Below are 61,518 nucleotides of genomic sequence, written 5' to 3' on the forward strand. Positions count from 1 at the left end.
CCCAGATGTTTCCATTGCTTCCTTTCTTCATTATCCAGGCATCTGCTAAATGCCCCTCTTTAGAGAGGACCTCCCTGCTTAAGTTATCTTAGCTGAAATAATCCCATCGGTGCTAGCCCCTTATCCTGCATGATTTTTCTTTACACCCTGTCACAAGGTGATGTATGATTTGTTTTTCACCTCACTATTTCACTAATATTTTATTTCTATCAGGATCCTGGGCTTTGCTTTACTCTACTCTGCATCCCCTAGAACAGTTAAAGGAATGTTCCTATATAGAGCAGGAGCGCCAAAACTATTTGTGGACTGAGTGGAGGACATTTGTATCTGTTAGCCTAATTGAAACCCCAAATGATCTAGTGAGATAAGAACTATTATCATCCCATATGATAGGTGAAGAAATTGAGTCCCTGTCCTGAGTCAATTTGAATTCAAACTCAGCATGACTCTCCCCAAGTCCATCCCTTAGGCCCCCTTTTCACTTGTGCCTCTAAAGCACAACAGTCACTGAAGGACTGGCAGGCTTGGGAGATGCCCGGGAAGGTGGGCAGTTGTGGTAGTTAAGTCCAAGTGCTCCATTCTGAGAGCTCAGAGTCTTCGAGGCAGAAATGGTTTCTGATCCTAGCAAACTTCATTTCTGGGCCCAGGTTACTATGAGTTCCCGCCAAGGCAGACCAGTCACTCATGCCAGACCCCAGGGAATAAATGATGCTGTTGGCACCGCTCCAGTGTGACAAGAATATGAGAAAACAGGGGTTACCTGCCCCGGGGCAATTTCCTGCATTAGCTCAACAATGTCTATTGACACCTGGGCACAAAAACTGCTTCCCCAGCAGCTGGTACTTAATACTTAAATCAGAGCATGGAATTTGGAGGATTGGAAAGGAGAGTCAAGACCATCCATCTAGGTCTGTCGTTTTCATCAGAGACAAAAACCCAGGACACAGAGATTATTCAGTGCCTTCACACACACGGCAGCCCTTGATCCTTGTAGCTTCTCGCCGCCGCGAGCTACCCTCTCTTCCCTCTCCTCAGGGGACGACCTAGAGCTCCAACCTAGCACCTGATTCACCCACAGCCATGGAACCATGAGCAGGATTTTTTTTAAGATTTATTTATTTATGCATGAAAGAACTGGGGTACAGGCCAGAGGTGTGGGGGGTGAGAGGATTCACCAGAGACAGAGTGGGGAACAGAAGAGGCAGATCTACTGAAATATGCTGCTGAAGGGAGCAGCGGGGAAGACAGGAGAGGTCTGTTGCGCCATGTGGTAGTTCCCTGGCCAGAGGGGGGCGGGGGGGGGGGGAACCGAGGATGGTACTTGTGCTACAGAGGCTGCAGATAGCTTCATAGGTTGCATCTTAACCCCTTGCGCCACCAGGGAGGCCCCATGAACAGGATTTTAATCTGGGTTTCAAATCCTCTCTGATGGCATGTTCTCTCTATCACACCACAAATAGAAACTTGAGAACCCAAACATCCTAGGATTTGATCATTTAAAATTAGATTAATAAAGAGGCTCACCCACGGGAACACCTAATCTTGGGGTCTACTTACATGTTATGACTGAAATGTGTCTCCCCAAATTTATACATTAAAACCCTAACTTAGCCTCAGTTAGGGTATTTGATGACAGGACCTTCAAAGCAGTGATTAAGTGAAATGAAACCATTCAGTGGCCCCTAGTCCCATGTGTCTGATGTCCTCCTGAGGTAAGGAAGAGACTTGAGATGACACAGAGAAGGAGGCTGGCTGCAAGCACAGAGGTCTCAGGAGAAACCAACCCAGCTGACACCTTGACCTAGGATTGGCAGCCCCCAGACTGTGAGGGCTGTTGTTTAAATCACCTGCTCTGTGACATTTGTTATGGGAGCTTGAGCTGACAAATATGCATGAGCTTCCAAGTAGCGGAGGTGACCTGTGGGATAATAATAACCAACATATATGGCCTGTTGTCTCAAGTGAGATGTGACTCACTTGAGGTATTTTAACTCAATGAATCTAACAATAACCCTGTAGCGGAACTTCTGTGATGGCCCCTTTATATAAATAAGGCAACTAAGACAAGGGAAAACCAGTTGCCCTGAGCCACACATTTGGAAAGTGGCAGGGCAAGGATTTCAACCCAGGCATGTGGCTTCCAGAACCCATGCTCGGAAGGATCTGGATAAATTAGTTAACATTCCCATCTTCCAGATGAGGAGAAGACATGACACTCACACACTTGCCCAGTGTTCCAGAACCAGGGTGTGGTGGAACTAGAATTCTGAGTTCTTTGTACTTCATCACAGACTGAATCCTTGGAACACAAGAATCCTGAAGGTGGTGGAAAAAGAAAAGGCACCCACCTGAAGGAGTAAGCAAAAATCTAAGTATACAAAAAAAAAAAATAAGTTTACAGGGGAGAGGCATCTGATAAGGAAGTATGGGCCGCTTGAAGGGTGAGGGGAGATAGTAAAAGTGAGTCAGACTCTGGTAAGGCTAGGAAAGGCTAAACATAGAAACAACAGAGCTCCGGGTTGGGGGGGGGGGGGCGGCGGCAGGCATTGTACCAATCACCTCTCCCATGGCTACTGCTGCTAGATAGAAGGGAAGTAAGTTGGCAGGATTTACACAGAACTCCTGACTCCAAAGTCCTCTCTTTTCTTTCTTTTATTTTCATTTTTGATAGCTACCTCCAAGGTGCCTACTATGTGCCAGAGATCAGGTGCCAACACCCCTGGGGTGAAGGACACAGGCCTTGGCTTCTGGCACAGTCTGGGGGAGACACAGGGAAGATCATGGTAGTGAGGGCTGTAGCTTCCAGGGGATTGTGATTCCCCCTCTGTGTTCTTTTATCCTTGGATGCAATAGGTCCTTGCTTAAAAGATTCTTGGAAACTGCAGACCTGAGTGAAATAGCAGGTAATGAAAGCGGATTCCCAAATCACGTTTTGTTGCTCAGGGTCCAACAGGATTGTTTTTTCTCACCAATGTTATAATGGCATTGAACACCTGAGGACCTGTTGTGTTTTCACCTTTCCCAAGCAGATTATTGGGCCTGTTTTCTTTGTATTAAGGAAGAAATGTGACAGAGGCCTGCTGGCCTCTGGTCTCTTATGTTCCATCATTTCAACACTCAGAGTTCCCACAGGAGAACTTAGGGGAGGTGGGGGAGAGACAAATGTACAGAAGAAGGAAGCAGAGGGGACGGCTTTTTCCGGACCGGGAAACACTTTCCAGGTGCTGAGGGAGAGAGAAAAGAGAAAAGTTGATGAGAAAGAGAAGACTAAGTGCTGAGAGCAGAGGGAATCCTTCCACAGAGAGTGTGCAGGAAAGAGGCAGACCCCAGAACCAGAGAGCCACTGGATGTGTCTGTGCAGATATTGTCCAAGTCTCTCTCACAGATATTCTAGGAACCTAGCAAAGAACTGGCCTTGCCAACATGCCTCCTGTGCTTGAAGAGGCCATAAAGAAAAACAGGGATGTCTACATCAGCCTATGATGAAGAGATGCCCCAACACCAGGCAGACACCTCTCAGTGCCTTGACACTCGGAAGCCTAGAACTTTGAGACAGAGCTGAAGATAAAGCTGGTGCCAAACTGATTGGGATTGAGCTGAGGCGGGGGTTTCAAAATAAAAATCAATGGGGGAGAGATGAAAAACTAAAAAAAAAGTCATTCCTGGCATGCATGAAATCCACACCTGCTGTGTGATATGCGAGGCAAACCAAGGTTCCTAAGAACATACCAGCTAGCCAGCGTTGTCCAGGAGACAAGTCAGGGGGGACATTCCAGGCCAAGGGAATGGCACATGCAGTGCCTGAAGGGGCCGTGAGTCATGGGCCACAAAATATGTGCTGGTACATCGAGTACAGGTGGAGTAGTACAGGTGAGTCCAGAGAGGTAAGCCCCACCTTGAAGTATCTTAAAAACTATGCTGACCAGTTGGATTTTATCTTGAAAACAAGGGTAGACTATCAATACATTTTAATCAAGGAAGCTTCAGGGTTGGTATGAGTTTTAAAATCTTTTAGGAAGTAATGTATTAATAGATGGTGGTGACTTGGCTTAGAGTGAGGTAACATGCGGAAGAACAGTAAAAATGGCAAAAAATGATAAAAGATAAGAGAGTTAGTAAAAAAAAAAAAAGCAATGAGGTTTTTCAATAATAGAATCCAATGGACTTAATTCATGATTGGACTTTGGGATGAGTCAAGTATGCTGTCCATGATAATGACTTTGGTGACTCAGTGAATCATGATGGTATTAAAAGAGATAGAGTCATCAGAAGGAAGGCTGTTAGGAGGAGACATTGAGTAGAGTTGTAGAGGTGATGAATTTGATGTCACTTAGGATGCTTTTGGCTGCAAGTAACAACACCACAAAACAAAAACTTACAGTGAGGAAATGTACTATTAACATAATTGGAAGCACCAGTCCCAGACAAATGTAATCAGCTCGTCATTAAGGACCCAGGCTTCACCCTCCTCTTGGTGGGTCTGACCTACCCCTCATGGTTGCAGATGATGGTCGCCACTCTGATATTATAAGACAGCAACATCTGAGGAAGGAAAGGAGCCATCTTTCATGTGTCTTTCCAAAAGGGAGAAAAACCTTTCCTAGACATCCCCAGCAATCTCTCCCTCATCATGTCTTACAGACTCCATCACATGCCTATGCTTTCAGCAATCATGGACTTTGGGTAACATTGGGAGCGCAATGGCAGTTGGGGAGTTCACCATCACCACCTACGAGGTGTCTGTGGCACGTGCAAATGAAGATATCTTGAAAATAGTTGATAATAAGGATCAGCGATCAGATGTCATATCACTGAAGATAACATAGAGGTACTAGCTGAAAACAAGGCAATGGATGAGCGTTTATGGGGAAAGGGGAAGAGAGAAGAACAGGCGGTCTGTTTTAGGGCTTACCTGGAGAAGAGAAGGTATAGTAAAATAATTGAGAACTTGGTTCTAGATTCGAACAAACCTAGACGGGAATTCTAGTCCTGTTGCTTATTGGCCCTGTGATACTGAGTGAGGCTCCCTTCATCACTCAGAGCCTTACTTTCCCTGTCTGTGAAATGGAGCCACTGAGTCCTGCTTCTCGGGGTTGCTATGAAGAATTGATAAGAAAATATACACAAAGCCTCAGCAGCCCACGGCAGCTGCCCAGAGCCATTGTGAAGAAGAGGACAGACAGTCCAGAGTAGCTCTGGGAAGGAGTGGCGGGGAAGCCAGCCAACAGCCAGGATGGGACGGTGTCATTGAAGCATGGAGAGAGCGCCTTTCAAGGAGGAGAGAGTGGGCAATTATGTCATCTGCTGAAGAGAGTTCGGGTCACAAGTGGACCAAAAAATGCCCTTTGGATTTAGCAATTAGAAGGTCACTGGAACCCTTGACAAGAGCACTTTGAGTGGAGTGCTGCGATTGGAAGGCAGGAAGCGGGGGTCAGCGCCAAGCCCGGCACTCAAGTCGCCTTTGCCATTGTCAGTCTTTTCACTCCTCCAGGAGCGGCTTCATTTTGAAAATTCCCGTTTTAAGTCAAGCCTCAAAACTACTCACTCGCAGTTCAGTAAACAGTAAGATTCCACAATCTGTGAATGAATCGATCCCTCTTCCTCATTTTTATTTTTCGTGTGGATAAAGCGAAGGTGGTTGTTTCCTTTCATTAGAAATGTGTTGCATCCTTTTGGAGGGTGTGTGTGTACATTGCCATTTTATTGCTATAGGGTTCTTTTTTATGTAACATATTTTGTAACCATAAAAACAAACAAACAAACAAAACAAGCAAAACCCAAACAACATATGTGCTTTGCATTAAATTCAAAAAGTTCAAACCCCTCGCTCTGTGCATACTTTTGAGGTAGTGTGGGATGAGGAAACCCCTAGAACAACCATGCAATTTAGCAAATCCTCCCATAAGAAATGATAGCAGTTGCTTTTGAGTCTGATTTGGTCACACGGATCATATTTGTTCAGGGCTGTCATTAAAAGCTTATTTTTCCCATTGCAGAGTGTCTTCATGTAATGCAAACGTGGGCAGCGGCTAAGCACGCTCAATTTGGTGACCTCCTTCCTGCTACCCACCTCCCCCTACAGACTCTCCCAACTCCCCAGTGACTGATCCCTCATGCCTAGCAACAACGGCAGCTGCTACGGTTTCTTGACTCTCACTAGAAAAATGGGCCTGGAGCCAAGTCTGCTGTCCAGGGCTCCTTGTGGAAGATGCTAGAAGAGCACCACACACTCTCGCTGTCAGTGACCCAAGTTTATCACCTCTGCCGAACATCTGGATTGCAGCACAAGGAGTTCAAAGGTCCAGCGTCTGTGTCTGCACCTGGCCTTGCTATTTAAATGAAGCTGACCTCAAAACAAACACCAGCTTCTATGCTGTTATTTATGCAGAGGGTCGGATGCTAAATATAAATGTTAACTCCGGCATCTTCTCGGCATAGGGCTTTGTGACTGACGGAGGCATATGAACCATACGGCGCTACCCAGCTTTTCTCTGACTACTAAACTCTTTCCCCAAGCGGGCTGAACTTTTGAATGTTAGTTTATTTTAACAATATAGTAACTCCCTTTCACCCTTGATTTTCCAGTTACCAGGTGGTTGGACAGTGCAGAAATGGTGTCTCCCATTCCTGGGAGAGGCTCCTGAGCAAACTCCTTATGATATTAAGACATCTCAGAACTCATTGCGAGGGCTGGGAGCAGTCAGGGGAGAGGAGGCAGCATAGCACCTAGAGGAAGATTTGGGCTGTCAGTTCTCAACAGCCCTGGGCCATTATTCCTCCTCTGAAATGTCAGCGAAAGAAGACAGATGAGTGGGGGAAGGGCAGGCATGGCTGAGAGCCACGGAGGCCAGAACAGGTAGAGCAGAGAAGAAAGAGTTAGACACTGAGATTCCTGGGCACAGGAATGGGCCCAGCTTTTCTGTTTCTAGAAAGAGCTAAAAATAAAGAGGGTATGATTTAATTCCCACAAATATTTATTAACAAATTGTTTGTAATTATTATCCAATGTAATCAATGCTGGGAAACAGGAACGTGCAAAATATCATGGGGTAAGGAAAAGAAAAGACTCTGACCTTGACTAGGAAACTTACTAAAAGTTTTACAGAGACAAAAAGTGATTGAATAGAGCGATCTGATCATTTCTTCATTCAACAAATATTTCTTGAGTTCTTTTATGTCAGTACAGTATTGGAAACCAGGCAGATATTAAAAAAGGTCACTTCCCACCATGGACCCCTCTTTCCAGAAGGTAGACCACATGCCTGCTGGGTAAAGGTCCCTGGGAAATGCTCTCTTGGAGAGAACAAGTCTATTCAAAAGGTTAAGACAGGTCCTCTCTGGTGGTGCAGGGGTTAAAGTCAGCGTTATCAAGCTATCAGCAGCCACTGCAACATGAGTTCAATCCCTGGCCAGGGAGCTACCCACATGGCACAGCAGACCTCTTCTATCTCTCCCGCTGCTCCCCTCAGCAGTGTATTTCAGTAGATCCTCCTGTTCTGCTCCCCACACCGTCTCTGGTGAATCTTCTCACCCCCCAGGACTCTGGCCTACACCCCAGTTCTTATATGCATAAATAAAAATAAATCTTAAAAGAAAAATGGTTGAGACAATCAGATAAGTCACTTTAAAGATTTTCATGGGGGTTATGAGCAGGAGAGAGCAGGTGATTAGATAGGGACCTCGTCCAGTTTAATGGTTCTCAACCAGGCTCAATAACATCCCCCACCACACCACCCAGAGGACATTTGGCAATGTCTGGACACATTTTTAGTTGTTGCAGTGGAGGGAGGAGAGTGCTGCTGGCAGCTGGCAGGTAGAGGCTCAGATGCTATTAAACATCCTGCAGTGCACAGGACAGCCCCCATAACAAAGAAGTGTGGAGCCCTAAATGTCATTAGTGCCTGGGTCAAGGAATTCTAGTTCTAGGCATAGGAAATTCTTTGGGGAAGGAGTGCGGTTTGATTTGAGAACTAGAGGATGCTACGAATCAGAATGATGAGGGTATCAGAGGAAATAGCAGAGGGAATGAAGAGTTTTAGGAACTTGAGCTTAGGAGGCAGGGTAGATGGCAGATGCTGAAATGCAACATCTGGTATGTACACAGAGTGACTGCAGGGTCTTTTGTGCCTTGTTGGGAAGTGTGGACTTTATTTGAAGGGCATGATGGCGAACACAATCACCCCTGCTCACCCCCTCACACACACACCTTTGACCCAGATGGACGTTTTTAAATCCAGTGATGTGATTCAATTTGCTTTTAGAAAATCAACTCTAACAGCAATGGAGATGATTGGAGAGGAGAGATTAGGAGGCATGTGAGCAGCTTTTATAATACAGAAATGATGAATGAATGTGGCAGCAAACATGGGAAAAGCTGCCACAGCCTCCTTTAAATAGAAAAAAAAATGTATACTTGGTGATTAATTGGTTATTGGGAGAGAAGGAATTGCTTAGGATGAGTGAGGTTTTCAACTGAGGGCTGGTGTGAATGGCGAGGAGAAGTAATTTGTGGGGGATATCATTCAGTCATGAAATATGACGGTCCTGTGGGGCTACCCAGGGGGCCACATCCTGTTCCCAGAGAGAAAGGTGGATATGACACTGAGGAAGAGCTGCACTGGGGGTGCAAATATGATCATCACTAGGGCCCACAGGCGGCAGCCAAAGTCATGGAAATGGAGAAGGAATTTAAGGAAAACACCCAGTGGGAGAGGAGAAGGCCAAGGGCAGAATGTCAGATTTCATACACAGTTCAGAGGAAGAACGAGAAGAGCCCACAAAGAAGGTACCACAGCGGTAAAGAGAGAGAGCAGTGACGCACCAAGGGAGGCCCTCACTTTAAGGGTAAGAAACCGGTCAAGCTGTCCAATGGAGCAGAGGTTAATCAGGATGCGAAATTTGACCAAGTCATTGAAAATGTCAATCAAGATGTCATTGGTGACCTTTTCAAGGGCAGTTTAGCTATAATGGTGAGTGTGGAATTTATTTAAAGACACTTGATTATCCAAATGTAGAAAAAGAAAATGGAAACTAAATGTCTTTATACCTCAGCAGAATTGGAATAGCAGTCATTTTCAGAAAAGGAATATATCAACTAAGTAGCAGAACACAGGTTAACAATAGGCCAAATCAAAAGAACAGTAACTGTATATTAAGAAGTTTGGGGCCACCCCTGGTGGTGCAGCGTTTGAGTGCTGGGCTGCAAAGCTGCCCGCAGCCTCTGCAGCACCGGTTAGATCCCCGGCCACCAGTGAGGGTCCCACATGGCACGACAGACCTCTACTGCCCCGCCTGCTGCTCCCCTCAGCAGTGTATTTCGTCACTCTGTTCTGTTCCCCGTTCTGGCTCTGGTGCATTCTCTCACCCTCCCGCGCTTCTGACTGTACCCAGTGCTTGTATAAATAAATAAATCTTAAAAAAAAAAAAAACTTAAAAAAAATAAAGATTGGAAGGAAGCATTCTTAGAGTCAACTTGGAAGTTTAGCAGTGTCCACATGATCACGAAATGGCAATTGTGGAGCTCCAAGGATCACGTCTTCATATGACAATACCTACAGCAGGAAGGAAGACCAACATGAGGGTCATCGCACACTCCTCTCTCCTTTTATTGGGAGACTTTCCCTTATATCTCATTGACCAGAGCTCAATCACATGCTCTGTTCTAGATCAATTAAAATAAAGGTAAATTGGACTGCGGTAAACAGCTTGTACCTGTCATGGTTCCTCCCTGGGACTAGGCACATCACTATCTGGACAGGATTGGTGGTGTATTCATGAGAAAGCAAGGGAATGTTGGGGTGCGGGCCATCAGTGCCTGCAGTAGGAAAGCATCTTTTAATAGGGTGAGGAAAGCTATGGGGGTGTGAGGGCCGGCCAAAGACCTTACAGAATGAAAAAAAAAAAAAAATACAGAAACAACCCTTGGAGAGCTCTGAAAGGAATGATTGACTTTTAGAGTTGAAATTCACAGCAGAGACATTATGACAGCCACCATTTATTGCGTACCAACTTGGGAAGAAGACTGATTGTGGATCTTACATCATATATTCAACAATACCAAGATGTAGGTAATAATTATAATGGTGGTGCTGGCAATAAAGTGTCCCTACTGAATGCCAACTATGTGCCAGACACTTTACGTTCATTATCTCAAAGAATCCTCAAAGCACAAGTGACATAGTGCTTTTAATATTTCCAATTTATAGAGCAGAAAATTAAAGTATGTAGAAGCTCAATAACTTGCCTGAAATCCCTCAGCTAATAGCATCCTCCTCCGGGCGGCATCATCCCAAAGTCAGCACACAAAGTCTTTACTGTCTCCTTAGATAAAAAGAAGCCACTGGGAAGTTGTGCTCTACTCTGGAGCAGAAGTTATTGTATATAAGAATGCAAAAGAAGTGGCCTGAGTACTCTCTACTTACCAGTATTCTGAGTTTTCATTCTTCCACACAACTTTGCAGCTAAAGCAAATCCAATGAACAGGTGATATTCAGAAATGGCATTAGCACAGTCATAATCAAAACCGTAATCCAAAGCAGAGGGAATCTGAAATAACGTTACATCCATCTAAGGCTACCCCGTTCAAAATGCACCATGGGGTGCTCCAGGATGTGAAGTGGAATATGGCAGCTTCTTCCTCTGGGCAAGTCAGTCTGATACCAGTACACGCCTGGGTTGGAGAGTAATGGGGAGCCTAGATTTCAGTCCTCACTGTGAAAAGCACAATAAGAAATGTCAGCCCTGACCCAGGTCTTGTCTCAGGTTCTCAGAATGTTTTCAAGTAGTTAAAGCAGAAAGCTGGGGACACATACTCCCCCAGTTTAAAGGGAAAGGAAGTTCTGAGAAATCTTTTTTTGTTGTTGTTGAATTACTTAAATCCTGCAGTTCAGCCTGAAAAGACTCAATTAAGAGGAGTTGTAGGAAAACCTCAGAACCAGGAAAGGCCCAAGGCCATGTTCAAAAAGCTTTCAAAAACTGTTAGCAAGGAACAATTTTGTTTAGTTCACAAAATTGGCATTGACCCAGCCAACACCTCTCCCCTTAACCTCATCTGTCAGCCTCATTCATGACTCCTATAGTGCAAGAAGACAGAAAATTCAGTGCCTAAGAGGATTGAGCTATGGTTTCAGGTTTAGAATTGGCCACAGTACCTTGAAGCTGGTGACCTTGGCCAAATCACTTAACTTCTCTAAACTTGTTTCCTTACAGGGCTGTCATGGTGCAGAAACAGGATAATGCGGTATACAGCACTTTACATAATGATTTTCCAATGGAAAATGGACAATGCACATTATCATTATTATTGTTATTTATTAGCATTAACCAAAACAGTCCTGGAAGAAAGAAATTAGACATGGTCAGTCCATCTGCCTTCTCTTCTTCAACCATATGGGTTACAGCTATATGGTAAGAACTACTAGATGTATGATAGAGGTGGACAAAACTTGATATTTGTTACATGTTAAGCATGTCTTATACAAGAGGTACTGAGCTAAGTATAGTGGTGTAGATAAAGGTAAAAAAAAAAATGACTGCTGATTGGTGAGGAAAAAGTAGCAATAAGTCATCTGCTATTATCAGTTCAGAAAATGTTCTAGAGACCCTATCTTTCTTCTCAGCCCTATTTCTCACCTGGAGGGACCAGACCTCCATGTCAAAGCCAGACCCTGACTCGTCCTGAATACAGCTGATTGGACCAGAGTTTAAACCTGACTGCACAAGCCAATCAGGTTCTCTCCTGGGAATATATAGCTAAGTGGATAAGAATTCAGACTCTAGAGGAAGTTAGTCATGATGGGAGGGAAGGTAGTCATGATGGAGCGAGGGGTGGGGGGTGTACAGATATACAAGAGAGCTGAGCCTTCCTACTTGCTACATAAGCTGCTGCCCAAGTCACAAGTTGTTTAATAAAACCAATTAGAGCTTTAATAAAAGAAAAAGAGAAGAAACTAAAAGTGATATAAACTCAAGGCTGGTGGAATTCTTAGCCTTGGATATTCCAATTAGTAAGCAGAGACTTTTGGAGGAAAGCAAGCGATGATGCGAAATCAGTAACTCCAGGTCAATGAGAGAAAGAGATGGAAGGAGCAGTCTTTTGGGGTTCCTAATAATTTTCATTTCCATTGCAATGATGATCCTTTCTTCAGTGGTATTTCATGAGCCTTCTGTTCTAAGATATCCCCCTTTTACCTAAGCAATCAACTGGTATCATACAATGATTGAGTGTGTGGGATCCACTGACTAAGGTATGATTCTTTTAAAAATAACTGCCTCTTGAAATCCTGATTAGATTAGCCATTTGATTTTAATCCAAAACAACTCTAGCCACTGATCCCATTTGAAAAGATCCAGAAAAGTAAGAGCACCATCACTTTTAATTGAGCATACCTGGACGTTACATGATGGTAGACCATAATGAAGAATTCCCTGAATGAGCCATATTTCTGGGGAAATAAAATTCCAAAAGTTTTTGATAAAAGAGAATTGCAGTTAAACTTCTTTTAGATTTTTTTTAGGGCAACCTTGTGATTTCCAGGAGGGGGCCGACTGCTGGCTTGTCCTTTTAAGTTTGCTTATTTTCTTTTTTTAAAGATTTATTTATTTTTATTCATTTATTTATACAAGCACTGGGTACAGTCAGAAGCACGGGAGGGTGAGAAAATTCACCAGAGCCAGAGCGGGGAGCAGAGCAGGCAGAAGGACCGAAGTACACTGCTGAGGGGAGCAGCGGGCGGCAGGTGAGGTCTGCGCGCCATATGGGACCCTCCTCCGGTGGCCGGGGAGCAGCCGGGGATCGAATCGGCGCTCCAGAGGCTGCGGGCATCTTCGCAGCCCAGCGCTCAACCTCTGCACCACCGGGGAGGCCCAAGTTTGCTTACTTTCATGGCCCACTTAAGGAACACTTTGTCGTACACTGAGTAGTGTAGAAGACTGGGAAAGCTGGCCAACAAAGCATCCATCCAAAAGATCTTTTGAAGAAACATAAGCACATTTGCTTCCTCCAAGCACCCTTTCTGAATATCCTGGGCTGCCTGGTACATTAGCAACAGTATGTTGCCATCACTAAATTCTCTAAAATCTAATTCAGGGAAGTCTATGAAAGGGGTATGGCATTTGAGGAATATGTGTATCGTCTGTACATCATTTGGCATCTTGGGGCTGCTCTGGGGCACAGAGGTCAAAGTTTAGTGATGCACGGAGTTGTCATCCTAATGGTAAGTATTGATTAGTAGCCTCAGAAATAACCAGCAGCCACTCAGTCTCACTCCCAGCCAGACACCAGGCTCCTAGAGAAGGAGTGTCTTTCCCAGAGAGCCTTGAAAAACAATGCATGGAACACTCAAGTCTGCAATACGAGAGACACTAAGATAGTGAGAGATTGCTTCAGCAGGATAAGTGGAAAATGATAAATAGCATAATGTGACATCTGCATAGCTATGATACCAGGTAGGAAAGTACTGAAAATCATAAATATCATATACACACATATATATTAGTTTTCTATTGCTGCCATAACAAATTACCTTAAACTTAGTGACTGAAAATAACACAAATTTATTATCCCACAATTCTGTAGATCTGAAATCCCACTTGGCTGGATTGGTCTCTCTGTTCTGGGTTTTTTTTTAAGGATTTATTTATTCATGCATACAAGAACTGGGGCACAGGCCAGAGGTGTGGGAGGTGAGAGGATTCACCAGAGACAGAGCGGGGAACAGAACAGGCAGACTGACTGAAATACACTGCTGAGGCGAGCAGCAGGCAAGACAGGAGAGGTCTGCTGCGCCATGTGGGTAGCTCCCCGGCAGGCCAGGGATCAAACTCGCACTGCAGAGGCTGCAGACAGCCTCACAGTACTGCGCTCAACCCCCTGTACCACTAGGGAGGCCCTTCTCTGTTCTGGGTATCAGAACAGAGGGAGGCCCCTGTCTGCATCAAGGTATCAGCAGGGCTGCTTTCCTTTCTGGACACTTCAGTGATGACAGCTTCCAAGCTCAGATTGTTACCTGATTTCAGTTCTTTATAGATATTGGACTGAAGTCCCTCTTTCCTTGCTGATTGTCAGTAGACTGTCAGTGGAGACTGGATGAAGGAGTCATGCACCTTCATTCTTGTGCATCAGATGTTTCCCCTCCGGCAATGTGAGGTCCTTCTCGTACTTTGAAGCTCTCCAGCTCCTGTTCCTGTCAAATCTCTCCTCCCTCTAGCCAGAGAAACACTTTATTTTTAAGTATTTATATTATTTGATTGGGCTCACTTCGATCATCCAGGATAAGCTATTTTAAAGTTTTTAATCTTAATTATATCTGCAAAGCCCCTTTTACCATGTGACATATATTCTCAAGTTCCTGGGATTAGGATATGGAATGTTTGGAGCACGCAATATTTGACCTGCACAATATACATACTTTTATACCCTGAAAAGCAGGGTTGTAACCTGGCATGGCAATCTCTCTAAAATATATTTGATGGTGTATCAGTTACCTATTGCTGCATAACAAATTACCCCTACATTTATCAGCTTGAACAGATCTTCATTATCCCATAACTTCCATATGTTAGAACCCCAGGTAGTTCAGCTGATTGCCTCTACCTGACAGCCTCTCATGAGGTTAAGGCTGTGTGCCAGAGTCATTGTTTCATCCAAAGGGGATTTCATCAACTGGAGGGTTGAAGATGCACTTCCAGTCTCAGTTACATGCTGGCAGACCTGAGCAGATTCACCTCCAAGTTCCACCATACGGTTACCAGCTGTGAAAAGGCTCCACTCCACGCCGTGTGGGTCTCTCCAAGACTGCCGAGTACCTTCCCAACATGGCATCTGATGGTCTGACAGAGAGCCAGAGGCAAAGAATGACAGAGTGCACCAAGAGAGAGCAAGAGAAGCCTGGGAGTCACATCTTTAAAACAATAAAACAAAAAAAAACTTAACCATTTTTAAGTAATGTTACATGTATTCACATTGTTGTACATCAGATCACCAGTCCTTTTTCACCTTGCAAAACCAATGGAACAACTTTCTATTCCCTTGCCCCTCAACCCCTGACAGTCACCATTCTACTGGCTGTCTCTATGAATTTAATTACTCTGGGTAATTTGCAGTAGTGGAACTATACAGTATTTGTCCTTTTGTGACTGGAATATTTCACTTAGGGTGATGTCTTCATCTTCATCTACATTGTATCATGTGATTGGATTTCCATCTTTAGGGCTGAATAATATTCTGCTGTAGGTACCTATACCACATTTTCTTTATTCCTTCAACCATTGATGGGCATTTGTGTTTCTTCTACCCATTGGCTGTTGTGAATAATGCTGCTGTGAACATGGAAGTACAAATATTTCTTCGAGATCTTGCTTCAGTTATTTTGGATACATACCCAGAAGTGGAATTGCTAGATCTCATGGTTTTTCTATTTACATTTTTTGAGGACTGTTTTCAATGAAACTGCACCATATTATTCCTACCAACAGTGATACAGGTTGTTCCAATTCCTCTCATCCTCGCTTTCACTTATTCTTTCCCTTTTTTGTTAAAGTGGCAATCCTAGAAGAATGAAGCTTGACTGCTACCTCACACCATGCACAAAAACCAACTCAAAATGGGTTAAAGAATGAGACATAAGACCTGAAACCATAAAATATATAGAAGGAAATATAGGCAAAACACTACATGACATACACCTCAGTAACATCTTTAAAGACACATCACCCAAAGCAGTGATAGTGAAGGCAAAGATAAACAGCTGGGACTACATCAAATTAAAGAGTTTTTGTACAGCAAAAGAAATAGTAACCAAAACAAAGAAACACCCCACCAATTGGGAGAACATTTTGCACACAACACTAATGATAAAGGACTGATCACAAAAATCTACAAAGAGCTGATGAGACTCAACAAAAACAAAGAAAATAACCCAGTCAAAAAATGGCAGAAGAGCTAAAAAGAAATTTCTCCAAAGAGGAAATGCAAATGGCCAACAGGCATATGAAAAAATGTTCAACATCACTTGTAATCAGGGAAATGCAAATCAAAACTTCAATGAGATGCCATCTTAAACCAGTGAGAATGGCACATATTGAAAAAAAAATAGCAACAACAAATGTTGGTGAGGATGTGGAGAAAAGGAACTTTCCTGCACTGCTGGTGGGAGTGCAAACTGGTCCAACCACTGTGGAAAGCTGTGTGGAGACTCCTCGACCTGCTAAAGATGGAGTTTCCATATGATCCAGCAATTCCACTCCTAGGTATTTACCCAAAGGACACAGAAACATTAATTCAAAAGGGCACCTGATCCCCTCTGTTTACAGCAGCACTATTTACAATAGGTAAGCTATGGAAGCAACCCAAATGCCCAAAAATAGATGACTGGATCAAGAAGATGTGGTACATATACACAATGGAATATTACTCAGCAATCAAAAAAAGATAAACTCATGCAATTTGCAGCAATATGGATGGAGCTGGAAGGGATCATGCTCAGCGAAATAAACCAGAAAGAATTACACCAGATGGTCTCACTCATAGCAGGAATTTAGATAACCTAAATAAGAGACCAGGAAAAAAGACTAATTATAATAAAGTAAAAATCAAAATCAACAAGCAACTATAAACCAGAGATACACTATGGGGGGGCAGGGAGGAGGAGGGAGTAGGATCAAAACAAGGTGGGGTAGGAAGTATATGGGGACTATAACCAAGATTGCATACATTGTGCAAAAATGAAAAATGATGTAATATATAAAATTTTAAAAATTTAAAAAATTAAAAATAAAGTGGTAATCCTAATGAATGCGAGGTAATACCTCATTGTGGTTTTGATATACATTTCTCTAATGACTAGTGATGTTGAGTATCTTTTCATATGCCTATTGGACATCGTGTAACTTTATTTTTTTTTTCAAGATTTATTTATTTATTTATACAAGCACTGGGTACAGTCAGAGGCACGGGAGGGTGAGAGAATTCACCAGAGCCAGAGTGGAGAGCATAACTGGCAGAGTGACGAAGTACACTGCCGAGGGGAGCAGCAGGAAGCAGGAGAGGTCTGCACGCCATGTGGTACCCTCGCCCAGCAGCCCGGCATCGCCGGTGCTGCAAAGGCTGCGGGCAGCTTCGCAACCCAGCGCTCAACTGCTGCGCCACCAGGGAGGCCCTCATGTACCATTAGATGGAAGCCACATTATTTTAAAAATCAAATATTGTAAGCAGTACCCCATCACTTCTGTTGTGTTCTGTTCAATAGAAGTGAGTAGTAAGTCGTCCCCACTAAAAGGAAGCAAAATACTAGGAGACAGGGGTCATGGGGCCACCCTAGAGGCTACCAACCAGTCTTGAGGGCCCTGTAGAAGGATGTCATAGACTTTCAGTGCACCGAGGAACTTGTCCTAAACTTTCCTTTTGATAAGAATACCTTGGGGAGTTTATTAAAAAACAACCGAGTCTTGAGTTCTTTCCCTGGAGTTGCTAAGTCAGTGAGTCTGGGTAGGGTCCAGGAATCTGCTTTTTAAAACAGACACTAGAGGATTCTTTATTATTATTATTGAAGATACAATTTCCATGCCATAAAAATTCACACTTTCAAAGTAAACAGTTCAGTGGCTTTTAATCTGTTCACCACATTGTGCAACAAATACCGCTACCAGAGATCATTTCATCACCCCATAGACGCCTCTACCCATTAGCAGTCCCTTCCCATTCCACTCTCTCTCCAAGCTCCTAACAAGCACGGATTCACTTTCTCTCCTGGATTTGCCTATTCTGAATATTTCCTGTAAGTGGAATCTTATGTGACCTTTAGTTTGGCTCCTTTCACTTAGTACATGGTTTCAAGGCTCATCCATTGTGTAGCATTCACTTCGTTTCTTTTTATGATTGAATAATATTCCTTATATGGATGCCCTGGATTTTATTTACCCCCTGATGGCCCAGGAGATGCTTACCATAAGAAAGGCTGCAAACTGAGCTTTACAGGGAGGGCAAAAGCAGTTTAGAGGCCTCAGATGCATGTAAAAAAAAATGCAGGTTTCCAGCCCAACCCAAATCCCCTGCGTTAGAATCAGAGACAGACCCAGCAATCTCTTTCAAATGAGCTTGCCAGGGAAACTCCTTGGCAAAATGAAACTCATACTCAACACAGAAGCGAGATGGGGAGGGAAACAGGACAAGTTTCAAAGGGGTACCTTTTCAGCAGTTTTTGAAGGTAATGCAAAGAGACGGCATCTCAACATTTAGCAATATGACTATCATTAAAAAAAAAAAAAAAAAAAAAAAACCTGAGCGCACCTCCCCTGGTGGCGCAGCGGTTGAGCACTGGGCTGCGAGGCAGCCTCTGCAGCGCCGGTTCGTTCCCCGGCCGCCGGAGAGGGTCCCACAAAAAAAAAAACAAAAACAAAAACAAAAACAAAAAACAAACCCTGAGCAGAAGCTGCATGAACACAAAACCTTGAGACATACAGAGGAGGTGCCTCTTAGAGTATTTTTCGCTTTGATTCTTGGACTTTCAGTTCAGGTGACTGCAGCAGCAGGAAGGCACAGGTCAGGATCTCTGTGATCAAGCAGACAGGGTAAAGGAGAAGAGAGTCCCGGAGCCCTTGGTGGCTTTTGCAGGCTTTTATTGGGATTTACCAGGTACACAGCAGGCAGGGGTGCTGGGGGGCCGGGAGGCTGGCAGGCCTCCCAGCCCCCAGCGAATAGTCACTCTTTCTGGGCTCTCTGGCCTTCTCTTGTGGCCTCTGCTTCGCTGCTGCTGGTTCTTTCGCTCTGCTGTTCCATTCTCTGCTGGCTCAGTCTTAGCCCAGGTAAATCCCATCTATGCATGCCCACACCCCACTCCAGGTGCCCACCATCAGGCATGCATTTGGGACTGCAGGGATCCATCATCAGTCCTAATGGCGGGAGAGCAGAAAAGCCTGATACTTTACCTTACCCTACAGTGACCCTCCTACAAGTCCCAGGAGCTTGGGATACCTGGGCACTGTGGGTCTGTGGGTTCTGCCTCAGGCCACGGCCTGTGCTCAAACCAGGTTTCTCTGATACAAGAATTTAACTAAATAGGTCTAATATCATAGATTCCTAAAGCAGAAAAGGACTTTTTTTGTCCAATAACTCACAAACACAACTGATCTCCAAAGATTCTTCTTAAAATTCAGATTCCCAACACACCTCCCCCTACTCCAGAAGTCACTAGTACTTCAATCTTACTGTGTGTTAAGTCACCTGGGACTTTGAACCCTGTGGCTTTAGAAGGCTTTTCCGGTGAATCTGATATGCTGTCAGATTTGATCCCACTTATCCGGTACCTCATTTTTCAGAGCAGAAAACTGACCCAATGTCATACAACTTCAGGAAAGATCATTGCTTAGAACGTAAGTCTCCTAAATCCTCATCAATATTCTTTCAAAGCTGTATTGTCAGAGTCTAATCACTGCAGTAAAAACCACAAGGAATTTGAGGATTTGGTTGATGACACTGGGATACAAGCCTTTACACAAATAAACTGTTAGAATTCAAGACAGTACTCAGTATCATAAGTTTTAGCTGATACTAAATTTTTAAGAATGAAGGATTAATGAAATTGTCATTACCAATGTAACGCACCATTTGGAATCAGCAACCATTACTGTTTCAATTTGGGCGCTATCTCCTGGTGGTTTGGTTGTTGTTAAGATTTAGAAATTAGAACTTTATCCATATCATAAATATGGATAAAATGGTCGCTCATAGATTTACTGTAAACCTAGAAAATAACTTCCCAGCTCACTGGTGCGTCAATCTCTGTGTATTAGAATCACCTGAGAGTGTTTAAAAATATACACTTCCCAGCCTTGACCCTCAAGACCTCTAGGGCAAGAGCCCAGGTTCATGTATTTTTAAGTAAATACACTCACCAACCTATTCCAATACATAGTAAGAGTTAATACTCACTACTCTAGCTCCTTAGATGTTTAATAAAATGAAAATTAGAAAATTTTGTTTCATATCCTGTTCCTGAGAAACATTTTAACCTTAAACGGGCTCATGAAGGACCAGTCTGTGAGCCTGGGATTATAGATAACATTCGTGTACGACTTCATAATTTACTGAGCTTTCACATACACTCCCCCACCCAGTTATGATTATTAAGTCTCTATCATACCTTTTTTTTAAAGATTTATTTTATTTATACAAGAATGGGGGCACAGGCCAGATGCGCAGGAGGGTGAGAGGATTCACCAGAGTAAGTCTCTATGAAACCTTTTTTGCTAGAAGTTTAAGATGCTGGATTCTCATGCTGTTCTACAAACATCCCAGGCTGGGTAGTTTCACCGTCAGTTCACGCAGCTTAAAAGAGAACCTTGGAACCCTTGGCATCATCCCAGCGGGTTATATTAACAATATGCAGGGGAAGCAAGCCAGCAGGGAGACAGCAACTTGGGCCCTCTGCAAATCTCTCTGTGATCTTTCCTCTGGGCTTCCTCTCACAGCCGTCACTCATCCTGTCCTCTCGGAGCTGTTTTCTGCTGTTCTCCACTGCATTCCATCCTGGGTATGATGCTGCCCTTATAGCCTCAGCCTCCAGGCTCAGGTGTGCCCACTTACGCACGCCCACACCATACTCCAGGTGTCCACCATCAGGCATGCGTCCCCCGAGTCCACGCTCCCAGGCGCCTTCTGCCACATAGGCCAGCGGCATAAAAGCCTGAGCATCTTCATTTACCCTACACTTGTCCATTCTAAAAAGGACTCCATTAATGAGGGTTTTCTTTTTAGGATTTTAAATAAGGCAAAGTAAAAAATGTTGGAAAACAGGGCAGAAATCTTTTCTACCAGAAAACTGTGCTGTATGAACCAGGACTCCCTGAAACATCCTCTGTTGAGATTATGGATAAATTCAGCCATGGAGATTCACAGACCCTGGGTGCTGAGAGTAATGATGAGAACAGAACTAGGGGGGGAATGTGAGTTCTAAACCAGTGTCTTTCAAATTCTAAACTGTATATGAATCAGATTGTATATGGGGATCTTGTTGAAATGCAGATTATGTCTCCCTAAGACTGGGATTGGACTCGAGATTCTTTAACAAGCTCTCAGGTGTCAACAATATCGCTAGTCCACAGATGACATTTTGAGGGGAAAGTTTCAAGAATTGGGGACAGGTGATTGGAAAGAGGATCGGAGACCTGTGACCCCTCACTGCCCCCATAGTAAACCTCCAAATTCACTGTGAGACTTTGGAAAAGTCACTCTGCCCCTCAAAAACTTGGATTGCTCATTCATAAAGTAGGCCTGGGGGCTGATCCAGATCAAAGATGACAAATATCCCTTGTGATTACTCTTCTGGATTACATGGAAAGACAGGACATCCTGGAGTCAGATTAGGCATAATATCTAGTCTTATAGCCCAGAAAATGCAGGTAGAATCTTCACCTGGTTAATTCCTAGTTAATTGTGAGTTGTCACAGGCTGTAAAATATGACCCAGTAATTCCTATTGCCAAAGCAATTTGGTTTAGAGTGTCGCACTCAGTATGGAGAAGTTTTGCTGGAAAACAGCGCTGTCACCATAAGAAAGCGTGATGCACCAAGGGCCCCAGTGACCAGAAAGATGAGGGAGGAAAGGAGCCAGCAGGAGGTTGCAGCCGAGCCACAGGGGCACACTCAACTCACTTTGCCATGACCTCGTTCTTTGATTTACTTCTGAAGCCTTGGTCTTCCTATGATTTCAGCTTCAGCTTCAGCTCCAAACCCAGACTCCTACTACAGAAGGGCCCTATCTGTCCCCACCCAGCAGTGGAAAAGAGACACCATAGGCAGAGCCTGCATGCATTCTCCCTTCAGGGCCCAGGGATCTGGGGTTCCTGGGACTTGCAGGAGGGCCACTGCACTTCATTGCCAGGAGTTATGTACCAGCATCTTCTAATCACAAAGGGAGATAGATGGTTCTGTAGCCAGTGAATAGAGGCGGTTCAGTGGGTGATTGTCAGTGGGCAGAATTTATCGCCTCCTCATGCAAAAGCCACGGGGTCTTGTGGCTGGCTCTGCTTTCAGATTTTCAAGGTGGAAGAAGATATTCCCAAAGAGGGAAAACATTCTTGAATACATACACCGTGTCAAGGCACTGTGCAAGCAACTCTTACTTTTAGCTCCTTTAAGCAGCACAAATTGTTACTGATCGCATTTCACAGATGAGGAGACTGAGGTTCAGAGAGGCCAAGGAAGCTCTTACAGCTTGCACAGCTAATATAGATGACCTGCCTTCTGATTCCAGGTTAATCTGACCCTAATGTCAAGTTCATAGTGCTTCATGTCACTGTCTCAGAGACACTGCATGGAGGTAGAATCTTGAGAAGCTGAGACTGGTGAAATGAATCCGTTTCATTCCATTTCTCAGTTCAAGGGAGAAAAGTCTCATGAGTTGTAACAGTCTGTGTATCTTGGAAGAAAAGATGTAGCCCCAGTTCATGTGTCTTCAGGTGGTGGCAACCTGACTTGGGGGGCCCTGAGTTACAGATGACATAGAGAAGGTGCCTGGGGCTTTTAGTACACCTCCCTTGAGGGGGGCTCTAGTTCCCTCTAGAAACAAACTGTGGATTCCCTTAGCAACTACCAATACCTTTAAATACCCCCAGGCCATGCAGTCAATTCAGTGCAAATACCTTGAGTATCACAACCTGTCAAACAGGGAGGCAGTTGTTCAGAAGTGGCTACAGGTGAAGGAGGCCCTGTCCAGGGCTGTCCTAGTTGGGAGAGGGGTGGGAGAACAGATCACAAACAAGTCATTTTATGTGAAAGAAAAATGATGAAAAGGGGCCTTGGAATACCAAGTAAGCACATAGGGACCCAATCTCTCAGCAGGCCACTTAGAAGGCCAAGTGGATTGAATTAACTTAATCAACCTTCCCCTGCCTAGAGGAACTTGAACGAAACCAGAGGGCGAGCCACCTGGAACCATGGCCTCCCTGCCTCTCATTTGCAGACACGCTCTCTACTAGGACTGTAATCAATTCCCTCCCAACTTAGCTAGCGGTTTGTATGCCAAGCTCTCTTGTTCTGGGCAGAGCAGCACTAGGCATGTATACCAGCGTGCACACAGCACACAAACAGCCCACTGCATTCAGCGGGTCAGATTTCACCACCTTCCTCCCTTCAGGCAAAGCCAAGTGGTTGGGGTTTCTTTTCTTCAGCGTTTGCCCTAGAGATGCTGTTAATGTATTTTAAAACTGCTTCCTTTGTTCTTTGGGAACTACTCTAAGATATTAACAGTGATATGACTTATGGGGGAATGTCTTCTCTTCTTTTTAAAAAAATTATTTTGGGGCCTCCCTGGTGGGGAGGGGTTAAGCACCACGCTATGAAGCAATCCACAGCCTCTGCAGCACGAGTTCAATCCCCGGCCAGCCAGGGAGAAACCCACATGGCGAGGCAGACCTTTCCTTTCTCACCTGTTGCTCCCCTCAGCAGTGTATTTCAGTCAATCTGCCTGTTCTGTTCCCCTCTCTGTCTCTGGTGGATCCTCTCAGCCCCCGCATCTCTGGCCTGTACCCAGTTCTTTTATTTAAAAAAATAACTTTTATTTTGTAGTTTGCCTGTAATGAACAGGGATCACCTTGTCACAGGGCAGGGTAAAGGGTATCCCAGAATCTCCAAACCTGCCCACTCTAAATAGGTTCTGCTATCCACCACATCAAGACAAAACATACTGTAATGTCTAAGACCTTTAATGAAAAAAAATTTTAATACAATTAGTGTGCAACAAAGACAAAGAATATAGTTTCTAAATCAAGCACCCAAAGTTACCTATCCCCTCATGAGTAAATGTCCAGACAAACAGGGTTGGCCCAAAGTAGGGCCAATGAGGCCTAAAAACCTGCCACAAGTCTAAGGCATCTTCTGGTGGGGACCCCACAGGAAGAGGCAGAAGGGACCTAGCACATCTGGGACAAAAGGAGCAAAATCAAGATAAAAGCTGCCATTTCAACCTCCCCACAGCTCTCTCACCCATGTCTATTTCAACTGTTCCAGGACCAAAAAGCAAGTGCAGCTTCTTCACATGTCTTTCTGCTCCTTGTGCCTCCTCCAGATCTCCTTTTTGCTCTCCATCCTTCATCCTTCCTTCTTCAGTCTCCTCTCCAGCTTCTGCCCCACCCTGCTCAGCTCCACCCTCCCTTGGGTGGGGCAGGGAACCTGGAACCAGTGCCACAAAAACATTAAAAGACAAAGGTGAGGTCCTTCCCTGGTGGCGCAGGGGGTTGCACGCCTTGCTGTGAAGCTGTCTGCAGCGTCTGCAGCACCAGTTGGATCCCGGCCAGTCCGATCCTGGCCAGCTGGTGTGGGTCCCACATGGCTTGGCAGACCTCTCCTGTCATGCCCGCTGCTCCCTCAGCAGTGTACTTCCTCAGCCTGCCTGTTCTGTTTCCCGCTCTGTCTCTGGTGAATCCTCTCACCCTCCCGCGGATCTGGCCTGTACCCTGGTTCTTGTATAAATAAATAAATAAATCTTAAAAAAAAATAAAAATAAAGACAAAGGTGAAACTTCCTTTGTTACACTACAACTATTTTCTAATTCTAATTTCCAGGGAAAACATGAAGGAGGTACACAGGGCCTTTGAGGCTTGGTGGCAGATGTGTGGCATGATGGATCAGAAACTACAACCCTTACGTTTAGTTCCCAGCCTTCCAGGACTTTCTAACTTTTGGACATCAAGGTTACATTCTCTGAGTCTTCATTCTCTCATTTATAGCATGGCGTAGTAACAGCAATCAGAAGATGAAATTCATGCACACATATCAAGTGGATCATCATTAATGTAACTGAAAATTGGCCAACTTCATACTCACATACAAATAAAAAAACAAACAATGGTTCTGGAATGGCCAGTTTCTGTCAGTACCTAGAGATGGGAGCCTGCCTCACTGGCACTGTTATTCTTACTTCCTGGTATTCATGTCCTGCAGGAGAGTGAATAGGGCTGAGCTGTGTAAACAGTGGGACATTGCAGAAATGGCAGGAGTAACTTGGAAGAGGCATCATAAAAGACACAGGTGACTTCGTCTTGCTCTCTCCTGGATCACTCACCCTGAGGAAAAGCAGCTCCACATCATGAGGACATTCAAGTGTCCTTACGGAGAAGTTGTTGGCGCAAGTGAGGCCACCTGCCAACTGTCAGCCCCCGCTTGCCAGTCGTGTGAGTGGCTGTTTCAGAAACCACTCCTGCGGCCTGTCACCTTTAGGGGACTGCAACTGTGGGCGACATCTGACTGCAACCTCCTGAACAACCTCAAGCCACAACCACCCAACTAAGCCACTCCCTACTTTCTGGGAACTGTATGAGGGAAGAAAAGTTTATTGTCACTTTTAGCTATTAAATTGTGGGGAGATCTGTTATGCAGCAATAAACAATCAACCCTTTGGTTGGCAGCCATCTAGGAAGATTAGGGACCAGCATGGCTTAGGGAAGAACAATTCATTCCAAGCCGATTTAATTTCCTTTCATGATGAAGTGATCTGGCATGTGGATAGGGGAGGGGAGGCAATAAGTGTATTTCTCTGACCTCAGGAGGGCTTTTAATTTGATACCACATGCCACTTTCATCAACAAGCAGGGAGGCAGGGTCTTAGCAGTGGTTCATTGATTTGGCCCCAGGAGAACTGATCTGAGAGCTAATCTAGGACTTGAGGGAAGGGAAGGAACATGGATACCAATATCAATACTAATAGGGATACTCTTCACTAATACTCAATTAGCACTGCTAACATTCATCATCTAGATACCTCCCTTTGGTGAGCCCCAAATTCTTCAGAATTCAATAATCATTTAATAAACATGGAAAATGGTTTCTGCTTCCATTGCAGTGCTTAGCTTAATCTCCTTCAAAAACTCCACGGATTTTTCAGGAAGATCTATCTGGGGAGAGGGGGACTAAAGCTGTGGTCCTTAACCATCATCATCAGCTGCTATCTCCTCCTCCTTCTCTGTGCCCCCAGCCCACACCACTTTCTCCATGTCCAAAGCACTATGAACACAAGGCCAGTCCCTAGAAACCTGTGGGCAATGGGAGGGATATTGCAGGCTGCACAGCAGATGATTTCAGTGGAGTCTGTAGCCGGTCCTTGAGACCCTTGGCTGTGGCTACTAACAGGGCCTTCTCTTGCTCTGCAGGTGACCTTGCTGGTCACTGCTCTCCTGAGCTGCCTCCCTTCCTGGACTCTCTCCTCTTCAGTCACTCCCTCCATTCTCAGACCCCCCTCCCTCCCTTCTCATGAGCTTATAACCCCCATCTCTTAATTCTTGTCACCTTTTTTAACTTAGCCAAGTTACCTCTGTATATCATCTTCCCATCAGACTGGGACAGACAGGTTTAAACTCAAGGACTCTCAGACCAGATGAAACTGCTTAACTCCCCATCTAGGTGACTCTCCCAAACCTGCCTGTTCCTTTCTTATAGTTGATGAAATCAGCTTCCAGAGTTATTTGTGCAAGGACCTTCGAGGATTTGTGCAAGGACCCAGGGGGAGTGGGAAAGATCTGGGACAACTCCCAGGCTTCTTCCAGAGAGGAAAACTATGTTGGAGATCATTAGTTGGGGGCACCTGCAGAAGTTAAATCAAGCCTTTCTGAAGCTTAGGAGGAAGGAAATATACCTGGTGTTAGTTTTCAGAGTGCTTATAAATAGGGCTGTTGCCCACGTGTCCTGAATCTCAGGACTGACCTTCCCAACATGAGAGGAGAGGGCAGGTTCACATGCCTTCCTGAGGTCATTTCTACCTTGATGATTCACATGGCAAAAGGTTCAGCACCCCAGAATGTACTTTCATCTTGCGTTATGATTTGTCACTTGAGCTGATGTGACCCCAAGTTGATGTCATTTCCTTTCCAATAAGCTCTTGACCAGAAAATATCTACTTCTCCATCTAACCTGGGATTTTTTTTTTTGGGGGGGGTGGCGGGGTTGTTCACAAACCAAAATAATATTGCAGTTTTTGTTGATATTTTTCTTCTCTCTTAGATTTTTCTTCTTTTTTTTTTTTTCTGCCAGGGCTTCTCTTCTGATTATCAGAATAATTTACATGCTTTCTTTAATGTAATACACATGCTCATTGCAAAAGAAGGTGAAAAATATAGACAACTGAAAGGAGAAAAAAAGCAATTATATATAATGTCATAACCATAGATAAAGATTAAAAATTATAGTTTTTTTTTGTCGTCTCCCTTTTCTACATAATTATTTTTTTATTACTTTTGTTTCAAATACCTTTTTTAATACTTATTTTTAAAAGTGGGGGAGGATTATACATTCTGGCTTTAGTGAAAAATTAGTTTTAATAATAGCATACACTTACAGAGTACTGGCAATGGCCCAGGCCTTTTACTAAGTAATTTATATGTTTCACCTTAATGAATCATTACAACAGCCCATTAAGGACTATGCTAATACTGTACCTACTTTACAGATGAGGAAACTGAGGCTGCAAGAATGTAAGTAACATGCCCAAGGGCAACAAACTCATAGCACAGTTGGGGAAGATTGCAATGAAGATCTTTTTTGCCTCTACATGCTGTGCTTTTAACCTTTATAATATATATAGTTTGCCTCTTTTTAGCTGTAACAGCTGCAAATGGAAATGTCACGTTGAAGATACTAGCATTCTTCTCATTTAACTGGGACTGTTTTAACTGAATCACAATGTAATCGTGGAATAAAGACCATGCTTCACTCTGACCTTCTGCAACACTCTGCTTTTAAAAAATACAGAAAGAGGAAATAGAAGGAAAAGTTAGTGTTGATTTGCGTTTGCACACACTCTCCTATATGCTGTTGATCTCTTAGTGCTTGACAAGTGTCAAACATGTATTCCAGCCCAGGGCGGTTAGCAGATGCTAGGGGTCAGTCAGTGCATATGCTGTAAAGTGACTGCTCATCCTTCTACAGCCTCTCGGTGACCACCAACTGTGTTTCTCCTGGGCACAGACTCCACTGTGTAAAATCAGCAGCCATGAATATGAATTCGGCTGAAGTAGTGAAGTGATGTTATGATTTTAACACAAACATGTGCACGCGCGCACACACACACACACGCGCACACATATTTACAGAGAGGAAGAGGGAGAGAGATAAAGAAAGAGAGAGAGAGGAAATGAACCAGTATTTCAAAATAATAGCTCAAAATGTTGTACTGGTTAAATAGTATATCTGTTAGGGTAGTTTGATTGCAAGCAACAGAAACTGACTACTGCTGATCTAGACAAAAAAATTTCTTGGAAAGATATTGGCATGTATACTAGATTAAAGACTCAGCCTGGGAGCCATCAGGCACCCAGTATTTCCAGAATGTTCTTGGCAGCAGAAATGCTCAAAACTCTCACCCAGCTGCTGAGGCTAGAATGACAACACTCCAACAGTTCTGTTTGGGGCTTGGTTCTTGATTCAGAATGGGAGCCTTCATTGGCCTGGCTGATGCTCACATGCTGAGGAGGGGCAGTACCTGGCTAACTGTCCATTAGACAATATTGGAGAGCTCTAGCAGAAGACGGCCTAAACCCCTGAGACTCTGCATTGCTATGGCAGCTGACAATGATCTGCATTTCTTAAGAATGATTAAGTCAAATACACAGACTGTGACAACACCCAAGAAATCCTTTTCTCTTCTACCCTTCTCTCTCACAGACTGAAGTTTCTCCACAGAATTCTCTCTCTAGTTATGTGCAAAACTCACCGACATCCAGGCCTTTCTACCCTTGCTGTACAAAATGTGATTTCAGGAACAGCCACATCTGCCTCAGCTGAGGCCTTGTTAGCAATGCAGAGTTCCAGGCTCCATCTCAGATTTATGAAATCAGAATCTGCACTTTAACAAGATCCCCAGTTCATTCCCATGCACATGAAGTCTGAGTATCAACAGTCTGAGGATCACTTTCCAATATTAATAACCGTTCTTAAATTTATCCTATTAATGGGGCGGACTTATTGTTTGTGTATAATAAATTGGGCCCAAGCTGCACTGATATGTTTTACGGTGTGTAGTCAACACCACTATACTGCATGTTTATAACTGCCCCATAAACTGCAGATGCTGGCTCTGGAAGGAGCGTGCCCAGGTGCTTACTGAGCTGTTTTTAATTATATGTTTATCTTTCCTCAAAAAAAAAAGTTTGAGGATCACTCATTGACACACTTTCTTCTCCCCTCCTTTTTCCATTTCTTTATAAAATCAACCTGAAAAAATCCTTCCTCCTCAGAAAGAGGGAAAGGTGAGTTGTCAACTACAAGGTTGTCTCTGTTGGGGTGACAGAGAGGAAATGAGAACATTCACTTGCTAATAATTTTCCCTGTAAACAAGGGCTAAGCAAATATACCTAGACTGTGACCTTGGAGAGGAGGGGCTGGCCAGCCAGTCCAAATGGATATTGAGGGCCTTCAAGATTCTCAGGGATGAGCTGGCTCTGGCATAGCCTGATCAGGGATGAAGGGACAGAATGGGAAATCAAGTTTCACTGGGCTTCACAGATTCATTTGGAGGTGGGGGACTTTGAGCATCCTCTCAAATGCCATGCTGAGTTATACAACAGTGCCAGGGTGTTTGTGGCTTGTCTGTCTGCTACTCAAAGAGTGCAAACAGGGAGGGGTCTGGGAGAATTGCACAAAGGGGAATGCAGGAGCCTGTAAAATTCTGAGTGCAGAGTGTTGAAAGCTCAGAGTTCAGGTACCACTGTTGGCCTCTCACCCTACTGGTCTTTGCAACATCCTAATAAATCAGACCCGAGCCATACTTCACAGTTAGAAGCCTCCGGCGAGTCATTTCTTAGGAACTTGGCAGCAGCCACTTGGCTAAAGGCAGCCATGAGGTGGAATGTCCAGGCAGGTGGCCGCAGCCAGGGATAAGTAAGGATGTGGGGGTAAAGTAGACGGGCTGGAGACAGGCAGTGGGTGTAGTTGTAGCATAAAAGGGGCTGACTCTGGGTGCGGCTGTCAGTTGCACTGTTTTAATGGAGTGGTTTTAATGGAGGTCATCTCAGTGACCTCATGGCAGGACCCACAGAATTGTGCCCTTGGTGCCCCCAGTACAGACAGAAATTTAGACAGATGGGGACTAAAAGGAACCCAGAGCTGGGACAGGCCCTAGAGATACAGCCTCTTCCTCATCCGTCTTCCTCATGCCTGGCAATTCTCAGAATATTCCCCTCTCTTCCAGCACCCAGAAGTAAGCAGAACCCCACTCTTACCAATTCTGTGGGTCCTTGCCACCCCCAACGCTTTCACAAAGGGCAACGCTCTGATTCAGTTTGGGCTCAGGGAGTACACTCTGTTCTGGTCTCTGGTGTGGTGGCCAATGAGTTAATGGGAGAAAAACTCAGAAATAGATAGACTCTTAGGCTCACAGAAGAATATGATTTACATTTCTTTGACATTCTGCAGTTTCAAAAGCCACTTGCAAAAGCTAGCTCTTATGAGTTTTATTTCTGACACTTGCACCTACAAAGAAAGACACCTCCATTAAAAAAAAAAAAAGAGCCTTTGCACCCTGGCACTTCAAGAAGAACTGAAGACACAAAAAGAAGTAATAATGATGAAATAAACACGTATACATAGCAAATTTGCTAAGTAGCCCCAGCCACCGTCCACATCTTTCCAGAACCTCCTCAGCACTGGTGACTAGTTCAACCCAGCTTTTACTTGATGCCAAGTACTCTTTAAGCACTTGACCTATAATGATCAAGTGTTATTCATAGTCATTCTATATAAATCAGTGCTTCTCAAGCAGGAGGTGACCTTGCTTCTTAGGGGACATTTGGTAATTTTTGGAGATGTTTTTGGTTGTCACAATGGAGGGTGGTGTCCCTACATCTAGTGGGTAGAGCTCAGTGATGCTGCTAAACATCCTACTTTTATTTCACACAGCACTCACAGCAAAGAATTATCTTTTTTTTTCCCCTGACATTCAAAGAATTATCTTGTTCCTTATGTCAGTCCACAGAGCTGAGGCTGAAAAACCCTGTTCTAAACCTTAAGGATTATCATTCACCTCATTTTACAGATAAGGAAACAGAAGTGGACAGGTACATTAAGGTTCTTAGGTTTATGATCAAACATAGTCAGCAAAAATGATTGGGGATGTTTGGGAGAGAGAGATTGGTAAATATTTGCCAAGATTTGAAAGAACCAAATGTAGGCAGAACAGGGATACCATTAGTTTTGTGTCTCTCCGGTCAGTTTCTGTTTTAGGCTAACACAAACTCCTGAATCTTACTGTATCTTAGCTCATGTGCGGGTTGTGCTGTCCCTGGTTGTTAGCATGGGTAGTGACATTGCTTTCCAAGTTCATTGCTGGCTGCCCCTAGTTACCATACTCTGGTTTCCAATCTCACAGTTGTACTTCTCATTCTCTTCTCAATTTGCAGCCTGTACTTCACCTTGTTAGTCTGTGAGAGGTCAGGCCGGTAGTGATGGAGGGAGGACTTGCCCTCCCCATCCAGCGCCTTTTCACAGGGCACAGCCAGATCTATCAGGGCAGTGGTGACAGGGTGGGCTGCCAGCTGTCCTCAGGGCTCTCTCGCGCAAAACTTTCTTTGAATCATGGAAATGTTAAGTAATGGTCTATGCAAGAAAATGAGACCAAAAGGAATTAAAAAAGAGGATAAGGCTCTTTCCATATGGACTATGATGAAAAATGCTCATGATATTTGGAGCGGAAAAAGTCAAGTACAAAATTGAGCATACATTGTTGATGACTTTTAAAAAACTTGGGGATTTCGGATGCTCTGCTGTCCAAATGAACATTTATCAGAAACAAACAATAATTCCATTAACAAGAAAGTTAAAAACAAAGAACCCTCAAGTAATGAATGATGCCCACAAAAAGGCATAAACAAAATTACTCATGGCAGCTTTTTCTCTGTGTGATAACTGAAATGGAAATGATCCAAAAGAAACAGAAGGGCTAACTACATAGAGGGTATTTTGCTTCATAAGAATACTACATGGCAATGAAAAAAGAAAAAAACTCTTACTAAGCAAAGGAACCCTAAAAGAACCACAAAGTTAAGCAAAGGAACCCTAAAAGAAGCTCTGCTGTGGTATTTTACATATGAAGTTCAAGAACAGATGAAATTAATCTGTGGTGAAGAGTATTGACTGGGGAAGGGCAAGAGAGCGCCTTGGGGTGATTGGAAAGGAATGTCAAGATTTCCTACCTAAGGGCCTCCCCTGGTGGTGCAGTGGTTGAGCGCTGGGCTGCGAAGCTGCCCGCAGCCTCTGCAGCACTGGTTCGATCCCCGGCCGCCAGGCGAGGGTCCCACATGGCGCAACAGACCTCTCCTGCCATGCCCGCTGCTCCCGTCAGCAGTGTATTTCGTCAGTCTGCCTGTTCTGTTCCCTGCTCTGGCTCTGGTGAATTTTCTCACCCTTCCGACTGTACCCAGTGCTTGTATAAATAAATAAATAAATCTTTAAAAAAAAAAAATTTCCTACCTGGTACCCAAAGCATCCAAACTGGCCCTATATTTGCATAAGCCACTCAGCAAACCACCCCTCCCCGCCCTCTATCCCTTCCCTTTGAAGGCAGTTTAGCCACAAAGCCTGCTTCTACTTTAGGATCTTGCCCAACACCCCAAACCACTATCTCTCCACACCAGAGAAATTCAATCATTACATGTGTTGAAGAGCCTTTCTCACCAACTCTATGCCTGCATATTATAGTTTCCACTTGAAACTATATTTTTGTGCTCCACTAGGGCTAAATTAGGTGGATTATTGCCCCAGGGAAGGTGAAAGATTGTAGAATAAAGAGATCATTGATCAGCATTAGTCTTCAAGTTGAGGTTCTTGGCTTCTGCAGAAAGACAAATGCCTCAGAAGCAAGCCTTCAAGGGGCAGGGATCCTCCACTAACACCCAGGCGGCTGGGTCCCTCGACTCTGCTTTCAGTCTGGCAGCCTCTGAACAGTTGGGGACCCCATTAGTCCTCCAGAGCAGGCCTCCAGGGTTCCAGATTCCTCCCAGTTACTCAGGGACTACCTACATATTTTTAGTGTGTGCTGCCATGGAAAAGTGGTGGAGAGAGACTGCTGTAGGTCACGGAGTTTTGTCATTCCCAGGAATGCCCCTAACCTGCTATCCTGGGAGGATGGCAAAACAGAGGAAAAACCTGAAGGCCTCTGATAAGCTCTGAGATCTTTAGGGAGAGAAGATTTAGAAACATCCAGAAAAAAAGATGTGGGAAGTGTGAGAGCATTGGGTAGATACCCGCCCAGGGCAAGAACGAGTATGAGGAAGTGTGCCAGCCCTATGGGCCTGCCTCTGACTTGAAGCCAAGTGTCCCTCTGCCTAAAAGCAATGGGGTGTGGGTAGTAGCAGGAAAAATGTGGGTAAGCCTGTTCTAGGCATGCTGGGGGCCCAGAATTTCCCCTGGATCCAGAATAGGAGGTACCTAAAGAGCTTGGAACCAACTCTGGCATGCGATCAGAGGCTGCAAGCTGCTACGGGCAAAGAATGCAAAGCCAGGAGCAAACAACCTGGACCCTGGGTGCTGGCCAGGGTCTGCACAGGCTGGAGATGCCTTTGCGCAAATTAGAAAAAGTCTCGTTCTTCTGACACGGAGTTCCTCAGGCTCATGGCTAGCCTAGCAAAATACTGGTGTGTCGCTATTTCCAAAACATCGCTACAAAAATCTCGGTGGGCCAGTAGCCCCTCCACAGTGCCTTAGTACAGATGGGTACTCAGACCAATCATTCCTTAAGAGATCTAGGATTCTCTTCCCAGTTGCACTGCCTATGCCCAAATTCCACAATAAGGGTGAGGAGGGGGAGGGGGCAGAGGGGCTCAGAATTCTGAATGCTCTTCTGTCCTGGCTTAGTCACGTAGTGACTGAACAATCTCAGAGATTATTTAAAGTACCAGACTGGCATAACTGTATTTCCCCTCTTTATGCTCTCACTGGTGGAGACATGCAAGGAAAAAGATCTATTGTAGTATAATAAAGAAGCTACATTTCCTTTGATCATCCAAGCACGAGGCAGGTAAAACTGCAGCCCTGCTAAGCAATTTTCTTTCTCCAGTTATTTCTGGGGAGGTTAACTTCTCTTACCAAAAGGGTGACTAAATGTAGTTTGTCCTAGAACTGTCCTGAATTTTGCTGAGTCGTCGGAGCATTGTTAACAATACCCCCTTTCACTCTCATAATGTCTCGGTATAGATGATAAATTATAATAAAGACACAACAGATGTCAGGCCTGGCCAAGCTGTCCTTCCTTCTAGCACCAGTTAATGGCAAGTAAGAAGGACAGGCATAGTGAATGAGCTTAGAGGAGAGAACTGATCCCTCAGGGCTGAGAAAGCCAGACAAAAGGGTAGATTTGAAGGGAAGGAATTGGAGAAGAGTCAACCTGTGGCAGTGTGATCCCCATAGAAAGGGGAGGTTCTGAGTTCCCTAAGGCAGGGTGTTGCTGAGCAGAGGGAGAAACTGAACAGGACTTGGGAGGGAAGGCTGGGAGGAGAGAAGACTTGAGGAGGCACGTAGAGCAGGGATATATGACAAAGAAGCTGCATTTGCTTCTTAGCCTTGGACTTGGATCAGGGACTTGGGGGACAAGGAGACGCTTGGAAGGTATGTGTGTGAGAGTGACCCATGGAGAGGTTGGCAATGGCAGCCATTACTCTGATTTGTATTTTGAATTTGCTTCTTTTGTCCCAGACTTTCCTGGCCCCTTCTGCCCTTTTCCTATGGTTCCCCACCAGAAGATGCCTTAGACTTGTGGCCTCAGTGGTCCCACTTTGGGCCAACCCAGTTTGGCTGGACATTTCCCCATGAGGGCATGGGTAACCTGGGGTGCTTCATTTGGAAACTGTTTTCTCTTCTCTTCTCTCTATTGCAGACTAATTCTATTAAAGTTCTCTTCTGCTGAAGGTCTTACACACTAAGAGTATGTTTTGTCTTCATGCAGCGATGAGAGAACCTAGCTAAAGTTTGCAAGGCTTGGGAGTCCCTCCTTCTGCCCACTATCAAACCTTCTAGATAGGAGGTTGAATTTATTAATTACCTATTGTGGCATAATAAACTATCCAAAAATGTGGCCATTGAAAATAATTATTATTTCACACAGTTTCTGTGGATGAGGTATTTGAGAGTGGCTTAGCTGGATGGTTCTGGCTTGGGGTGTTTCATGAGGTTGTTGTCAGCATATTTGCTGGGGCTGCTGTTATCTGTTTGATTCGGGCTAGAAGAGCTGCTTCCAGGGGGCTCACTCACACAGTTGGCTCCTTGTGTGTGGCTGCCCCGTGGGGCTGCCTAAGTGTCCTACAGCAGGCAACTGACTTCCCCAAACCAGGAGGTTCCAGAGAGCAGAGAAGAAGCTGCAATTACTTATGACTGGGCTTTAGGGGTAGCACTCCATCATTTCCACAATGCCCTGATATTATGTAAGCAGACCCTACATACATATGAACTCCAAACAGTGAGGCTGTCTTGGAGGCTGTTATCACACTAAGCATGCCCTGAGGCACAGAGGTGAGACAGCCAGCGCCTGCTCAGACCCTCAGACCGGGTGACTGCCTGGAGTGTCTACTGGCTTCCCCTCATACTCACCCCCAAACTGTTCTCTCTAGCCCAGTCCAGCCATCCAGTACTGGGGAGTAGAGACACAATGAGCATGTGTGATAAAACATGGATTTGCAAGTCCTTACCCATGGAGCTTGAACTCTAGTGCAAAGCACTGAAAAACATTTTGATTTTTTTAGCATGAGAAATGCCCTGTATATAAAGCATGTTGTTAGCTTATATAGTATTGCAGATTACCACCTTTTAAAAGTAAACTCCAGGGGAGAAAAATATCATTAAGAAACAGTCTTTGAAAATTCATTCTTCTTTTTACTTATGAGTATTTTCCTCATAAAAAAATGATGTACTGCTTCGGTAATTTTTAAAAGATTAAAAAACATTAAAAAATATACTCTGCACAGAGTTGCTATCATTCTCCCTCGATCCCTCAGCCTTCTGATATCAGAGAGTTTACAGGGGTCCCTGGTACTACTGAAGAATGAGATGCAGCTGGGGTGGAGAGAGGGGGCATCTGTGCAGGTTCCTGGCACTCTGGCTCTGGCTGGTCAGCATTTTAATTGGGTTAAGGCGAGGCTTGGGCATTTGGGTTTTGGAGTCACAACTCATCTTTGTTTTACTCTGTGATCCAGGAACACTAGCCCTTTCACGACTTTTCTCCATCTTTAGCTAGTATGTCATGTGCCTGATATCCTTGTTTTAAAATATTTAATTGTTTAAAAGTGACTTAGATGTCCTTTCAGGGAATAGTTCCAGCACACTCTTATTTAACAATTATTCCTTGGTCATTCCCTGGAGATATGTGGTACAGACCCAGTTTTGCCCACTAGACCTTCTATTCTGGTGAGTGAGCAAGGGAACATTGCCTTGAAATGTCATTTGCAGAGGAGCCACCAGGAGGGAAAATGTCTGTTATCCACAAGCCTACCAGGTGGCTTTAGAGTGAACTGGATCAAGATATCACATTAGCATATAAGCATACCCAGTAGCCTAAGAACTGTAGAACCATCTATGTCATAGATAGTTTCATGAATTCCTTCTCTTTTTCTTTTCTCATTTCTCCAACAAAGAGTGGTGGCCACTGCAGGGGAGGAGCAGGGAGAGGGATCAGAGGGAGGGAGGGAGGAGCACAGGGGACTGAGGTGATGGTGCACAGGTGCCTTGGGGAAGGAAACTCTATGGGGACTACACCTGAGGGGGTGGGGGGATGCAAATATTGTTTAAAAATGAACAATGATGTAAAAAATAAAAATAATTAAAAAAACAAAAAAAAGAACATTATTCCATCTTCCTTATTTAAAAAATCCCACATGTACTGTGAATGATCGTCAAGCACAGGACTGAAGGCTTCTTGATATTACCTCTGTGACAGCATAGAGTGACCCTACCTGTGAGGCAGGGTCTCCTTCCACCCTCACTTTGAAGATGGGGAAACTGAAACTCAAAAATGTTAGTGTGCACATCAAAAGTCACCCAGCTGATTAGTGGCAGAACAGGAAGGAATTCAAATCCCCATGAGTTGGAGACACTTAGCCACCGCTGTGATGGTGCCAGTCTTAACTTTTGGCCTTTAGTTGCCTATGGAGTCTATTTTGACATTAGCCAGAACTGAAATTTAGCTGTAGCTCCTACGAACTGAAACGGCAAACTGAAAAAGAGGAAAGAAAAACAGCTTGAAACCTGTTTCAGGCCCTGCATGAGGCAAGGAACAGAGTCAGCGGAAATGAGAAGCCAGCTGGATTCAGCAAGTCCGCAAGTGAGGGGGCCATGCAAACCAACTAATTGGATGATTATTTCAATTATCTAATTAAGAAAGATTACAGCTGAACAAAGACCAAGAGGGCCTCCAAGGTGATAAAAAAAAAAAAAAAAGTTGATTAGCTGGATTGGCCCTTGGCAGTGTTGGGAGGTTGAAGGGACTCCCCAGTGGAGACCCTGGTCCTTGGGACAATTAGCCACCCGGAGCCCCTCCTTCCCCTGTCTTCCCCCCCTGCTGAAAGCTGTCTTCTGCCTTAGTTATCACTTAAGACTCAGCAGTCGAGTAGGCAGGTTTCATCACTTCTCAGCCCAGAGAGTGTCCTGTCACTTTTCTCATCCTTCTTCCCCGCTCCCTCCTTCCCTCCCCCTCATTTTTACTATCTGTTTTCTTTCTCTTTCTTGCTCTCCTCCTTTATTCTTCCTGTTTACTTTTATAGCCCCTTAGCAAACAAAGAACAAAAACTAGAGATTTCCCTCTACAGTTTAGGATCAGTACTGTCCCCATCCCTCCCATGTCTGGCCCATATACTTGAAAACATATATATATTCACTAATATTTAAAAGTCAAGTATTTCACCTAAATATCCAAATTGCTGGCTTTATTTAAAAGCTCAGATCTGATGATTCTGAATCCACCTTCTCAGAGGTCAGTTCAACACACTGAACTCAGGGTTTGGCTCACTCAGACAGATGCCTTCCGGGGTGCCACACCCACACATACTGGCAGGCGTGGGGACTCTGCCCCTTCAGATGGGCCATGTGCTCTCCAGCTCCCTGGGTCTCCATCTGTCCTTTTGTCTCCCTGCAGAGTGGAAGGTCACCTGCCATTTATCATCACACTTGTTTGAGCCACTTATGGTACAGAGGGAAAGATTGTTTCCTTGGCTTGACCTTTGGCCCTCAGTTATATCATCTGCCTGGCCTGAGTTGGCTTGGATCTTAAATTCTTATTTTAGGGAGCCTGGGGCTTTTATTCTTTCACAAAGACTGGTTGAGAAACTTCATTGTAGAACACAGTTTAGCAGAACTACTAAGAACTAGGCAATGGAGTCAACATTTTTTACTTCAAATCCAGCCCCTATCGTTTACTAGAAGTATGACCTGTTTCCTGATTTCTAAACGGGAAAATTTAGAAATTGTCTAAATAACTAAGTTGTTATCACATTGGTTCCCCCTACACAGTTATGAGCTTAATTGTGAGGGTTAGATGACAAAACATAATGAATGGCCTAAACAGTGCCTGCTGGATAAGCACTCAATACACACCAAGCAGGTTAGGGGAAGAGCGCCAGCCCTCATCTCTGTGCGCCTACAACATCGTAGGATTGTGCTAGGCATCCATTTGTCCTAGCGCATATTGTCCTCATGAGATCTCTAAAAGGCAAACAGTGTTGTTTCCACTCTACTGAAGTGGGACCCTGCACATCACACCTTGAATTGTCTTTAAGGACTCAAGTGTGGTGGGAGAGATAAGATACACATAAAAAAAATATACAGAGGGTTAAAAGACAAAAGTATTCTGCCAAACAAGGGCGGGGAATGAACAGGAGATGAGGAGAGATTACTTTTTGCTGGTAAATAAATTATAGAGCACTGTTCTCAAATATTAATGTGCATACAACAGACCTGGAGATCTTGTCAAACTGTAGATTCTGATTCAGAGAGTGCAGAGGAGTTATGATTCGGCATTTCAAACAGGGCCCCAAGCAATGCTTTCCTGCTTGTCCATAGACCACACTTGGAAAAAACAGTCACAACCAAGGTGTAGGTAGCCAATTTTCCATTGGTGCTGTGACTGTCACACAATACCATGGGGACTCGGCCAATTAAAGTCTTCCTTGGGATTATACATGGATGTTGGGGGGTGGGGTGAGGAGTCCTGGTGGCCTCTAGTCAGGCCAACCTGTGGTGTAGCAGGTGTCTCTGTAGAAGGAGAGATCAGAAGAAATAATCCTGATGGCATCATTTGAATGCTTGGCATCCCTGAAACTAGTTCTGTCTCTGGTCTTCCCAAGTTTAGGAGCAATACTTTTTTTTTTCATGAGTGGAACAGGATTTTTATCATTTTCTACTCAAGTGTTTCCTATTAGCATGAAATTCAACGTTAGTTTTAGTTATCTTAGTGTACTGTCTATCACTGCTTAACAATTACTCCAAAACTTAATAACCGAAGACAGCAATAAATGTTTTATCTCCCAGTTTCTGTTTAGTGGGGAATTTAAGTGGAGCTTGCCTGTGCAGCTGTGGCTCAGCTTCTCCCATGAGGTTGCGGTCAAGATGTCAGTTGGAGCTGCAGCCATGGGAAGGGAGGCTGGAAAATCGGTTCCCAAAGTGACTCAGTTATGTGACTGGCTTGACAGAGGTCTCAGTTGGTGAGTGGCTTCAGCTTCTGCCCGTAGACTTTCCCAAATGTCTCTTGAGTGTCTCAAAACATGGCAGCTGGATCAGAGAGAGAGAGAGAGCAAGAAGAAATTGTTTTTTTTATGACTCAACCTAGAAGTCACAGTGTCACCTTCTCACTTTCATCTCAGTAGCATAATCCCGAATGTACCCCATACTGGAGTAGGGAGTCAATTCTGCCTTTGAAAGGGGGGAACATCAAAGAATTTGTGGGCATATTTGCAGTTATGCTTTTAAACCACCAAGTTAGCATATCACTTGACTGGTTAACAGGAAAATCAGGATCTGGGGTCTTGTCCTGGCTTTACCACCAATGGATTGTGTAGTCCTGGGAAGGTCAGTCTATATTTTTGAGTATTGGTTTTCTGCTGTTCCAGATGAGGAGGTTGGGTTTAACCTATTTAGCTTTAAAATTCCCCAAGTGTTTACACCAAAAATACTTATGTACGGTAGTATCCTTGCAGAAGCCTAATTATCTCTGCCTTCTGCTGGGCCTCCTATCTTCTGAAAAATGACTCGTGTACATGAGGAACAAAGATGTTTTTGAACTGTGAATGTATCTTGTCTCATATTACAAGCCCTAGCCTCATCAGACAGGACTGGATTCAACTAGTCACCTCATTAAACAGATCCTGACCATGTAAGAATCCAGAGGAACGCATGTATTTTAACCAGGGCCATTTGGGAATAATTACCCCACACTATTGCTTAATGAAGTCAAGCTTCAGATGGTAGAGATTTTGGATGAGATTGAGGATGAGCAGTCGCATGACAACCCAGTTGGTGAACTTTTTGGGCAACTTTAATACTACTACTACTAATAGTAATGATAAATGATAATCCCTTAATTGAGTACTTACGGTTGGCAGGTAATGTGCTAAACATGCCTTTTATCTTTTTTCCCATAGCAACCTGATAAAGAAGGTAATGTTTTCACAGATGAAGAAAGAGGTAAAGAAGAGTGGGTGAATAGGCTGAATTACATAGCTAATAAGAGACAAATGGGATTAACCTTCAGTCCACTGGATTTGTAAGAGCGTGCCCTCTATCACTATACTAAACTGCCTCTTTCTTATAAGTAACCAAATAGAGTCTCAAATTCCAAACAAAAGCCTTCAAGAAAAGGTCTGATTTTGTTGCCATTTTAATTTTTTATCATAAAATTTTACAGTTTCAAGGATGATTAAAATTTAACAGTTACCTACCGGGTGGCACAGGGGTTAAAGACACAGTGCTATCAAGCTATCCCTAGCTATGCTGCAGCATGAGCTTGATCCCCGGCTGGCCAGGGAGCAACCCACGTGGCACAGCAGACCTCTCCTGTTTTGCCCGCTGCTCCCCTCAGCAGTGCATTTCAGTCAGTTTGCCTATTCTGCTCCCCACCTCTCTCTGGTGAATCCTCTCACCCCCAACTCTGGTCTACACCCCAGTTCTTGTATGTATAAATAAATCTTTTTTAAAAATGTAAGTGTTACTAATCATTAAAAAACACTCAAGAGGTCCCATATAGTATGCCCCTATATTTTAAAAAATAGACTCAGCCTCAAATACATTTACTTAAAACACTCAATGTGTGCCCAAGATGGTGCTATGAATGGAATATGTGATGCCAGTCAGGTAATTGGCTCTGGATGGGAGAAGAGAATTAATCAGAAAAGTCAAGGCCAGATGGATAGGCAGGAGGATCAGAGAGAGATGAGGCACAGGAGGGGACAATCTTGGCAAATATCATGAAGTTCCGGATCAGACTGAGTTGGAGGTCAAGATCTGGGTGAGTCTCTAGAACCCTACTGTACCCAACTCAGGCTGCACAGGCAGCCCAGAGGATGAAAATATGCCAGGGTTGGACTAGTAGCAATCAGGCTGGTAACTAGAATCGAGAGGGCAACAAAATCAAGAAGAGGACAAGGTAATCTACAGACCCAGGGATGGGGAAAAGCAAGTGGCAGGGCCTTGGAGACGTAGTTGAGGGAACAGGAGAGAACTTAGGGACAGAGTGAAGGAAAACTTCCATTTCCACTAATGGTGGGTTAGGTTATTTGGCCCAACCCTCTTTTGGCAAACAACTAAACTTGCTGTGTAAGTTGAGCATCTTAAAGGCACTTAAGAGTTAATTATATAGTAAGACATTACCAGGCCAAAATTGAAGGAAAAACAGGAACCCAAAGAGATAAGCGGAGCACGGAAGTCACTTTTGAACCAAGGGTATTAGCTGACTCCAGCAATTTGAAGTTTTGTTTTGATGGCCTTGTGGGATAAGGAAGGCAGAAATCAAGAGGGCAGTCCAATTGGAGACCCTCTCCATAATAACAGGTACCCCAAAAATCCTACAGCCTCAAGGTAAAGGTGAACCAGAGGTAACTAAGTTTGGGTATTGGGTTTGCAGTCAGGAATCGGTGTCTGGTGTCCAGATGACCTCCAAACTCGAACCTGGTTTAAGGTGGTCCCCAGGCCCTAGGTTAAAGTATAAACACAAATCCTCTGTGGAAGAAGGCATCTTTGCTCAAATCTTTCCTACAAGTTATTTATCAGATACATGAGCAACATATAATCAAAGATAACCATGGATAACGAAATAAGAACAAGTCTGAAACAGCAGCTGGCAGAAATAGTTCTGCTAAGACATTAAATATTGCAATTATCAGGTTCAGTTTATAAACTAACCTTAACATGTTTACAGAAATAAAAGGCAAGTCAAGGTGGAGTGGAAAGGCTGCAGGCTGGCAAGGCAAGCAAGCAAGACAGGGAGGCTGGAGGGCTGGGGAGACAATCGAGCCTACCAGCCCCCCTTGAATCTTTACACTCTTCCTCTGGGCTCTCTCTGGTGTTCTCTCTCATGCGTCATCTTGTGATCTCTGTAGTCATACTGCGCATCTGTCCTCTGCTGCCGCTGCCGCAGATTTTAGGCCAACCTCTGATAGCCACAGAGGCTAGTGGCATAAAAAGCCTGATTAATTAATTTACCCTACACAAGCATATTTATATAGGACAGGAGACTATCATGTCACCTCATTATTTTGTAAAAGAATCAAATAGAAATTCCTTTAAAAAAGACTTAAAAGAAAAACCTTTACCCTAGAGACAAAATTATAATTCATTAAGGAAACTTTTCAGAAATGTGCAAGACACAGACATGGGAAGATTTTTGACTGCAAGAAAAAAAGTACCCAACTACATGTCACTGAAATGATAGACTATTTACTGTTTTACACAGCAAGAAATCCAGTGGTTGGCTGTTCCGGGGTTACTTCTGTGGTGTAATGTTAGCATCTAGGATCCCGCCTTTCTGCAAGTCTCCATGCCACAATCTGTTGGTTATGGTTTGATAGGTTCTTGTTGGTTTTTGTCTTATAGTTGACCCCCCATGATTGCAAGATGGCCGCAGCAGATCTAGCCATCATATCCTTATACTACCATCTTCAAAGGCATAAATATAGTAGGCTTTCCCCGCGCATCTCTTTTATCAAAGAGAAAAATCTTTCCAGGAAGCAACTTCACCAGACATACCTCAGGTCTAATTGGCCTGGAATAGGTCACATACTCTGACTGCAGGGCAAGCCGGGATCCCGTGGTACATTTTCAGTCTCTGAAGTGGGAGGTGGAGTCTGCTGCCTGGGAGAAAAGGGAGGGAATGGCTGCAGGGTCAGCAGCTTTGATTCTCCATAGTAGCACTTAGATGGGGAATATGGTGACAGAGAGGAAGGAGACTCTAAAACTGGAACAGTCTGTCTTCAGGAACACTCAGCTCTCCTTTCTACACATTTTCCCTCTTTGGAACCATTATCTCAGCTCATCCTTCTATAATCCATTGTCCTAAGATACCTCCAGCTTTTTCTTCTAGGGGTGGAAAGAGAATCTTAAAAGCAATTGATCTATCGTTTACATTAGGTGTCTGCATTCCATTTCCATAACAACAGAAGGAGATGACAGTCCAGAGGAACTGTTAGGGGGAAAAGGCAGTCCCAAAGCAAATTCCATACAGGCTTTGTGGACTCCACCCCCACCCCAGGTCAAAGCCAAAGACACTGGGAACTCCAAATCCCATCACCACCAAAGGGAAGGTGGCTGGGACCTGAGGGTGGGGTTAAGCAGCCAGGTGGATACAAAAGGCAGACACGTGGGCTTTGGGGGCTCTCTCCATTTTGGGGCCCTCGGCCAGCTCGCGGCGTCCGTCTAGCTCTGAGAGTGACTTTGGGGTTTCCAGGTCGTCGGATCGGGTAGGACGCATTAAAGACTTTATTTCCCTATTTTCTCCCTGAGTTGTACATTTTCCTTATTTCCTTTTCTCTTGTAAATAAACCTTTTATTAACCCTTTTGCGTGTGTCTGTAGTAGAGTATTCATAAGTCCCTTTAAAGCGCGCGGGTGAGGACCCACAGCCAGGAACCCGTTTAATATCGGGGTTGCTCTATAACAGAACCCCTGCAGTGGTAGTACTTCAGACACTGCTGCTTCAGTGAGGGACAGGGAGGAAGGGGAGAAGAATTTGGGGCAGTGGAGTTGGGGAGACACCATCCCCGGACTTGGGAATTATGCACATCAACAGCTAGTGAGTTAGCATGAGCTGGAGCCATGGGGCAAAGAGCTGCAGACTTGGACTCTGAAGCCGGAGTACGCAGTTTTAGCATAGAAACTGGATGGTTTGGGGGAAGGTCTGCTTCTCTTGACCCCATTTTGTTTATCTAGAAAACAACAGAAGTTGACTCAATGACCTTCAAAGTTCCCCTCTTGTTCTATAATAACAAAATCAAAAAGCAATAATAGTTACAAAAGAGAATTCAAAAGAAACTTAAACAATGCTCTTGGGACTCCCTCCCCCTCTCCTTACAGACCTGCTTCTCTTTGTGGCTTTATTTTCACCCCACATCAAGAGAAAAGAGGCCTGGTGGAAGGGAGGAAGTCAGTAGGATGAGAGGCACTGCTACACAGAGCTCCCAATTTGAATCATTATAACTCAGCAAAGGAAAGGGAGAGGATCTCCCTGCAGGCATTTATATAACAATCTTAAGAAAGGACCCTGCCTGTTTCACATGTCCAGGCTTTTTTCGCCGTTATCGGTCTGTTGAGGACAAGGAGGATGGCAACTAATGAATATTGCTACAACAGATACCAGAACCATATGAAATAGGAAATGTTACTACCAGAAGATGGGCTTTTTGTGGGCAGACCAAAAATAAAAGTCTGCATAGTACAATTTACCTTATTTATAATGATAAAGAAATTGAGGTGCTTCCCTGGTGGTGCAAGGGGTTAAGACGCAACTTATCCACAGCCACTGCAGCATCAGTTCGATCCCCAGCCAGGGAGCTACCCACATGGTGTGGCAGACCTCTCCTAACTCGCCCGCTGCTCCCCTCAGCAGTGTATTTCGTCAGCCTGCCTGTTCTGCTCCCCACTCTGTCTCTGGTGAATCCTCTCACCCCCCGCACCTCTGGCTTGTACTCCAATTCTTGTATGCATAAATAAATAAATCTTTAAAAAAAAAAGAAAGAAATTGAGACCCAGAGACATGAAACCATTTACTCAGACACACAACAAGTAAGTGCCAGTCAGATGTGATCTCAGTTCTTTCTACCTCTGAGGTCCAGGCTCCTTCCCCTGGGTTTCTATTCATCCTTGTAATCATAACACCATTTTCTTTGTTTTACTTTAAGTGACAATTCTCCGTCATCATTATCTTCTGAACTAGATCAGGAGATAGCTTTTATTCATTTGTAGGTCACCTCCTATTACTGGAAAACTCTTCTAATTAACCAGTAACATTCTTAACCAGGTGTGCGGAGGGAGAAGGATATGGACATGAGGCTTTTGTTGGTGGAACAGTGTGTCCTGAATGAACTCTTGCCACTGATGTTTTATGTACTCTACCTCCGCCTCCATGCCAGTGATCCCAGGGAGCCAGGATTACAACCACCATCATGCCATGACTCTGCCATGACACTTGGTTTTTTAAAGTGAGGCAGGTTGCTGGGAACTAAGGGTAGAGTTAAGCAGCCACACTTAACTCCACATTTTTCAGAATGCAGGTGTGGACTCACACCCAGGCCATCTCATTTCCCTTTGGGGTTGCTCTGTAACACTTTGAGGAGGGACATTGGAAGGACATGGGAGAGGTGATCTCCAACCGAGTCATGACGATCTTAGGGTCTCATAAAATGCCCTAATTGTCCAGAAAGTAGAGGAGAGGGGATGATGAATGGTGGGTTGTTAATGATAATGCTCCCCAAAACTACAGATGATTAATGGGGTAAGGGAGCACTTGAGTGTAATGAGTAGGAAATTTCTACCAATTATGCTGAAGATACAGAGCTTATTCCCATCACGGAAGATGTTTAAAGCAGAGGGTACATCCTGCCTGCTCCTTGCAACAGCTGCTCAGTATAGAAGCTCCTAAGTGGCCCCAGTTATTACTAAACAGCTATTCAGCCTACACCTTCTCCTGTTTCTGTTTGTGTTGCATGTCCCCAGCCCAGTCAGGATCTCTTGTCTTTGTCAACAAAGCAGCCTCAGAATTGGTCCTTTCTGGTGACAAATGGCAAGTGAGCAAAGAAAGGAGAGTGCCGGTGGAAGAGGGCTGATCACTGTTCTGGAAACAGAGAGAATACCCATAGTTTTAACTCACGTGGTCTTTAAGTTTGTTCAAATTTTGTTGAAAAGGGAATTTGAAGGACTTTATTAACCAGATGACTCCTGCAGCTCAGAGCAGAGTGGATGTGCCTTTCACCAGGAGTGGGGGATACAACCTCAAGTCACCCTATGTGCCCTAGCTCAGAGTTGTTGGTATAAGCATGTGTGTGTGCAGATGCATGAATGTGTGCATGTGTGTGCATGCACAGGCACATATATGGTCATGGATAGCATGGCAGAGACAGAGGGTGGGTTAGATTTTGATTTTTTTGATAAAATTATTAATTACTAAGCACTTACATCCACAGGGAGTGTCACATTTAATCCTGTCTTAATTTGGGTTTCCCCAAAACAGAGCCTAAGAAAATGACTTGGGTGCTGGAAGTCTCTTTGGGAGGTCCTCTCAGGAAATAGAAAGAAGGAAGTGGGAGATGAGACAAGGAATTTTGTGCTATCTTGAGTACAGTTGTTTTGCTATTAAATCTAAAAACATGTTGAATAACCTACAAACTACTTACTAGAGTCTCCAATTACAGAGATTCTAAAGTGATAAGTAATGATTCTAAAGTAGTAAGTTTTAACAGAAACTCAGAAGAGCTGATCACTGCTGATTTTGAAACACAGTGCCCCAGAACGGGCACAAGAGCCCAGTGTGGCACAGGTCTGCCATCTTGATGGTGGAGGGGAACCCCAGGTCTTGCTTGACGTAGTCCAGGAGGCAGCTGGTACAGCTTGGTGGGCAACAGCCTCCAGCCTTGGAAAAAGAAACAACTATTTCAATTTAAGATTTGGTTGATGATTTCTAGGTGTTTAGCAAAATCTCAGAAACCTGGAAGTTACTGCTCTGAGGACTGAGAGATGTTCATGAGTCCTTTGGTGATGCAGTAGATCTACATCCTGATCTCACTCTCTTTTCACACACACACACTCACACACACACGCACATACACACTTGCACATATACCTCATTTCCTTTTTTGGAAAATTGTACTACTGCATGGCTTTTAATTTCTATAAAACAAATCACCCCCAAACTTAGCAACTAAAGCAACAAATATTTATTATCTCACACTGGTTCTGAGGATCGGGAATCCAGGAGTGGCTGAGCTAGGTGGGTCTGACCCAAGTTCTTACGAGAGCTTATGACCCATAAAATAAGGAAGTCTACCAATACAGGACAGTTATTATAGATGCTGGGTGGTCAAAAAGTCTAGCCAATATCCACTCGACTTATTTCAATAACCAAGGGTAAACAGACAATAGTCACCTCTTTTCCCAATACACAGCGATAAGCATAAGTGATATCTCCTCACACTGTTTTTCTCCAAGTAGTAGACTAAATATGTGTTTGGGGCAAGCACCAGGTGAGATCCTAAGGACTTCTAATTATGTTTTAGCCTTAGCCCTCCAGACACAGAGATCTTTCTTCTCTATATACTTATTTCCTTTAATTATGTACATTTGTAAATAATGGATGACATTGCTCTCAAGAGATTTTCCAATTTTATCTGTTGATTTGAATTAAAGTCTGGCCATAATTCTTTCTCTAGGGAATTCTATGTATGCCGGTAAGTAAAGCTATAAGCATCACAGTCCATGGAAGGAGAGGGTAGGAGTGCTTTGTTATCTGGAAAAATCCCACGAAATACCATTAATTCAGATTCCTTAAAGTTGGAATTTGTGATTAGTCAGCCTTCCCTAAGTTGAAGCTTGTCTTTTCATTTTCTCTGGACAGAATGATTAAATTTAAAAAGCCAAAGTGCAAGGGCCTCCCTGGTGGCGCAGCGGTTGAGTGCTGGGCTGTGAAGCTGCCCGCAGCCTCTGCAGTGCTGGTTTGATCCCCGGCCGCCAGGCGAGGGTCCCACATGGCGTGCAGACTTCTGCTGCACCCGCTACTCTCCTCAGCAGTGTATTTTGTCCGTCTGCCTACTCTGTTCCCCGCTCTGGCTCTGGTGAATTCTCTCACCCTCCTGCGCTTCTGACTGTACCAGTGCTTGTGTAAATTAATAAATGAATCTTAAAAAAAAAAAAAAAAAAAAAAAGCCAAAGTGCAAGAGGGATGTTTCCATTGCTATACATTTAGAAAGCTTTAGCCATTATTTGGGCCCAAATGCAATCAGCTACATAGATATAATTTATGTTTTCCTTAGTTGAAAGGAGCAATGATGAAGACTGATTCTATCATAGACTCTTCTAGACTTTTCTGACAAGATTACCATCAAACTTTGTACCTTGCTTTAAATAGCAGCAAAGCTGGAATCTTTGACCTGTTTTGAACTCTTTGAACTCTTCTGAAAAAAAGCAGAATTCACCTAGGGTTATGATTTGGGAACAATTCATGATCTAATAGAAGCATCCAAGAGAAAGAAGATCCCAAAATTATTACTAAAGTTGTTCTCTAAAAAGAAATCTACTAAATGGAGTGCAAGCAAAATTCAGGCACAATAAGAGAATAATTATAAGGCCCATGAATATTTTAAAATAAAAATAAAAACCTGTAATAATCCTAGTCGAGTTTCTGAAATTCAAGGTAGATAAATTTCCCTTAACAGGAAGGAGAAGCACTTAGGAAATATGCATTCTAGATAGAAATAGCCTCCGTGCTGGAACCCTGACCTGCCACTGCTCAGCAAATAAGGTGCATGTACAATCCTGGCCCCTCAGCCCCTGGGATAACAGAGCAGAGTGGGAGTGGACGGAGTGCCTGGGGAAAAAAAGCTGGCTTCACGTGGCCTTGTTTCTTGCTCCCGGCCACACTGACCTTAGCATCCTCCTTAGATGAACAAAATGGGGGAGTTCTGCAGGGAAGAGAGCAGGGGGCCTCTCCTTTGTACCATTCTCTTGGCAGCCTCTTTGAGGAGCTGCCCTGCCAGGTCTTCCTTACTCTGTAGGCCAGGGCAACCCAGCCCATTCCCTTTCCATAGCCCATTTTGTTCTCAAAATCCAAACTTGTAGCATTTTAAATTTTAAAAGGTCATTCATGCTTGTTTTTAAACATAAACATTACAGAAGCTGGTAGTTAAAAAATGCAACCCCCTTCCCCTCATCCCAGAATGTTAGTCATGCTTAGAGTTAAGTGTATCTCTTTCTGATCCTTTACTCCATGTGTGGACAAACACAAACTTTCATGGGCTTTATGTCACTTGCCTAGCGAGCTATCTAGCTATCATCTAGCTACTCAGTCATCTAACTGTCTATAAAATTTGCTCACACCTGCCAGCAGTGAGGGAGGTGCAGGTGCTAAGCAGCGATTAGCCTGAACACGCAGTTGTATAAGAGAGGATCCTTTATGGTGCAAGTAACACCAAACCATCTCAGACAAAAGACAAAAGTTTAGGGAACATATCCAATTTCAAGTGCAGCATGATTCCGGGGCTCAAAGACAATATGAGGATCCCACTTCTTTCTCTTATCCCCTCCTCCCTTCATTCTCCATGTTGGCCTTATTCTCAAACTTCAGGGATAGGCAAGATGACTGAGCAATTGGGATCCATGCCCCTCCAAGTTCAAGTCAGGTGGAAATGTGAAGAGACCCAACATCAGTCGCTCTGCCTCTCATTCATCTGGCTATCCTTTCTAGAAAAGCCCACTTCTTGCCTCTTGTTACTCTTCTATCCCATTACCCTCTTTTATGTTATGTATTGAAAATTGAGGTTATGCTGAGTATTTGTTATTTATTGCTGGTCTGCCCCCAGTGAAAATAAGTCCACCAGCACAGCCTCCACTCTGTCTTGATTCCAGCTGTATATGCCAGCTCTTCTCAATATGTATTTGTTGAATGAGTGAGTCACTGTCTCGGGGAAATACCGTGCACTGATCAGCAGGCACAATTCATGGGGCCCCTCCCAAACACCTGGGGTGAGAGTGGGGAGAAGATGGTCCTTCAGGAGACAATTAGGGCAGTCTTAGCAAAAGAAAGGTAACTGGAATGGATGTGTTGAGGGGCAAAAACCACAGGGATCTACCACATCAGCTAAACTGAAATGTAGATTTCCCAAGTGGGTAATGAAACATTCTAGTGTTTGAATATCAGGCTTGCCACTTAATAGCTGAATGACCTTTAGCACATTACTTTGTTTCTCGAAACCTTAGCTTCTCTCATGAGTAAAACAAGAAACAGACTTAAAGCTTCACGTGGCAACCAGAAATAATATACTTAAAGTGGCCAATAAATAGCAGATTCAGTAAATGGTCACTTTTACTACTTTTGCGGCTCTGGTTGTCTATTTCTTAGCCATATTAGCTTTTTGATATTTTAAACAGAATCCAATGGAAATACCTTTCAAAGTTCCCAAGTGAGAAGGAGTTGGGATTGTTGAGATAGAACCACTTTTTTTTTTTGAAGCAACTCATCCTAGTGTGGTGTTACTCTGGTTCTGGAGGTACTTGGGAAACAACCATTTGAAGGGAATCCCCGGCAGGGTGAGTTTAGAAATATAAGTTTAGAAATATTTAATGAATGGGCCAGTTGGGCACTGATGGATCAGAAGGCTCAACTGAATCAAGTGGAATGATGCTGGCCTTAGATAACATGTCCTCCTGGCACAGGATGTCCTAGTTGAAGGTTAGTTGTGCCAACAGTCAATTTTGGCAAACCAGCCATCAGCAGCTGTTCACCTATGTAGCTTCACGTTGGCTCAAGGGCTGTTCTGCCTCACCCTCTGAGAAGATCTGTGCACCCCAATTCTTGATGGAGGTATAACTTGGCCTTTGTGATGTTGTGGATGCAGCAGCCCAGCCTAGACCCTGCACTTACCACAGCAAACCACACTCGGTCTTTACAACTCACCTGCTCGGCTAATCTGACTACACTGCCATTCATGAAGGAGCGCATTTGTGGTTGGGAGTGTGGGACACTGAAAACCACCCAACAGCTTGGGCCAATATGCAGCCTTTTTTTTTTTTTTTTTAAAGATTTATTTATTTATTTATACAAGCACTGGGTACAGTCAGAAGCGCGGGAAGGTAAGAGAATTCACCAGAGCCAGAGCGGGGAGCAGAGCAGGCAGAAGGACCCAAGTACATTGCTGAGGGGAGCAGCGGGTGGCAGGAGAGGTCTGCGCACCATGTGGGACCCTCCTCAGGTGGCCAGGGAGCAGCCGGGGATCAAACCGGCACTGCAGAGGCTGCGGGCAGCTTCGCAACCCAGCGCTCAACCGCTGTACCACCGGGGAGGCCCCAATATGCAGCCTTTCAGTCACGTGGGTGATGGTCACAATCCTGGGAGGCTGTTGGAAACAGGTGGGTTCTGCTGAAATCAGGGTTGTAAAAGCAGCATGCGGCAATGAAATGTCAGGTCTCTGGCAATACCAGTAATGTCAGCGCTGACTTTTTCTTGGCATTATTATAAAATCAGTGCACTAGAAGAAGCGAGTCTCTGATTTCCCAGGCAGACCTATTTCCAAACCATCAAACGTAGAAAGTAAACTCTCTTGCCAGTCAAGGAACTCCACATGATCCCTTCATCAGTAACCACCTAGAAGCAATATTAATCACACAGCCTTAAGACTTCTTTCAGTTCACTGAGTTCTTTCCTGCTAATATATCTTTTTTCAGCTTGTTTGCTTATGAAATACCCTTATTATTACCAAACTCCATCTATTTGAAATTCAACTCAGTTTTTCAAAACTGTGGTAAAATATACATAGTGTAAAATTGACCATTTAAATTATTTTTATTTTTTATATTTATTTATTTATTTATGCATACAAGAGCTGGGGTACAGACCAGAGGTGTGGGGCGGGGGGGGGGTGAGAGGATTCACCAGAGACAGAGTAGGGAACAGATCAGGCAGATTGACCGAAGTACACTGCTGAGGGAGGCAGCGAGCGAGTCAGGAGAGGTCTGCTGCGCCATGTGGGTTGCTCCCTGGCCCGCCAGGGGATTGAACTCATGCTGTAGAGGCTGTGGACACCTTCACAGGTTGCATCTTAACCTCTTGCGCCACCAGGGAGGCCCCATTTAAACTATTTTTAAATGTACAGTTGATAGCATTAAGTATTTTTTCATTGTTGTACAACCATTGCCACCATCCTTTCCAAGAATGTTTTGATCTTCTCAGGCTGAAACTCTGTGTCTGTTAAACACTAATTCCTCATTTCCTCCTCCCTCCATCTCCTGGCAATGGCCATTCTAGTTTCTGCTTCAATGAATTTAACTACTCTACTTTTATTTACTTCATATGCTTGGACTCACACAGCATGTGTACCTTTGTGGCTCATTTATTTGACTTCGGATAACATCCTCGAGGTTCATGGACATTGCATCAGAATTTCCTTCCTTTTGAAGACTGGGTAATATTCCATTGTACAGTTTACATCACATTTTGTTTATCCATCATCTGCAAAGAACATTTAGGCTGCTTCTACCTTTTGGCTATTGTGAATAATGCTGCTTTAAGTCCATTTTTTAAGGTTATTGTTTCTTTTCCTATGGAACTTGTCAGGATTCATACTTTGAATATCAGTTCTCATTTCTATGGTAAATGGTTGCTACGATGTCCTCCACTCTGATGAGTTTGGAGATGCAATGTGAAGTTTATCATAAAATTTAAATCCATGAAGACCCTAGGTGGCCTCATTGAAACCCTTACACATTATCTCCCTGATACAGTCAATGTTTTCTTGCTGTTCTCGTCTAATCTGGCACTAGTAACCAAAATCCGTATTTTTACCTGAAACTGCAACTGGTTTCATTTTGTCAACTGCTGGTGGATAAGACATACGAAGGAAGACGTTAGAAATGGGTACTTCTGTGGGGGGTACTTCTATTCTTTTTTATACTCTTCGGTCTATTTCACATTGTCAACAATATTACTTCCCTAAAACAAAACAATATATATTGTTTTCCTTTTCATCGGTTTTTAAAAAATGAAGTAATATATGAATAAGTCACCTTGTAAAAGAATAGCCAGAAGCTTTTTCTACGAAGGGCCAGAAAGTAAATATTTTAGGTTTTGTGGTGTCATCCCACAACGAATGAGACCTGATGGAAGGAAAATGGAAGGGATTATTTGGGAGATTTATTGGGACTGTAGCCCGAGAAATGCAGACCCAAGAAACATGGGAGTTAAGTGCCCAGGTTGCCCGGAGTTGGGAGCACTTACACAAAAGGTGGGCTAGTTCACACTTAGGTCTGCTTTATGCAAATCCGGTTTTTAGTCACTGCAGTTCTGCTGGTGATTGGTTGAGATTCAGTCCTGGTTGAGCCGGTTTTTGGACTCTTTCCCCAAGGTGAATGCCTTTAAGCATGCCTGGGCATGCCCGGAGCCCAACTCTCAACACTCGGGCTCTGTTATAGTTGATCCAGACTCAAATGACTCCAAATGTGTCATATTTCTCGTCAATGGCCCATATATAGAGAATCTCTGTTACAAACATTCAACTGCCTTTGTAGCATGAAAGACACCAGAGGCAAGGAACAAATGGGTGTGATTGTGTTCCAATAAAACTTTGTCGACACTAAAATTTGAATTTCACACAGTGTGCACTTTTTCAGTCATTAGTAAAAACCATTTATAGCTTACAAGCTATACAAAAACATTTGGACCAGTGGTCATAGCTTGCCAACCCCTGCTCTAAAATTAAAATAGCATAGAGGGCCTCCCCAGTGGCGCAGGGGTTGAGCCCTGGATTGTGAAGCTGCCCGCAGCCTCTGCAGCACCGGTTCGATCCCCGGCCACCGGGCGAGGGTCCCACATGATGCGCAGACCTCTCCAGCCGCCCGCTGCTCCCCTCAGCAGTGTACTTCGGTCCTTCTGCCTGCTCTGCTCTCCACTCTGGCTCTGGTGAATTCTCTCACCCTCCTGCACTTCTGATTGTACCCAGTGCTTATATAAATAAATAATCTTTTTTAAAAAATAAAATATCGTAGATAAGATTTTAAAAAGATCCACAAACGGATTATTAGTCAACCATTAGGAAAGATGACATGTTTCCATTTACAGCAAAAATGGAAGGAGTTCGAGGGTATTATATGTAGCAAAGTAAATCAGTATGACAAAGACAAATATTGGCCATTAACATGGGTTGATTGGGCAAAGTAAATACTCACAAAAGCTGTGGACACTAATAACTAATAAACTAGGTGAAGTTTGTGAGCTTAAAAGGGAGTGGGAGAGGGAGAATCAAGGGGGTGTAAAAATATTTTTAAAAATCTGGGATTTGGGGCCTACCTGGTGGCGCAAGGGTTAAGATGCAACCTATGAAGCAATCTGCAGCCACTGCAGCATGAGTTCGATTCCCGGCCAGCCAGGGAGAAACCAACATGGCTCAGCAGACCTCTCCTATCTCGCTCACAGCTCCCCTCAGCAGTGTATTTCCATCAGCCTGCCTGTTCTGTTCCCCACTCTGTCTCTGGTGAATCTTCTCACCCTCTGCACCTCTGGCCTGTACCCCAGTGCTTGTATGCATAAATAAATAAATCTTTAAAAAAAAAATCTGGGATTTGCTTCAAATAATGAGAGGAGCAGGAAATGGCAATATATTGATAGATAATGCATGGCTGGGTATGAGTTGATGATTGTTGAAACTGGGTGATATATTATTGTATTATCTTCTCTGCTTTGCTTTAAGCCTGAAATTTTCTATGACAAAAAATAATCTATAAAAATGGATTTTGCATATATTTCTGAAAGACAATACTTCATTTTAAAAAGTCACTAGCACACTTAATGTCAACAACCAGGCACAGAGAGGGCAGGGGGCCAGAGGACCCCTGGCAAATCTTTATTCTCTCTTTGGGCTCTCTCTGGCATCCTCTCATGGTCCTCTGGTAGCTGTCCCGCTGCAGCCATCATCCCATTCTGTGTGTGATGCTGCCCTTATAGCCTCAGCCTCCAGGTTGAGGTGTGCACTTATGCACACCCACACCATAGTCCAGGTGTCCACAATCAGGCACGCGTACCCTGAGCCCACACTCCCAAGTGCCTCCTGCATTCAAGGCCGCAGGTGATGGTCTCAGAGGCCAGCAGCGTAAAAGCCTGACCAATCTTCATTTATTCTACACATACCTAAAATAAATAATTTTAAACATGTTATAGTGGAGGGAAGGGCACAGTGCAGGTTTTTTATGATCGGGCAGACCAGTGAAGGAGGAGTCCTGGAGCCCTCGGTGGCTTTTTCAGGCTTTGCGTTTACCAGGTACACGTCAGGCAGGGGTGTCGGGAGGGCCGAGAGGCTGGCAGGCCTCCCAGCCCCCCTAAAGTCTTCATTCTTCTTGGGCTCTCCGGCGTTTTCTCATGGCCTCTGCTTCTCTGCTGGTTCTCTACCTGGTCTCTTGCTTGTTCTACTTCTGGTGTTCGGCTCTTCTAAGCTGGACTCAGCCCAGGTGTACGCACCTCTGCATGCCTACACCCTACTCCAGGTGTCCACCATCAGGCGTGCATTTAATCTAACGGCGGGAGGGCGGGAAAGCATGATGCTTTTTACTTATCCTACACATGTTAAAGCAGAATTTCTAAAATTCTTAAGTAACAAAACATCACAATAACATTAGAAAGTTCATTCTAGCATAGAATGGCTTAAAATAGAAATTCTAAAGCCAGGCACTACTTCATCATGATGTGATTTGGGGAAAGGCACTCAACCTGTTTGTGCCTCAGTTTCCTTATCTATAAAAGTGACCATGTTAAAAGCAGGTACCTCATAGTGTGACTGTAAGAATTAGATGAGTTAATATGCTGAAAGAGCTTAGAATAGTGAGTGATAGCATCAGTATTAATTTCCTGCTCCTGTTTCTATTTTGTTGTCATGAGGGTTCTTGAAATGCCCTGGACCAGTTCAGGAGAAATGTTTGTGTACTTGGGAGTCAGTGTTAGTCTATGGGGATCGCACAGAGGCTAAAGACAGGAAACAAGCAAAGCACAACTAGCCTTATATGGTGAACTGAAAGTCAACATTGGGACTAGATGGCAGCTGTGTCTGAGTCGCCTCTGTCCTCAGTCCCCTCATGTGCTACAACCTCGTGTCAGAATTTTCCTTGTCTCTGGTCTAACGTGGTCCACAGTCCCAACTATCCCTCAGCCCTCTTCACTTTCACATCCTTCATGACGTGCCATTTGTCTTTGCATCTCTTAGGGTTGAAATTCTCAAGAAAGAATTGATGGACTGTTTTTTTATCCACCCTTGGCTTAGAGTTCTGGGAAAAGACTCAGAAGGTCAAAGAGCAAATCAAGTGTCCATTTCAGAGATCCTGGTGATCAACTAAATCAGCCAGGCTAAGTCAGGCTATGCTGAGCACATAAACAATCGCAAAATCCAGTGACTTAAAGTAACAGTCATTTATTCCTTGACCACAGACATGGCTGTCAAGGATTGGCTTTCTCCCTTTAAGAACCCAGGCTGCTAAATCCACCACCTGGAACCATGGCAGTGGTGGGGGGAGTCAAGGGCAAGCGGGGACAAGAGCTATCACACTGTCTCTTAAAGACTCTTCTCTAATCATATCACTTGCACCTTCATGTCATTGGCCAAGCAAGTCACATGCCTCCTGTCTTTAAGGGGCAGGTAAGTATAATCCTGTTGTGTGCTTATTATCATGCAACTGAGGGGCACCCAGGGACCCCAAACTGTGAAGGGGTGCAAGCTCTAGAAGGGATATTGCCATCTGCACAACAAAGGCAAAGGAAGACTCTTAAGAGTGAAAGATTTTAAAGCTCCCAAAATTACCTACCCCCTTGTGGGAAAATGTCCACCCAAACAGGGTCAGCATGAAGTGGGGTTGCTGGGGCTGACAAGTTTACCATAGCCTAAGGTAACTTCAGGCAAGTAAACACAGCAGAAGGGCTAGGCAGGTCCCAGAGAGCCGGGACAGAAGAAAAGAGTCGATTCAAAATATCTCACATAATCCAGAATGAGGTCAAGATATTAGCTGTCATTGTCTCTGCCAAGGGCCAAGAGCAGCTTCCCTACATATCTCTCACCCAGGCGTCTCTTCCAGGAATCTCTTCCAAGTGTCTCCACATGTGTCTCCTCTATGTGTCTCCTTGCAAGCCTGCAGGCTGCTAGTCAGAGCCAACAACGCAAGAGAGAGTGCCTTCTCAGTTATTGTAGGGCCACCTGGCTGCCCAGCTTCGCCCCTAGTGCCCAGCAGCTCCTCTACTCAGGAGGTCCGGGTCGCAGCACACCAGGACTGGTCATGGTGATTCCCCTGCACTGAGGTCTATCTGCAATATGCTCAGAGGAAAGCGAGCTCGAGTGTTTGTGGACACTCTCATGGAAACCACAGAGGTGATGATATAGTGTCAGGGTAAAAGGAACTCATCCTGTACCCCTCTGGGTTCTTCTAGGCTGTCAAGTAATCAAGCCAGCTTTAAACATTGATAAGAGGAAGAACCATACAGAAGTTTAATAATAACATGTATACCTCCTAGTGTACATGGGAGAGGCAAGCATGCCTGAGTAACTCACCCATGGGGCTTTAGATGCCATCTTAAATAGCAGTTAGAACAAGGGAGGTTGGGGGGGCCAAAATGAAGATCCTTCTGCCTTTTCTAGTGAAAAGAGATAAGGGGATTTGTCTATTCCTGGAATAGTCCCTCACAGAGAGTTTAGATATAAACATTCCAAACAACCTCCAAGCCATCTTAGAGCCTGCCCTGAAGTCAAACTTTTTGCCAAAGAAAGACATATTTTGGGGTGGCAGGTTTTTGCTCCCTGTAGGGTCAGGACGGGACACGGAGCAGGTTTTCTGATCCAGCAGACCAGGTAAAAGAGGAGTCAGAGTCCTCAGTGGCTTTTGCAGGTCTTTTATTTAGATTTACCAGGCATATGGCAGGCAGGGGTGCTGGGGGGCCAGGAGGTTGGCTGGCAGCCCCCCAGCCCCCAGCAAATCCTCGCTCTATCTGGGCTCTCCGGCCTTCTCTCTGCTTCTCTTCTCTCGGCTTCCGTTAGTTCTTGGCTTCTGCTGGCGTCCCCGTGACACGGCCCTCATAAACTCAGTCTCAGCCCAGGTATGCCCACTCCAGGTGCCCACCATGCATTCAGGATCACAGGGTTCCCTCATCTATCCTAAGGGCGGGAGGACAGAAAAGCATGATACTTTTTCCTTACCCTACACTGCCCTACAGCAGCTCTCACCATGTCCTCTTTTTACCAGTCTAAGCATGTCCATAGGAGTGTTCAGGGACAACCATAGCTAGTATATACCAAAATATACCAGCACTTTTTTCCTGGGCCAAAATACCCATTTTGAGAATAGAATTTTTTCATAAAGCTAACATAACTCTAACTCTATTAACTTTTCATCCTGGACCCACTTTTCATCTTCTAAATTGAGATTATTTTATTTGTGAATTTTGCAGCTGTCTCCCATTTCTCTTTAAGATAAACAAGTTGAAACTAGTCAGAACAGTTAGAACAACCTTGACCACTGTGGGGTGACTGTGCGCCTTTCTGAATGAGGAGGTGTTTTGACAACTGTTGCACTATCAATTCAAATTCCACCTGAGCCCTCTGTATGCCTAGCACTGCTTCCCTGAAAGGTGTTCACTCAAATTTTCCACAGCTTCTGTATAATTTCCCCTAGAAGTCATCCTGTATTTGATGTACCACATCTCAAGTGCATTTCTTCCAAGTTTTCAGTGTTTTAATAGTAAAATAGCAACTGATTTCTTGCCTGGAGAACCTAAAGTTAATCCTGGGTGCCATTTTATCTTAAAAGACAGTCATACTAGCAGGACCAAAACTGTATACTCCTCAACTCAATGTGCGGAAAAAAATAGGACTTAAAAAAATCTCCCATTCACTGACCTCATTTAACTCTGGAGTTCCCATTTCTGCAGGTGGTGGAGAAAATGTAAACTTGCAATGGGGATGATGAGGGGAAGGGGGCATTCTCCCTTTGGTGATTTAGAATGGAGTCTTTGTAGGGTAAGTAATTATCAGGCTTTTCTGCCCTCCCACCATTAGCATTAATGATGGATCCCTGCGGTCCTGAATGCATGCCTGATGGTGGGTACCTGGAGTGGGGTATGGGCATTTGTAGGTGGGTACACCTGGGCTGAGACTGGGCCTATAAGGGCGGTGTCATAGGGAGCCAGCAGAATGAAAGAGAGCAGAGGGGACAAAACCAGTAGAAGAGAGAATGAGACCACAAGAGAACGCCGGAGAGCCCAGAAAGAGTGAAGATTTGCCAGGGGCTGGAGGCCTGTCAACCTCCTGCCCACCCCTACCCCCAGCACCCCTGCCTGCTGTGTACCTGGTATAAAGCTCAATAAAAGCCTGGAAAAGCCACTGAGGTCTCCAGGACTCACCTTCACCTGTCCTTCACCTGTCTGCTCGGATCACAGAGATCCTGCACTGTGCCTTCCTGCTGTTACAATTAGCGTAGTTGGCACAATGATTTCACGCAGAGGGGTATGGAGCCCTCTGAAGAACTCAGGAGGGACTGAGGAGTAGCTGATCTTGAGCCTGTGACAATGCTGGAGGCACCATGGCAGCACAGGAGGTGGCCAAAGTCCAGGAGCTGTGGGAAAAGCTAAAGGCGCTGCAGGAGCACTGGAGGTGGACAAGATCAGGAGCTGCAGAACAAGACCTTGGTGGAGAAGGTGACGGCCCATAAGGACCAGCCCATAACCCCTGAGGCAGCAGAATTATCGGGGAAGAGGACAATTCGAAGCTCACCCAGTGCTGATGCAGGGAAAAGCCAATGGACTTGGACTGATGTAAGATCAGGAATGGGCCACAGTGCAGGTTTTCTGATCCTGCAGACCGGGTAAAGAAGGAGAGAGTCTTGGAGCCCTCAGTGGCTTTTGTAGGCTTTTATTGGGATTTACCAGGTACACAGCAGGCAGGGGTGCTAGGAGGCCGGGAGGCTGGCAGGCCTCTCAGCCCCCAGCAAGTCTTCACTCTATCTGGGCTCTCTGGTGCTTCTCTCATAGTTCTTTATGCTTCTACTGCTTCTCTTCTGTTTGTTATGCTTCCCTCAGCTTCTGCTGGTGTCCCTGTGACACCGCCCTTATAAACTCAGTCTCTCAGCCCAGGTGTACCCACTTCAGGTGCCCGCCATCAGGCATGCATTCAGGACCACAGGGTTCCCTCATCTACCCTAATGGCGGGAGGGCAGAAAAGCCTGATACTTTTTCCTTACCCTACAACTGACAATCCCACCAGAAGGTGGAGGAACTTTGGCAGGTTGATGTTATGTTTATGGGACCCTGGGGAAGGATGGTATCATTGTACACCCCCAGGAGATGAAAATCAAGGCATGGCCAGTGGAACTTAGTGGCCAAAAGCAGCCTGTGTACTGCCCAGCTATCCTAGGGCCACAGCCCAGAGAGGGAATGGCCAGAGTAGAGGAAGGGGCAGGCATGAGAAGAGCCCAAAGCTGGCTGAGGGAGGAAGCCCTTGCCAACTTCTCTGCAGCCAGGCAGAGGCGATGTATCAAAAAAGCCAACCTAGATAAGGCAAAAGCTGGTACTAAGATTGGGAAGCCCTGAGCAGCTGTTAAAATCACCTGTGGTTGATGCCCTGTTCATTATCGAGTAAGGGTGAGGACCCCGTCCTTGGGGGCTGGGTGGGGAATGTGGCTTGTGGTGGAGCCCAGAGCAGAAGAGGGGACCCAAGAGAGGCCACATGTGGAGCTTGTTTCCATGGATCCCCGACCCATGTTCATGTGCGAAGGGTTGGCGTGAGTGCAGGGGTCTGCATGTCGCATTGGTGGCTACGAAAGCCCAGTTTTGGAGTGACCTCAGACAGAACCCTGAGGGTTGGGCAATTACCCCCAAAGAGTACAGAATCGCCAATCCAGGAGTGAGTGCATCCTGGGGGTAGATGCAGTGTGTGGCTCGTGGCCGAGACTACAGCCAGAGAAGGCCAGGAAGCCTGACGGCTCCTGGTGGGTGAGGGCAGATGCCATGAGCAGTTCCCCCCTTGTATGAGCACTGCCTTTAGCAGCAAAAGTGGTGAATCATCTGCTGGTGCCAATAATTTTGTCTTTTGCCACTAGATTTGTGCCCTGCCTGGACTTAGTTGTATTTTGCTATATTGTATGCAGTTATATTTTGTTATAGACTGTATGGCAGAAAACGCTGAGGGGGTGGATTGTAGGATAAGTGATTTATAGGCTTTTCTGCCCTCCCGCTAGTAGCATTGATGATGGATCCCTGCATTCCTGATGCATGCCTGATGGCGGGCACCTGGAGTGGGGTGGGGGCTTGCGTGGGTGGGTACACCTGGGCTGGGACTGGGCCTATAATGGCGGCATC

At 44.6% G+C, this 61,518-nt stretch overlaps 1 long non-coding RNA gene across 3 annotated transcripts; it reads left to right on the forward strand.

The window, feature by feature from the left end:
* Positions 1-2,262: 2,262 nt before the first annotated feature.
* LOC129145846 (uncharacterized) lies at positions 2,263-40,785 on the forward strand. Of its 3 annotated transcripts, none has more exons than XR_008551948.1 (4): positions 2,263-2,356; positions 5,997-6,534; positions 11,209-11,406; positions 40,596-40,785. It is a non-coding gene; the product is annotated as an uncharacterized LOC129145846 (long non-coding RNA). The 3 variants fall into 3 exon arrangements; XR_008551947.1 differs by lacking the exon at positions 40,596-40,785 and adding an exon at positions 24,558-24,902; XR_008551949.1 differs by lacking the exon at positions 40,596-40,785 and adding an exon at positions 14,650-14,921.
* The last annotated feature ends 20,733 nt before the right edge of the window (positions 40,786-61,518 follow it).

The sequence above is a fragment of the Talpa occidentalis genome, unplaced genomic scaffold, assembly GCF_014898055.3.
Source record: "Talpa occidentalis isolate TD23 unplaced genomic scaffold, MPIMG_talOcc4v2.1 talOcc4.10, whole genome shotgun sequence".
NCBI lineage: Eukaryota > Metazoa > Chordata > Mammalia > Eulipotyphla > Talpidae > Talpa > Talpa occidentalis.